At 39.2% G+C, this 72,089-nt stretch overlaps 2 long non-coding RNA genes across 2 annotated transcripts; both read right to left on the bottom strand.

Annotated features, from left to right (window-relative positions):
* Nucleotides 1-19,058: 19,058 nt before the first annotated feature.
* Nucleotides 19,059-22,932, bottom strand: LOC123383214. The gene is made up of 3 exons (XR_006592721.1): nt 22,629-22,932; nt 22,367-22,508; nt 19,059-19,613 (listed from the first exon to the last, which is right to left on the bottom strand). It is a non-coding gene; the product is annotated as an uncharacterized LOC123383214 (long non-coding RNA).
* Nucleotides 22,933-26,518: 3,586 nt separating this feature from the next.
* Nucleotides 26,519-71,729, bottom strand: LOC102900420. The gene is made up of 6 exons (XR_442384.4): nt 71,611-71,729; nt 70,439-70,507; nt 66,058-66,132; nt 63,165-63,327; nt 30,612-30,774; nt 26,519-29,068 (listed from the first exon to the last, which is right to left on the bottom strand). It is a non-coding gene; the product is annotated as an uncharacterized LOC102900420 (long non-coding RNA).
* Between the last annotated feature and the right edge of the window lie 360 nt (nt 71,730-72,089).

The raw sequence follows: 72,089 nt of genomic DNA, 5'->3' as shown, positions 1-72,089 counted from the left end.
CCCCTTCTTTGCTCTCTCTAAAAAAAAAAACAAAAAAAGAAAAACAAATGAATAAAAAAAGTAAAATACCAATGTTGTAACTAGTGGCTCTTGAATATTCAGTGTGTGAATTTGGGCTCTTCTCTTCATGTATTTATTTATGATAATCATAGGATATGTTAAATTAGATAATGAAAATGATTTCTCTTTTTTCCGGTTTTATTGAGAAATAACTGACATGTATCACCCTGTAAGTTTCAGACCTCCAGCATGGTGATTCAATTTACACATATTGTGAAATGATTACCACAATAGGTCCAGCTAACATCCATCTTCTCATATAGATGTATTATAAAGAAAAGAGAAAAGGAAAATAAATTCTCCTTGAGGTGAGAACTCTTAGGATTTATTCTCTTATCAATTTCTGTGTATATCATAAAGTGGTGTTAGCTCTAATCATCAGGTTGTACATTGTTGGAAGTTTGTATCTTTTGACCACCTTCCGCCAGTTTCTACTGCCCCCCACCCCTGCACCTTCCACCTTTGATATCTACAAGTCTGATTTCTTTTTCTATCAGTTTGATTTCATATATATATATATAAATATACATATATACATATACATATATATCTCACAACTTCTTTATTCACCTGTTGATGGAAACTTAGGTTATTTCCATGTATTAGCTATCACAAATAATGTTGCTCTGAACATGGGGTTATAGATACCTTTTTGAGTTACTGTTTTCATTTCCTTTGGATATATGCCCAGAAGTAGAATTGCTGCATCGTATGGTAGTCCTACTTTTAATTTTTTGAACATCCTCCATATCGTTTTCCATTGTGACTGTGCCGGTTTACATTCCCACCAATAGTGCACAAGGGCTCCCTTTTCTCCACATCCTCACCAGCACTTGTCCCTGCTTGTCTTTTTGGTGATGGCCTTTCTAAGAGGCACGAGGTGATATCTCATTGTGCTTTTAATTTGCATTTCCCTGATTACTAGCGATGTTGAGCATCTTTTCACGTGCCTGTTGGCCTTTTGTATATCTTCTTTGAGAAGTTCATTTAGGAGTGAGAATGATTTCTTTTTAAGCACACATTGAAATATACAAAGAATAAAAGCGCCCAATTATAGAAATGTGTTTCTTCTGCAAAAAGAAAACAATCTGAGGTCAGAGTAACTGCAGCCTCTACTGTCAGTGATCCAGATTTATTGTCATCAAAGTACAGGGACTATACGTAGGCTCATCTCCTTGTGTCTCAGGGTCTACAAAGCTGATGATGCCTTGCTGGCGTAGCTGCTGAAGATACTCGCAGGAAACATAACCACTTTCCATCCATCCGTCCGTCCGTCCATCCATCCATCTCCAGCTAGCTACCCAGCTAGCTAGCTATCATCTATGGACGAATGGATCTATCTATTGACCTATATGGATTTATCAAAATCTGTGAAGCCAATCCTCGGGCACAGGTCACTTACCAGTCAACTATTCCTGCCCAACAATTTAGCAGAAATTCACTCTAGCAGATACTGGTCAAAGCCCTTCCAGTTTGCTATGGGAAGTTAAGAAAACATACAAGAAAATGACTCAGCTCACTACATTTTGTTTAAATAAAAAAACATACCCCAGATCAAAAAAAAAAAGTAACAAAATAACATTTAAAGAATAGAAAACAAATTGTTCCTCCTTGGGTATTGTGAGGAATGAAAGGTAAAAAGGCCATGTGTATTTTCTGTTGAAGGAAGGGGGCACCTGCTAAATCATCTTAAATAATGCCATATTGGCCTTGACAGGTACATATTTCGCTAAAACAAACAAACAAAAAACACCCCCACTAAAAAGTATGAGAAAAAGATAGATCAACCTACTGAAAAAAAAAATTCGTGCAAGTGGAAAACCAGTTAAAGAGGTTGCCTGTACCACTCAATTTAGTAAAATGTGAAGAATTTCCAAGTATTCTCTCTGCTTCCATAAAGAATAGCTTCATCCTTTTTTTTAGCTCTTCGAAAGAGGGATTTGGGGATTGATGCAGACGGAGGAGAAGGAAAGAATTCATCTCTCAAGCATGGGCACAGAAAGCATGAGTCAACATCAAGGGTGAGAACCACACACAAGCCCTGGAATTGATTGAGGAAACCCGAGAGCAAGCTCCTCGTTCTAGAGATGAGAGCACTGATGTTCCAGGAGCAAAAACAATGCTTTCCAAACTTTGACCTTCATAGAAAGCATCTTGTCAAACTGATCATTCTGATCCAGAAGGTCTGGAGAGGGACCAGGATTTTTCATTGCTAACAAGCACCCAGGTACCATGCTGCCCTGTGGACCACACAGAGTAGTGAAATAGTGACTTCTTCAGTTTAGGGGATGGAATTAAGGAGGCCCGGCATTCCCCAGGTGTCCCATTTTATATTAAATAAAATTATTAATTCTCTTGTCAAATATAATTAGGTAGCAGGTTTTATTTATTATTAATCAGAGGTACCCTTCATTCTCCTAATAGAGAAATAACATACTCTATGATATACTTCTTGGTGATAAAAACTGGATTCTGTGACAGGTTTTCTGGGTTCAATTCCAATTTTCCCACTTACTACCTATGTGACCTTGAGCAAGTGTCTCAATTTCTTCAACTTTAAAATAGTGATAATAATATCATCTACCATGTAGAAGTTGGGTTTTGGGGGCGGTTGTTTGTTTGTTTGTTTGTTTGTTTTACCACAAGGGAATAAAAGAGCCTGGCATAAGCTAAGACTCAAGAAATGTTAGATATATTATCAAAGAATGGAGTCTGACTGATTTTATAGGTATGGAACCTGAGATTTAGAAGAAGCACAGAGCAGAATCAGAATTAACATGATTTATTGCTGCTTGAGACATTAGGAGAGAGAAAAGTTCAAAAGGCATTTTATCAACTTGTTCCAGAGCAGAAAGGAAAATTGCATGTGCTGAAAACTGATTTTGCCTCAGATGCCAAGTATTATCACCTTTAATTTTCTTAACAGCACTGTAGGATTGCCTTGTCACCCCCATGTTACAGGTGAAGAAACCAAGGCAAATACTTCCAGTGGCTGGTGAGTGGCCTCATGGCTTACAAACATGGCAGGTCCAAGTTTTGGCCTCAGCTTTGTTGATTCTAAAACCTGCATGAGGCCACTGAGTGCAAGCCCTCTGGTGTGGGAAAGCAGGTGTCTGGGCTGAGCTAAGGTAAGGCTACCTGCATCTTACAGGATCACCCTCCTAATTCTCCAACTGATCAGCCATTGTGGATTGGTCAGCTAACACTGTAATGTGTGGGGAAATGGGCTGGTAATTCTCTTACACACCAAAACCAAGTCATTTTCCTCTGACTTGTTGACTCTTTTTTTTTTTTCCGTTTTAGGTGTTATAGGTGAGGGGAAATGAATGGAAAGGTTTAGTATCACCCTCCTCCCCAAGGACTTCAGGGGTTCTCCTGGTCTCTCTCTCTCTCTCTCTCTCTCACCTCTCCATTTTCCATCTGCTTCTCAAGGAATATCACCATCATGTCTCCACACTCCCATGTTAACCTTCATTCTTGCCTGAGCCACTGTGATTACAGAATTTTCTCCTTCTCTGGGTCACCATAAGTAATAGAGCCTCTCAAAAGGATTAGCAGGCAATTTAGAATTTACCGATGATTTCACAGGAGGGATGGAAGAGAAGGTTTACACTGGAAACACCTCAGCAAACTACTTAAAACTATCCTTCCACAATTTTTCTTTTTTCCCATGCTGCAAACAGGGGTCCTCAATCCCCCATTTCTTCATTGTAGCACTCACTTTGCTGCCTCTCCTCTTCCCTCCAATGGCCCCCCAGCTCTCTCACTTTTCTTAAGCAAAGTCACATAGCTTTTTTCTCAAACCGACATGTTTATATCCACTCCAGAGCAAAGTATGTTTCTTTGAGTACCATGAGCTGCCTTTCTTAGAAGGTACTGAGTTCCTATAGCAGGAAGTTTGCTGGCCAGTCACAAAATGTACAAATAGCATCACTGTGTGCCAGGCAGAAGGAATGCTCAACAAGAGGCCAGGCTCTCTCACAATTACAGTTCGGTGGGAAAATCAGACATTGACTCAATGACTACAGGGCCTGCAGGAGTTATGATAGAAGACCAACCACTGTCTAAAGGAAAAGCCCTTTCAGGAACAGCTTTCAGAGGGAGGAATATATCAACCAAAACCTAAAGACAGAGCAGAAAACTCAGACGTAGAGATAGAGGAAGGAGAGTTCCTCTTCCAGGAAGGAGAGATAGAGGAAGGAGAATGGCAACAGATAGCCCAGCATGTTCTCATTCCTTGCTTCTCCATGGAGAAGACAGTCTCCCTTCTAATAACCCTTGCACATGATCTTGCAGGTGACCAGATGTCACAAATCATTTCAAAACTTATTATAAGTCTTCAAGGGATACTTGAGTGAAATATTAATAACCCATCCTAATCCAGAGAGTGGTGCCATGGTATCTCTCTAAACATTATTACATATCATCTTTAATGTATTCAAATATTCATGTGTCTACTGTATATATTTAATAGTTTATTCTTAGAGATAATAGGGAGTAAACACTATAATGCCACCTGCTGAAAAGCTATATGGATACATGTACATTTTTGGTGCTATATATATATACACACACACACACACATATACATACGATTTGCATAAATCAACAAAAAGTGTCTACTGTATATATTTAATAGTTTATTCTTAGAGATAATAGGGAGTAAACACTATAATGCCACCTGCTGAAAAGCTATATGGATACATGTACATTTTTGGTGAGATATATATATATACACACACACACATATACATATGGTTTGCATAAATCAACAAAAAGGGCATTTTGTTTTTATTTTAACAATTTCCAACAACAATACTGTACACATGATTGTAGCTCTAAGTAATCAGTGGAATGACCAAACCCATCAGAAGTTGTATTTTGGGCTCTCTTTCCATGACCCCTGTCAAAATTTACAGAAGCTTGAAAATCTGGGATTCTTCAAAATAATTTTCTAAGATCACCCTATTTTTGAGTTCCAGTCCCTATCTTTCTAGTCACTGCAGTTGCCTCTTTATCATAAAAAGACAGGAAAGACCAATGATTTCTATCTCACTCAAGGACAAAACCAAACTTCCTACGAGGAACCGTTCACTACTCGTCTCTCCACCCTGTGCCTCTTTCACATACAAGCTTCACGAGGGCACAGATTGTTGTGAGTGTTGCTCACCGTGGTATCCCTACCTCCTACAACAGTGTCAGTGGATTATAACTTGAAGAAAAGTACTTTTTAATAACTCGGAATTACAATCGCCTTGTCTTGAGTCATCAGTGAATCATGATTCATTGGCCCTTGTTTTCACCTCTTACAGTACCTTGCAATGTTATTAAATAAAAATAACCCAGGACTGTATTCATTTTCACAAGCATATACAAATATGCAAATAATCACACCTATCTTGTCTTGTAATGCACTTGTCTTCTCACCTTTTGCTGGATGGTAAACTCCTTGAGAGTAGATGACTATTTCTGATTCAATTCTGATTCCTTCTGCTAACCTAGAACAGAACCTGGAATATCACAGATGATGTTTGTTGAATATGTGCAAGCCAACAAGAGTAAGAGGTAGAGTTAACATAACAGATGAACTAGGTCCGCATTTTCTTACTAGGCAGGTAACACAATCAGCCATTCTTCCTAACCCTGTATTATTGCAGGCCGTTCTAGATGGAGCACTGCAGGGCCACTAAAGATTTTTGCTCTGATGGCTCAATAGTTGTCACTTATATTCCCAGGCGGAAGGAGGGCGAAACGGGAAAACTGCCCAAGCTTCCTCTCCATTGATTATGCTCTGCAGCAACATGACTGTTTTCCCCAGGATGGCAGGTGGCACAAACGTTTTGTTACTCAGCAGGAGGTGTTGGCTTGATGCTCCGGACCTCAGTGATGCTGGCGGGTGCGGCAGAAGGGGAGCCGACTTCCTTTACACGGGTTCAACTGATTACGCCACGAGTCCCCACAGTGCCAGTGCCAGAAGGCCCCTGGGAGTGACTGCAGCCAACCTTCTCATTTACAGAGTTCCCTTTCTGTGATGCCTGACATATTTAAGGCTGAGCTGGCAAACAATCTATGAGGATAGCCTCCAGAGACAAGCCTCATATTAAGTAACCATAATAGCTTGAGTTTATAGGGAATCTCTCTTAGCACTTAAGTTGTTTCGTTTTTATCCTCTCTGTGTTCCTTTCCTGTGAAAAGCATAGAGTGATTCCCACCCCTGTTTTCCAGCTGAAGAAACAGAAGCACGTGGAGACCAAATGCGCCTCTAAGATTAACACCTAGGTGTTCGGATTTTTAGCTGAAGAATGTTTCACTCTTAGGCTCAGAGATAAAATGAAATTTTTTGAAAGCATGATGGTAGCATTTTGGGGAAGAAGTCAAATGTAACTGAAAATGCAAGAAGCCAGGAACCATTCCCACCTTTCTCCAAATTTAAAACCTAAACTTCCTATATCTGATGTGGCTCATTCCTGAATTCTTGTTCTTGCCTATTACATTTTTGTAGAAAAAGCCATGTTAAATGCCAGGTTAGAGAAAGTTTGGGGCTGGTTCTAAAGCTATTTGTATTTCTCCCAAAGAAGGAGCTTAAGGGGCGCCTGGGTGGCTCAGTCGGTTAAGCGCCCGACTTCGGCTCAGGTCATGATCTCACAGTTCGTGAGTTCAAGCCCCGCGGCAGGCTCTGTGCTAACAGCTCGGAGCCTTGAGCCTGCTTCTGATTCTGTGTCTCCCTCTCCCTCTACCCCTCTCCTGCTCTCACTGTATCTCTCTCTCAAAACATAAATGAAAAGTAAAAAAAAATTTTTTTAAAAAAGAAGGAGCTTAACTATTGGCTTGCAGGGGATTTTTTTCCCCTTAAGACTAAGAGTCAAAGAAAAATCAGAATGACCCAAACCATTCATTTGGAGGGTTTCTTTTTAAATTTACTTACAGTATTTTTTCATTTTTAAAAAGTATTTTCATAGTACAAAGACAGGGAAAGAGAAATATTCTTAGATATAAAAGAAAATTGAACAATGTACCACATCTTAAAACAAACAAAACAGTAAACAATAGTGGTGTTTCTTTGTATTTTTGTATTTCTTTGTTTTACATAATTAAGACTTTATCATTGTTATATAAAGAAAGCACTCAAAATTATGCTCTGATTACAAATTTTCTCTCATTTTCAAGGTAGATTGAGTGGCCAATTTCCAATTTCTACTCACTGCAGAGTATAGACATAGGTACACGTCAAGACCAGATGAAATCAGAAATCCAATGCACATAAGGAATTAGATGCCCACCAAATGCATCTTCCTTTAGTATCAGCTTGGCCACCTTCCAGACCAGTCATGTCTTACAGCAGACTTTGCTCATGATGTGGATATTAAGCCTAACCATCGAATAGTCATTAGAAATTTTCAACCAAAAGAAGATCCACACTCCATATTATGGAAGCATCAATTAATCTTGTTATCCTAATTATCTGAAAAATCTTCCTTTTTGTCACTGAGAAGAAATGTCTCTTGAACACGCTGGACTTTTTACTGGTTAGAAACTTACAGGTAACCTATTGTAACCTTCCAGATAGCCAGTACTCCCTTGCCTACTGAAGGTTTCTCTCCATGGTCCTGGGAATCCAGGATAATAGTGAATATTTCCAACCCTTTCAACTGCCACTTGAACTGAGTTTTCAATTGCCATCCTCTGAATACGTGTATCACCCCAAGCAACACCAGCCAGTGCCTATGCACCAGAAGCCATTTTTGTTTATATAACTGTTTTTAAAGTAATAATTACTTTGGTTTTATTTTTTAAGTTTATTTATTTTGAGGGAGAGAGAGAGGGCAGAAGGAGAGAGGGAGATGGAGAATCCCAAGCAGGTTCTGCGCTGTCAGTGCAGAGCCTGATGCAGGGCTCGAACTTGTGAACCGTGAGATCGTGACCCGAGCCAAAATCGAGAGTGGGCCCTTAACCAACTGAGACACTCAGGCACCCCAAAGTAATATTGCTTTGAATCATCATCTGTTTTGCATATATCATAACCGCTATCCGCACTTTACTCCTAAAGAAACGAAAGCAGAAAAATATGGAGGAGACCGTGCAGTCTTATTTTGCTTCTTAGAGCAACCCGAAGTGACTAATTCAGAATTTTCCTTAGAGGCATCACCTGTCCCAACGAGTTGACTTCCCTCCTGGGCACACAGTCACGAAGGGAACTTCTTATATAAGCTTTCTTGAATCTCATAGACATGTTAAAAATAACTATGGAAAAATATTTATTTAAGAGTTTTTCATTAACTTGAGCATTTGTAAATACGTTCTGGAGAGTGAATCACAGTAATGAATGTATGCTGGGCATCACAAAAAATGTTGGCTTACACAGGACTTCTGTCAAGCATTTAGAGACAGCAATAACTGCTAGGGAGCTTTTAAAGCAGTTGTGACATCCTCCGTAGCAGTAAATTAAGCCCCACGAAAACTGTTAGTGTTATTTTTAAAATAATAATCAAAAATAACAGAAATACTTATTCCCAGTGACTCATACAAAGCAACAAGAAGAAAAGCCACAATCCCCATCGAGTCAGGCTTCCTAGGAGGCCTCAGGCAATCCTTCACAAATTTTGAAAGATCAATATTTAAGCAGCAGCAAGAAAACAAATATAGAGATTTTTCTTTTCTTCCCTATTTGTGAAACCAGTACAGGACTTCACAGAACAAGGTAGGAAATAAAATGAAAAATCATTTCCCAACATGAAGAGAAAATAAGGCGATGGGTGGGGAATGGAGGGGGGATATTTTTATAGATCAAACCAGTAAGCTTTACTGAGATCCAAGAGCCAATTACTTTCAGTGCTATTTTCTAAGGGATTTAAAAATACATCTCCTCCTAATATGTTCTAACGCTAGCTCTTGAGATGAGAGATTTGAGCTGCACACAGGTGTTGTGAGCGAGCGGCCCAAAATGAACAAAAGGAGCTCACTGGCTGTGCTGAAGAGGTGAATCTGCACAGGGAACATTCTGGATGGAACCCCACCCATCCCAGATCTTACCAAGGCAGTGTAGAATAAGAATCCATAAATTATGAGAAAGTGTTTGCTTCAGATGAAAGAACTGAGAGGGGTAGGGACTTCTTCTACCTTTTGATTTTTTTCTTCTCAGTGTCTTTTATTTATTCCCTCTGCCCACTAGGTGCTTTGCTGATCTTCCCTGCATTCAAGAGCAGGCTAGACTGCCCCATAGCATGTGTATGTGGAAAAAAAAGATCCCCAAGATGATTTTCATTACAAAAAATTTTTATAGTGTTTTTTAATGTATTGATTTTTTTAATTTACATCCAAGTTAGTTAGCATATAGTGCAACAATGATTTCAGGAGTAGATTCCTTAGTGCCCCTTACCCACTTAGCCCATCCCCCCTCCCACAAGCCCTCCAGTAGCCCTCTGTTTGTTCTCCATATTTAAGAGTCTCTTATGTTTTGTCCCCCTCCTTGTTCCTATATTGTTTTTGCTTCCCTTGTCTTATGTTCATCTGTTTCATATCTTAAAGTCCTCATACGAGTGAAGTCATATGTTTTTTGTCTTTCTCTGACTGACTAATTTCACTTAGCATAATACCCTCTAGTTCCATCCATGTAGTTGCAAATGGCAAGATTTCATTCTTTTTGATTGGCAAGTAATACTCCTTTGTGTGTGTGTGTGTGTGTGTGTGTGTGTGTGTGTGTGTGTGTGTATACCACATCATCTATATCCATTCATCCATCAATGGACATTTGGGCTCTTTCCATACCTTGACTATTGTCAATAGCACTTCTATAAACATTGGGGTGCATGTGCCCCTTCGAAACAGCATATGTGTATCCCTTGGATAAATACCTAGTAGTGCAACTGCTGGGTCATAGGGTAGTTCTGTTTTTAATTTTTTGAGGAACCTCTATACTTTTTTCCAGAGTGGCTGCACCAGTTTGTATTCCTACCAATAATGCAAAAGAGATCCTGTTTCTTCACATCCTTGCCAACATCTGTTGTTGCCTGAGTTGTTAATGTTAGCCATTCTGACAGGTGTGAGATGATAGCTCATTGTGGTTTTGATTTGTATTTCCCTGATGATGAGTGATGTTGAGCAGTTTTTCATGTGTCAGTTGGCCATCTGGATGTCTTCTTTGGAAAAGTGTCTATTTCATGTCTTTTGCCCATTTCTTCATGGGATTATATTTGGGTTTTTGGGGGTATTGAGTTTGATAAGTTCTTTTTAGATTTTGGATACTAACCCTTTATCTGATATGTGGTTTACAAATATCTTTTCCCATTCTGTTGGTTGCCTTTTAGTTTTGCTGATTGTTTCCTTTGCTTTGCAGAAACTTTTTATTTTGATGAGGTCCCAGTGGTTCATTTTTGCTTTTGTTTCCCTTGCCTCCAGAGACATGTTGAGTAAGAAGTTGTGTGGCTGAGGTCGAAAAGGTTTTTGCCTGCTTTCTCCTCGAGGATTTTGATGGCTTCCTGTCTTACATTGAGGTCTTTCATCCATTTTTATTTCATTTTTGTGTATGGTGTGAGAAAGTGGTCCAGGTTCATTTTTTTTTTCATGTCGCTGTCCAGTTTTCCCAGCACCACTTGCTGAAGAGACTGTCTTTATTCCATTGGATATTCTTTCCTGCTTTCTCAAAGATTAGTTGGCCATACGTTTGTGGGTCCATTTCTGGGTTCTCTATTCTGTTCCATTTTTCTGAGTGTCTGTTTTTGTGCCAGTACCCTACTGTCTTAATGATTACAACTTTGTAATACAGCTTGAAGTCTGGGATTGTGATGCCTCCAGATTTGGTTTTCTTTTTCAAGATTGCTTTGGCTATTCAGGGTCTTTTCTGGTTCCATACAAATTTTAGGATTATTTGTTCTAGCTCTGTGAAGAATTCTGGTGTTATTTTGATAGGGATTGCTAAAAAAATCTTTTTAAATTCATTTTTGAGAGACAGAGAGACAGAGCGTGAGTGGGAGAGAGACACAGAGAGAGAGGGAGACACAGAATCAGAAGCAGGCTCCAGGCTCTGAGCTGTCAGCACAGAGCCTGATGCAGAATTCAAACTCATGGACCATGAGATCATGATCTGAGCCAAAGCTGGCTGCTTAACCGACTGAGCCACCCAGATGCCCCAAGATGATTTTCATTCTAATTCCCTCATGCTACCCCTTTGAGGACCGTTCACTCAAATACTGCCTTAAATTCCAGTATTCCTGTTTGTTCCTAGCCCTCTTTCCTTCCAGTATTATAACCTAACTAGACAATTCCATCAATTTCTATGGCTAGACATGTTAATGATTCTCTTATGAGTGTCTCTGACTGAGATGTGAATATTTAACTTCAAATTAGACATTACCTCTTTTTTTTTAGCTTTTGTTTAAAGTTCAGTTCGTTAATAAAAAGTGTAATGTTAGTTTCAGGTGTACTGAAACTACACAGTGAATATAGTGACTCAATACTTCTATACATCACGCAGTGCTCATCACAAGTGCACTCCTTAATCCCCATCACGTAGTTCACCCATGTCCTCACCTCCTCCCCTCTGGTAATCATCAATTTATTCTCTACAGTAAAGAGTTTGTCTCTTGGTTTGCTCCCCCCCCTTTTTTTTCCTTTTGCTCATTTGTTTCTTAAATTCCACATAAGAGTGAAATCATACGTATCTCTCTTTCTCTGACTGAATAAAGAAGATGTAGTAAAAAAAATACAAACGAATATTACTCAGCCACATAAAAGAATGAAATCTTGCCATTTGCAATGACATATATGGAGCTAGAAAGTATTATGCTAAGTGAAATAAGTCAATCACAGTTAGACATTACCTCTTTGAGAGACACAGAGGTCCATCAAATTCAAACTGTGTTTAAAAGTGAAATTTAAAGGGTGCTTGAGGGGTGCCTGGGCGGCTCGGTCGGTTAAGCATCCGAGTTTGGCTCAGGTCATGATCTCATGGTCCGTGAGTTCAAGCCTCGCGTCGGGCTCTGTGCTGACAGCTCAGAGCCTGGCGCCTGTTTCAGATTCTGTGTCTCCCTCTCTGTCTGCCCCTCCCCTGTTCATGCTCTGTCTCTCTCTGTCTCAAAACTAAATAAATATTACAAAAATTAAAATTAAATTAAAAAAAAATAAAGGGTGCTTGATGGCTCAGTTGGTTAAGCATCCAGCTTTAGCTCAGGTCATGATCTTGCGGTCCGTGAGTTCGAGCCCCATGTCGGGCTCTGTGCTGACAGCTCAGAGCCTGGAGCCTGCTTCAAATTCTGTGTCTCCTTCTCTCTCTGCACCTCCCCCACTCACACTCTGTCTCTCTCTCTCTCTCAAAAGTAAATAAACATTTTTTTTAAGTGAAATTTAAGACCCTCTGCTAGGAGTCTAATCCTACCGAAATTAATTCCAGGAAGAGGGGGCTTACAACAGGATGCAACAAAAAAAAGTACATGGGCTTCCAGGGACAAATGCTGAGGTGAAGTTAGCAGGTGGGGATTGGACCAGAAGGTCAGGAATCAGGCCCATACCTTTGCATTGTTATTCCTGTCTGTCCAGTCTCATAAGCTCTTTTTCTGTTCACACTTGCCTTCTCCATGTCATGAAAGCTTCGTATTGCCCACAGTATCGGTTTTCTATATGTATTTTTAAAGATGATTTGGGCTGTAATAAAAAAAATGACGTACTCAATTTGCCTTATACTTTATGGAAAATTTTGTTATTTTCTGTTAGAGAACAGACAAAGTAGGGTTGGCTGATTCATCAGCTCAATGACCTCACTAAAGCTCAAGTTACTTATCTTTCTGGTACCTTTTCTCAACTCTGCTTCTCCATTGGGATTCTCTGTCCAGAGACCTTACCACCATTCACCCAAATGGCCAAACCATAAAACTGTTCTCTGCTGAGATTCTCAATCCTCTCTAAGGAAACATCATTCTCATTTAATTGGTAACAAACTTTTTTTAGATATACCTCTTTATCACGTCTCATAACTACCTCCTCTTTCCATCTCCAATGCTAATATTTGGGATCAGATCCTCTCTCGTAATGCTATCATATTTGTATGTCTTTTTAATCTCATAAATGGTTATTTAACACCTTACCATGTTGCTGATCTTGCCCGAAGGTTCTACAAATGTTAAATTATTTAATCCACCCAACAACCCTATGAGGTAGGCATTATTTTTACTACCAATATCCCTCTTTAAAAGTGAGAGAACTGAGGCACAGCAAGCTTGAAAAATACCACTCCACAGTGGTAGAGTGAAGGATTAAGCCCAGGCAGTTGACTTTAGGAGTAAGGGCTCAGCCCCCATGCTGCACTGCCCTAACAGATATTTCTAACAGTGATTCCATTCCTTGGTCATTTCTGGATATATGTTTATTAAATAAACATATATGGTCTCTTTTGAGATTTAAAAAAAAAAGTGGGCAGAAGTTAAAATTGTAGTCTTGGAAGAAAGTGTCCAGAGAAGGGGCAGAGTAAAATATTTTTCACTGGACCACAGAGAGATAGCTGTTATATTTACTTCTATTTTCTACAATAAGGGTGGGCAAATGATGACCCATGGGCCAAATCCAGCCTGTCACCTATTTTTGTCAATAAAGCTTTATTGGAATACAGAGATACCCGTTCATTTCTGTATTATCTATGCTGCTCTCATCTACCACTGCAGATTTGAGTCGTTGTGACAAAGACCATATGTCCAGCAAAGCTGAAAATATTTCATATCTGGTCCTTTACAGAAAAAATGTTTGCAACCCCAGCCCTACAACGTAATGCTAAGTGACTGTCTTACATAGGTTATTTGATGATGCACCATTTGTCAATCTAGACCTGCTACCACAGGGCAAGTCTAGAGATAAACATTATCACAGGAAGAGGAAGAAGGATACCAGCATTACTTGAAATCATCATTTATTTAAAAAAATATTTTTTAATGTTTATTTTTGAGAGGGAGGGGAAGGGGCAGAGAGATGGGGATGGATGATCCAAAGCAGGCTCCGTGCTGACAGCAGCAAACCCAATATGGGGCTTGAACTCACAAAGTGTGAGATCATGACCTGAGTCGAAGTTTGATGCTTAACCGACTGAGCCACCCAAGAGTCCCTCAAATTCATCATTTCTATAGCGTATGACAGAATTTTTGTCGTTCCCTCCTGGGGCCTAGGACATGGTCATGCCCCTTTGGGGGCTGGCCCAGATAAAACTAGGACACTCATGAAGAGATTGGAATACTTCCCTACATGTGCCTAAGCTGTGTTTGGAGATGGCTTATCTTAATGAGGAAAACCTTTGGTCTTATAGATGCTTCACCCCAATACTGGACCACGTAGGGCAACTTTTCTCCACCCTTTCCTTGTAGGCATATGATCTGAAATGAGCTCCCCACCCCATCCATCTGAGCTTCACTAGAGGGGAAACTGAATGGAAGTAAATGACTGAGAGCTCTCTTCAAAGGCCAAAAGAAAGAAGTGGGATAATAAAGGACACGCAGAGAGGTGGGGGAGTTTTAAGGAAGGTGGTGGTGGTACAGAAGAGAGATGGGCCCCAGGGAAGGACTCCCCTTACTCTGAAATCAATAAGGATCCATAGGTTTCCTGGGCAAAAAAGTAAATTCTTTCCCTTTGTTTTCTGGGATCTTGATGCGGGCTTGGTTATCTCGATGTGGGTTTGATGTGGGCTAATGGACTGTCCCTTCCCACCCTTCCTAACGTCAAGGGCACAGCTCGAGGGCTTAAACTACATTTTTCATCTCATAGCTCTGTCATTAAAATGGCAGTCAACTTACCCAGGGCATGGAGTCAAAAGAAGACTAGATCTTTTGTTCTGGTCCGTGCTACCATTGCTTTGCCATTTCCCCGGGCCCCGGGACAAAGTGGATAAAAAACCAGCTCTAGATTTGGCATCCCAGGAGAGTGTGTTCACTTCCAGCCCTACAGATATTTGCGTGTGCGCAACAACATCTGGCCAGATGTAGGCGATGCTAGCGGGTCTTTACAAAAGCAGATGCCGTGTGAGCCATTTTGCACTACTCACCAGTAAAAGGGGCAGGCGAGCAGAACGGTGCCGTTCTTTCCTGGCATTTGGCAAAAAAAAAGAAAACAAGTGCATTTTTGACATCTGTTCCTGCTTTTTTTGAGAGCTTAGCTCTGCCAGCCACGCAGGCCTGATCGGGCATAATTGATAAATTATTAAAGGCAACTTGACAAGGAGGGCAATGAAAACTAATCAGAAGAAAAAGGAGAAATGAGTTGACTCATGTCTGTCAGGTGCTTTGAGGGAAAAAAAAAAAACCTAAAGGGACAAGAAAGTCTCAAGAAAAATCACAATTGTTTTAGGAAGAGGCCTACAGTGCCATGGTGACTAAAACATAAATAACTTGGTGCTTTGTTTCCTCCCACGAGTTATTGGGAGCAGACTGCAAAGCTAAATTCTTCATATCACGAAATAGTGACAGCTACAACTTACAGCACGCTCTGTAAGGCACTATGTAATCTTTAAATGCACAGCAGAAATCATTCCCATTTTAGAGACTGGAAAACGGATGCCCCAAAGACTGTGTCACACAGGTGACCAAATGGCAGCGGCAGGGCATGCAGGATGCCTTCGATGCGCCCTCTCCGCTGACAACTGCTCCCACATACGCGGCTGTTTAGAGAATTATGGCCTGAGGGCAAGAGCGGGAAACTCGACATAAGAGAGTTTTGAAGCCTGCTTCTGCTGCATCGTAGCTGGTGGATTTGGTTTAGTCTTTTAACTTCAGAAATCCGTTTCCTTGGCTGGCAATGGACAAAAGCATCTACCTCACTGGGCTTTGGTGTGACGTGAGGAAATATTGATCAACTGCTTAGAAGTAGGACATACCCAGTAACAGCTTCGCATCTTCCTTTTCTCATGGAATCATACCATCTGGACCCAGCTCAAAATAGCATTCAGAGAAGACAAATAGTGGTACTTAATATATCGTGGTATACTATAAAAAATTGTCCCAAGCTGCTGCACTTGATAGAAGATGTTTCAAATAAAGAGTTTTGCTCAGGTTCCATTATCCAATCTTACCACCAGCTATATTATCAGTCGTGTTACATCCTGAAGTGATCAGAATTTTTCAAGCCATCTTTCTAACGAGCGTTGGAAGACAAGATCCAGAGTGATAGAAAGTTGGCTTCTCACTGTCCCATGAGAGACACGGCCAGCACCTGAAAGCCAATCCGTCTAGCATCTATACCTTTATTTGGTCATTGAAAAGTTCCATCGCCTGCTTTTTGCCTCTGTCTTACTTACTATCCCATAGGAGCTTTTGAGTATACTCTTACTTTTATTACAATTGCATATATCAAATGGATGTTGAATTATTAGTTGACACATAAGAAGAAAAATAAGAATTATAATAGATGATTTTTTAAGAAATAAGTTTTCGAGTGTAAAGCCTATGAGAAATCTGGCAGGGGGGTGAAGGGAGTGCAGGGAGCGTTCTTACCTTTGTATATTCTAACATGGCATTTGCCCTTCGGGCTTCCTTTAAGTCCCCTGGGAAACACTTTCGTAGCTCTCCCCATTCTCCTGTAATAATACCTATGATGATTAGAAAAAGAACAAGGCACAGGTGTAAATGTTCGGCAAGGTTACAATTTGCAAATTGTGCAGTATTAGAAGTCAAATATGAGTGGAATCAGTGTGTACACAGAGACCGCAAGTGAGATGCGAAGTAGTTCCTTTTCTATCCGTATTTCCACTGTTTCTTTCTTTTTTTTTTTTAATTTTTTTTTTCAACGTTTATTTTATTTTTGGGACAGAGAGAGACAAAGCATGAACGGGCGAGAGGCAGAGAGAGAGGGAGACACAGAATCGGAAACAGGCTCCAGGCTCTGAGCCATCAGCCCAGAGCCTGACACGGGGCTCGAACTCACGGACCGCAAGATCGTGACCTGGCTGAAGTCGGACGCTTAACCGACTGCGCCACCCAGGCGCCCCTCCACTGTTTCTTTCTAATAGCAGCAGAGTTAATTCATCAGGTGTTCAGCATTTATTTTTTTTAACTCAATGATGCCGTAAGTCAAGCAGACATCCTAAGGAATGAGAGCAAAAGAAGATCTAGTCCAGATGAACTTAGGAGCAATATGAACCTTGAAAAGAGAGACTGCTTCATCACCATGGTGGTCTGAAAAATATTTTCTTTGTTCTCAAAGCCATGGAACCATCTTAACCATGACCTTGTAACTTCCCAGCAGAGATGTAAGTGTAAAGATCTGTAGATGAACCTGAGAGACAGAAATTACTTTCAAAGGCCAACTTTCAATTCCATCAAACAGTTATTCAGGAACACTATGTATATATATCACACTATATTTTGTATACACACACACACACACACACACACACACACACACGGAAAGTGGACAAAACTTGGGATCAAGCTCTATCGTTCACAAGTTTTGTATCATTAGTCAAATTCCTTATTCACTATGAACTTCAGTGCCTCATCTGGAAAACGGAGACAATACTTGTGCCAGTTACCTATTACTGTGAAACAAATCATCCAATCATGAATTTTGTTCCAAAATCAGCAATTTAGACAGGACAACACCAACAACTTGTCTCTGTTTCATGCAGCATCGGCTGGGGTGAGTGGCTGGGGATACCTTGCCAGCTGGGGGCTAGAATCATCTGGAGGCTCACCATTCATCTCTGGTGGGGGCTTGCTGATGGCTGGAACCTTGGATGAAAATGTGGAGTATGCACATTGGGTTTTCTCCACATGGGCCACTTCATATGGCACCCGAGATGCCTCATGGCATGGAGGCTATGTTCCAAGAGTAAGCTCCTCCATAAAACTGTGCAGAAGCTGTAAGCTCTGTACTCATCTTATGAGCAGCCTTGAAGTTGAGACATCATAGCTTCTGTCACAGTCAGGAGCCTACTCAGATAGGAGGGGAGGAAAAGTAGACCCACCTCTCATTGGGGGTTACCTAGAGAGAAGAGCATGTAGCGTTGGAAATATGGTCGTGTTATTTTTGGAATATATAATTTACCACAATAATAAAACCTACCATCTCATGTACATTCCTGTTCCACTTTTTTTCTTTCAACAAACTCTGTACAAGCCTTTGCACACACTTTCACAATTTTTACAAATCTCTCAAAATAACAAAAAAAAATAAAAACACCGAACTTAATTTCTAACCTTGCGTCTTTCTTTAGATAATGGCTTCTTGAGTGAGGATACGTGGTAGCTTTAGTGACTATAAGTCAGGGAGGGGTGCCACATGTACAGCACACCCTTTGCTGTTGTCTTGAATTGTGAGAACGTGCTTTGAGTAAACTTTGCTACTGGGACAAACAGAATCGCACTTTCATCAAGACTATGTTTGCTTTATGAAAATATCCTTTATAGAGGCACCTGATGGCTCAGCCAGTTAAGCGTCCGACTTCAGCTCAGGTCATGAGCTCACGGTTTGGGAATTTGAGCCCCGCTTCGGGCTCTGTGCTGACAGCTCAGAGCCTGGAAACTGCTTCAGATTCTGTGTCTCCCTCTCTCTCTCTCTGCCCCTCTCCTGCTTGCGCTCTGTCTCTCAAAAATGAATAAATGTCAAAAAAAATTTAAAAAGAAGAAATATCCTTTATATCTAAGATCCATGTGTTAAACACCTCTTCTTCTTGTGCCCTTTTGTTTTTTGTGAAGTATGAGCATTAGGAAAGGGCTAGGATACCCGATCTCTTGCCTAGGTATTGTTGTGAGTGTTACATGCTACAATATATATGAGGGCTTCTAGGCTTCTGAACTTCTAACCACTGGGTGAATAAGCAACTCTTTCAGAACAGGTAAAAACCAAATCTCAAGCAACAATCAAAGGAACCAAGTTTACTGATGGGCAAATTAGTGATACATTATTAATTCTAAGTCCCAACATCCTCATTCTTATCAAAAGAATTACTTATAAGGCCAGTTGGGAGAAATAAAAAGCAGAATTTTCCCCAAATGTCCCCCAAATGTTTCCCAAATGTTGTAGAGAACCCACAAAGAGAGCTCCTTAAATGTTTGTCTTCCCATCAGAAAGCTGTTATAATACTCAATGCCAGATATTCAAACAAAATAAGCTCCTCCCAAATTATTCATAATTCGACATTTTCCAAATTCCCAGATATTAAACATCACAAAGATTCAATTAAAATCTGTTTACCTCCAAGTTTTCTTTTGGCATTGATTTATTAAACAAGAAACTGAGAAAGTCATTGAAAACAGTAGCAAAATGAAGTGCATTATTCAACTGTCAGCAAAACTGCCAGTTTCCTCATTTGTGGGGAAAGGGAATAAAAATAATGTAGGAGACAGAGTTTTCATTGCTTCCATTAAACTGTTGCTTTTCTTGTTGCCAAATCATACTATCTGGAGGCAGTGCGTGGAAGGCGGAGTAGACACGAAAGATCCACATCAGCAGCCAATACTCCGCCCCGGATGTTTCCACCCTCTTCTATTCATGGCTGCACGTGCAGTTGCCCTCTTCAGAGTAGTAAGATCAGTGGTGGATTTTCTGTTGCTGTCAACAGGGATAGCCCCGGAGGTTTATGTTGGACCCTGGAAATCAATGTTGGTGTTGAAAAAGATGTCTTTTAGACAATGTAGGGAGAAAAAAAAAGTCAGTTGTATCCTACGTGTGTGTTGTCCAGTTTAAATAGCAGGGCACATTTTACCAGTGTAAATGTAACCATTGGGTTTCTCTAGTGATGACAAGGTAATTACTTAATCCTTGTGAATATCTTAAATCACTAGACTGAAGATGCCATTTTAATGAAACGACCCTTTATCTGGAAAGAAAGTGACATAACATAAAGTAGCCTTAAGTGCAACATCTACACTTTTATGCAATGTCTTTGTTCTGCGACCTGATGCTTTCAAATCTGTGACTATATTCCTGCCATAAGTTAAAGATATAAGATGACTGTTGCAGTTAACTCTTGGTTATTCTTGAGAATAGGAGGGTATGGATAAATAAAACCCACAGATAACACAAAATGTCTCTCACAGTCCTCCCTCTGGGGAAGAAGCTGATGGATGGATTGTTACAAGGTCTCATTTGGAGCCTGAGCTGAGCTATGCTAATTGGTGAGCCAGGCTGCCAGGATTTGATTGACATGAGGAAGAGGGATTTGGGAAGTATTCCACTGGGAGGCATTATTTTTATCTATTGCTATGTAACAAACTATCACAAATTGAGAGGTTTAAAACAGTACACGCGCACTATCTCAGTTACCATGGGTCCGAAATTCGGACACAGCTTCTCGGGTCTTCTGCTTCAGTTTCCACAAACCTGCAATTAAAGTGTCAGCCTGGGGTGAGGTTTCATCTGAAGGCTCAACAGAGGAGAGATGTGTTTGTCGGTTCAGTGGTCGTGGGCAAGATTCAGTTCCTAAAGGGCTGATAGACTGAGGACTTTAGTTCCTCACTGGCTATTGGCCACAGGTCATCTAATTTCCTGCCATGTAGGCCTCTCCACATGGCGACTTGTTTCATCAAAGTTGCAAGCCAAGAAAACAATAAAATCTGCTAGCAAATTGGAAGTCACAACATTTTACAGCCTCAACATGGAAGTGGCATCCCATTACCTGTAAGGTGTTCTATTAGTTAGACATAGACCATTATGTCTAGCCCTCACCCAAAGGGAAGGTATGACATTTGGGCATGAATAACAGGAGGAAGGCCTTACTGGGGCCAATCTTATCTGCCTACCTCAGGATGGTTGAGGACAGAGAGATTGGGATGCGAGGGAAGTTGTGTGTCTACGCCAGATGGTGGCTTCTGGACCTGTATGTCCCCACGTTCTGAGCTGAGGCCCTCAGTAGGCTGGAATTAGAGGGACTGTTTTCACCTAGAAGGATTCAAAGAAACCTGAGAGTTGTGGCTTTTTCTGCTGTGTGACAACATGTGACACTGGATGGATATAAAGAATATGCTCTTCTTTTCTGCATGCACCACAGCATTGCTTTGTCCTTATATAGCCTGTGTTCTCTACAGCAAGAATGCAGGGGGTGGAGCTTTAGTGCCTCAAGACTCTGAATTACGAGAAGCGCTGGGAGATTGTGTCCTTGGGTTTTTATGCAGCTGTAAAAGGGAATGTTAAGCATTGCAAGAATGGATGACTCTTGTCTGAGCAGCCTTGTACATACTGGATCTGGATATGTAGGTGAACACTTAATTATTTTCAGGAATATATGTGCCCTGTTTTGTAGTTCTTCCATTTTCTTACCTTCCTTTCTTCCTTTGACTCAGTGACCACACTTTCTGGAGGTTTTAAACATCCTAATTTGCATCTAAAAATAATAAGGAATGGGGCGCCTAGGTGGCTCAGTCCGTTAAACGTCCAACTTCGCCTCAGATCATGATCTTATGGTGCGTGGGTTTGAGCCCCGCGTCAGGCTCTGTGCTGACAGCTCAGATTCTGGGACCTGCTTCAGATTCTGTGTCTCCCTCTGTCTCTTCTCCTCCCCCACTCATGCTCTGTCTCTGTCTGTCTCTCAAAAATAAACATTAAAAAAATGAAAAGAAATAATAAAAATAATAAGGAAAGCCAAATTCTTAATTCTCTAAGTTAATTCTCTAGGTTTCACAGCAGAAGGCTGAGGGAGAAGGCAGGCTGGTGATGGCTGCTACCCTGACCTCTGATCTATATCCAGAGGTATGGTTTAACTTGATATTCCTGTATTATTTTGGATAGGTAAGTGGATATGGCAGCATACTAATACTATATGTTGTGAACCATATCCTGGCCACTAAAATGTATCCATTTATCCACCCACATGCTAGATACACAAAGAGGGTATAAATGTTGATACCTGTCAAGAAATAACAGGCTAAAGCAGAAGGAGAGGAAGAGAAATGTGAAGAGGTAGGTTTTTTCCTCCGATCGTGTTTATCAGATCTCTTCTGAAAGATATACTCCAAGGGCCACCACAGAATGTTCACGCACTTTGTTTCTCTTGAACAAAGCGCCTTCAGACTCCTCCTGGAATGAAGGGAAGGACTACAGGAGGCAGAAATCTCAGATTTGTCTATGGAGATGGCTCTATAATTTATTTTGTAAATAGTTTCATAATGAGCTTATGATGGACTATGTTGTCTGAAATCCTACAGATTTCAGGATGGTGTTTCAGGACCACCTTATGTCTAATATTTATCAAAACAGGAGAGACTAAAGGATTAAAATGTCTAAACGTTATCACACATGTGTGTCTGCGGGCAAGACTATAGAACAGTTGTTCATATTGAAAATGAGATGAAAGATGTTCTAAATTTATCTTATCAGCGCTGTCTTTCAACGTAATGATACTTACTTGACACTATCTCATTGCTTTTCAGCCAGTTGCAACCAAGTCTTCAAAAGACACACATTCATTCAGAAGTCATGGCTCAGAAATAGAGAGTGATGCCAAATGAAACAGATAAGTGTTCATTCACCTGGGAACCATATTTTGACTGTGCAAGTTGAAAAAAAAAGGAAAAAGCAATGTTCACATCAATTTAAAACTCATACTTAAAAGACCTCAGATGGAAACCATATATTTTTCCAATATCCATATATAAATTAATACGTACCATCTGGGTTACATCTGGCAACATAAAAATGTTGTCTTAAGAACACTAAAGGTGTGAGAACCATCAAGCAGAACCAAGCTGATTTGGCACATTTGTTCACGAAAGGAGGCAGTTCTTTATGTGGCAAGATTTAACCTAGAATGTAAGTAGATGTTTAAGAACTCATCCCAACATACACAGTTTTATAAAGAATATAAAGAAATGAATTTCATTAATATTCATTAGATAACCAGATTGCCTTCTACATTAGAAGATTATAGATTTAATTTTTTTTATGTTTATTCATTTTTGAAAGACAGAGAGAGACAGAGCACAAGCAGGAATGGGGCAGAGAGGGAAGGGGACACAGAATCTGAAGCATGATCCAGGCTCTGAGCTGTCAGCACAGAGCCTGACACGGGGCTCGAACCCACAAACCGCGAGATCATGACCTGAGCCGAAGTCGGACGCTCAACCGACGAAGCCACCCAGGTGCCCCTACATTAGAAGATTATAAAAAAAGAAGAGTGCATTTAGGAAAATAAGTCTGCTTTGGGGTCTTTTTATCAAGGCTGGTTGGCACTCACTTTAGAAATATAATATTGTATACAGAAATTGTGTGATTCTCCTAAGAAGGAAAACCAAGATTTAGCCCTCAGTCTGTCTGCAGATTTGTGTCCTATGCTATATGAAAGGTCAAAGCTCCCCAATATATCGTATATGCTGGCCATCACACTGACAGTCTCAACTTCAACTCTACTCTAGTACGAACATTAAGAAAAGTGTTTAATATGTTGCCTATATTTTACTGTTGTTTGGAAAGGAGCATTTATGAATAGGTTAGTAAAATGAAAACAAGATTCTTTCCAAATTAACACATTACTCTCATTTGTTAGGAGATATCCAGGCTAAAAGCTAATATGCTTAACTAAGAGCCTTTATTCAATATGACTAACAAATAGATAAAATAAGGGAGAAAGAGGTCTATGATTTAATATACAAAGGATGACGCTAAAAGGTGCCTGGGTGGCTCTGTCGGTTAAGTGTCCGACTCTTGATTTCATGCTCAGGTCATGATCTCATAGTTTGTGAGTTCGAGCCCCACAGCAGGCTCTGTGCTGACAGCATGGAGTCTGCTTGGGATTCTCTCTCTCTCTCTCTCTCTCTCTCTCTCTCTCTCTCTCTCTCCTCTCTTTCTTCCTCCTCTGCTTGTGCTCTCTTTCTCTCAAAATACATAAGCATTAAAAAAAAACAAAAATTTTAAAAATTGAGTTAAAAGAAAAGAATGGTGCTAAATAATTATTCCACAGGGGCTGAAATTATGAATGGGAATCTGTTAAAGTGAAAATGGGATAATAACTGTGATATTACCTATAACTGGAAGCACTTATTCCACAGAATTGGCAAAGTTGTAAGAAAAGCAACACAATCAAGTAATAGAATATAATATACTCAGCCTTTTCAATCTGAAGGCTAGAAGGAAATCTTCCTGTTGGTCCATGCCTTTGTATCTGCCCTGCGATGTGGCCCTGGGTGACCAGCTGGACTTATACAGCTCTACAGGGTGGAGAGTGGGGCAGAGAGAGCAAGAAGCAGGGAGGCATCTGGGAAGTGCTGGGAGCATAGCTCCTGGGTTTCCCTGAGCCTGTGGATCTGGCTGTATTTCTGGGACCCTCAGCTGCGCGCTCAGGCCAGGCCAGACTATTGGGGAGGGTCACAAATCACCTGCAGGAACTTCCTTTCTTTTTGTCTCCCCAGTATTTTTATGCAGGTTAAATGTGTTCACAGTTAGAGCCAAGGGAAACAGGAAAGGAAAAAGAAGTTAAAAAAAAAAAAGATATCATAGGAGTATCAAAATGTAACAGGGGCGCCTGGGTGGCTCAGTCGGTTGAGCGTCCGACTTTGGCTCAGGTCACGATCTCACGGCTCGTGGGTTCGAGCCCCACGTCAGGCTCTGGGCTGATGGCTCAGAGCCTAGAGCCTGCTTCCGATTCTGTGTCTCCCTCTCTCTCTGCCCCTCCCCCGTTCATGCTCTGTCTCTCTCTGTCTCAAAAATAAATAAACATTAAAAAAAATTAAAAAAAAAAAAAGTAACCAATCCCCCTCATCTAGTTTGTGTTCGTTTTTTTCAAGTTTATTTATTTATAATAAAGAGCATGTGAGCGCTCCTGTAAATGGGGGAGGGGCAGAAAGGGAGGGCGAGAGAACTCTGGCTCCAGGCTCCCTGCTCTCAGCACAGAGGCCCATCGGGGGCTCAAACTCATGAACTGTGAGATCATGACCTGAGCAAACTATTCCCTGGCAACACGAAGCTTCCCAGGTGTCTCACAGGCTGGCAGCGCTGTGTAAAGGTCACCATAATCAAAAGCCTGAGCACCACAGCCGTGCAGATTCAGAAACCCAATTTTGGCTACACCTTGAGAAGAACTGTCTTCTGAGTTAACTAAATTAACTAAATTCATAAGCCTGACGAAGGCAACAGGAACGTCATTCCAGGCGTTCAAGAGCCAACAAGAGTCTTTCTGCCTGTCTGCATTCCTCCGTATTACCTTTCTGAGCGAACATCCTTCTACCCTACCCCTTGCACACTGTGCTTGGGCCACTCTGACCCCCATGATCTTCTTCAGACACACCAGACATGTTCTTTCTCCCAGGGCCCTTGTCGTTACTTGTCTTCACAACTGGATCCCTCCCCTCTTATGGCCCATTTCACAAATGCCAGGGACTCATGTCCCTGTTCAAAATTCCATGTCTCCCCCACCCCACCCCATTCTCACTGCTTTCCCTTCTCTGCTTTTTTTCCGTAGCACCATCTGATGCAATTTCATACTTTACTTATTCGTTTTGTTTGTTTTTATTTACGAGATATAAATTCTGCTTATTTACTAGAAGGTAAACATGACGGCAGGGGCCTCTGTCTCCTTTATTCATAGCTGTATCCCCAGAATCTAGAACACTGCCTGGAACATAATAGCTATTCTATTAAAAGTACATTTAATAAACCTAAAATGGGGACCCTCCCCAAACAAAACTCCCCAAAAGCAGTTCCCCTCCTCGATCTTACCGTAAGGGGGGGGGGCAGAGAGGTATTGGTAAATTTCAAAGTACTCCTGGTACTCCTATGATAGGACAGGGTTTAGAGCTTTAGTTTTAAAAACAGCTCGGCAAGTGAATATGTTTGTGTGTAAATAAAAGCAAAAAAGGAAAAAATGTATTTAATTATTTAACTAATAGAGAAATATATAACTAAAACTATGTTTATCGGGGTCCTCCAGAGAAACAGAACCAAATGGTAGATTTATGTGTGTATGTATATGCATATACGGAGAGAGACAGAGAGACAGAGAGATTTATTATAATTGGCTCATACAGTTATGGCAGCAGAGGCATCCCTTGATCTGTCATGTGCAAACTGGACAGCAAGAAAAGCTGGTGGTGTTATTGAGTCTAAGTCCAAAAGCCTGAGACTGGGGGATCGGGTAATGGTATGGGTCCAGGTCCGAGTTCGAAGCCTGAGAACCAGAAGCACTGATGTCCAAGGCAGAAGAAGACGAGTGTCCCAGCCAAAGCAGAAAGAGTGAACTTGCCCTTCCCCTACTACCTTTTTGTTCTATTCAGACCCTCAAGGATTAATTGATGCACACATCCGTGAGGGTGATCTGTCCACAGATTCAAATGTTAATCTGTTCCAGAGACATCGTCACAGACACAGCCAGAAATAACGTCTTACCAGCTAACTGTGCATCCCTTAGTTATTATCCCTTAAAATTACACTGATAATTTTATCAGTCAGGTTGACACGTAAAACTAACCATCACACTATGTAAAAATATGACAACTTATGTTACGTGATATGTGGCATGATAAATATGGTGCTTTGTTACATACAAAATATAAATAGGATACTCATATACAGTTTGACTCCCGTGTTTACTCAGTAGACAGTGGAACATGGTAAGAAAATTAAAAATTTGGAATTGTTTGGGGAGTATGCAACCAGGCTAAGACAACTGATTACACACGTAGTAGCAACTAACTCTGAAATCATAATCTTGGGTATGCTCCTCAAAATAAGTAATTTCATTTAATTGCATTTAATTTTTAGCTTGAGTCCCATTCTGTCTGGTAGCAGAATCACTTAATTTCGAACAGTTAAACATACTCGATTCAAGGTAGACTCAGTCAATCCAGAATTGTTCTTCCTCTTTTGTGGATTTCTAAGTCTTGGGAAGTTTACTTAGTGTCAGGGCACTGAGGGCAAGGGCCACCTCGTCTTGGCTCACCGTTTCCTACTTTGCTGGCATCGGCTCAGCCTGCTACATTCCCACGCCCCACCCCCACCTCCACCCCATGTAGGCCTCACGGTAGCACTCCGTGGCTTCCCTTCATCCTACTCCGGGGGCCCCTTCACATCTGCCAGCTTTCTTTCTAATACCGTCGTGCTCTTCTGGAAGAGGCTCTGCAGGTACACAAGAAAAGTTCCTGTGCTCTCCCATACCGCTCTGGAGGCACAGCAGACTTCCAAGGAGGGTGCCAATGAGGGAGTGCTGGGTAGGGGATGTCTTTGAACTTCTGTGACTACTCAAGCTACATTTCTTCTTGACTGCTCCTTCATCATTTTAGCGTGCAGAATCCCCTCAAATCTTGCCACTTTTCAGAACCACAGATGGGAAATGGGGTGCATGTTGATTTTGTCCTATAGCCCAAACCTACATGGTAATTAGTGGCGGAAATGGCCAGCTTTCCACCAAAATGGCATGCTTCTCCTTCCACAGTATGGAATAATTGCCCCGTCTAGACTGTGTAGCCAGGGGCTGTATTTCCAAGTTTTTGCATCAAGTTGCGGGTATGTAATTCAAATAGTTCTTGCCAATTGAATGAGAGTAGAGGTGACGTATGCCATTTCTATAGCAGGGTTTATAAAAAGTGGGGGTGGCTTTCTCACCTTCTCTTTTTTTCTTCTGCCTGTTGGATGCTAAGTTTCCAAGGAATTGAGGAAGTCAAAGATGGGAGGAGCTGGAGTACATGAGTCATCAGATGGACAACAGCTGCCTACCGATCAGACCAACCTGCTTGGACACTTGCATAAAAAAAATAAAAAATAAAATACTACTGCGGTAAGCCTTCAAAATTTGGTGATAGCAGCAAGTATTACCTTAACAAATAGAGAGTTCTGTGGTCCTCCAGAACTAGGTCTGGGGATAGAGGGTAGATCCTTTCATAGCACACTCAGGGGCATCTGCCCTGTTTCCTTTCACATATATGCTGATCCTGGCCCATGGGATCTTCATCTCATCTGAATTCACAGGAAGAACTGTTTCTGGGTGATATTTATTCTTCTATGAATATTATTTAGCACAGGGCCAGGCCTGTCTGATGAAACCAAAGTCTCGTCCTTGGGTTTCAAGCGTATGTCTAGCAATTTAAAGTTGAGTTTGCTTGAAGCTTAGTCTTTGCATTCTGACTGTTATAATTCTTCTGAGGCCCTGAATGCTTCCGGCTGAATGAAAGTTAGCGAGGTTAGCCTCTAGTTTGGGTAGTCTGAGTAGAGAAGGCAAACTTCAATTAAGATAATATCTTCTTATCTCCTGTATTTATACAACATGACATCAGGATGGACTTTCCATAAGATTGTATAGGAAGTACGTAAAGTCTAAGAATTGAGATTTACTTTTCTCTAGAGAGCACCTTAGATGAGCTCTGCCAACGTTTTCCTTGGTGGCCTTCCTTCGTCTACACTTACTTGGCCAATCCTCACTTCTGACCAATGCATGATTTCTTTGGACACCTCGTGCTCGCAGACTGTCTTCAGGGCTGATGGTTGGAGTCATTTGAACCTTTCAGGTGACCACATTTATCCATGTGCTTGCCAATCGTGTATTTCTTTTAGGAAGCGTATGTCGGAGAATGATCAGCTATTCCTTAATTCTAAGATTTGGGGAATGGCATCTGTCTGCCCACTCTCCACATTCTCAAACACCGGGTTTTGGGGGAGGTCTTTCTCCTCTTGCTGTTTGGCAACCAAGTTACACTCTCTGGGAGGCCAACCGAATCTGTCCCCCTAACCTGACTACCAGGCAAAATCTCTGCAGTTACAGAAGAAGGTCTTCCAAATGTGAATGGGTTGAAGAGTTGTGGATATATAGAATGCATTTTTGGAAAGAAAAGAAGTCGTGGCAGTAGATCCAGGCGGCTGAGATCCCATGCTGAGACCCTTGGCTGTTTCAAAACTACGCTTGCTATCACTCGGCACAAGGGTTCTGTTAGGACAGTGAGAGTTCGACATTCGCAGAATGAAAGATATTTGTAGTTGATTTTTGAGTGCAGATGGTGAAATTTGGGGTAATAAGGATGATCTTTATTTCCATGTTCTTCTTTATAAGGAAAAGGTTCTAGTAGATTCTCTCAGTGGGCATTCTACTGGATTCTTCTTGTTATGTCGACCAATGTCTTCCTATTCGCTGTGGAGATAAGGCAAGAAACTTACTAGCGTATTAGGAATTGTTCAAATGTCTGCATGATTAACAGGAACTTGAACATCATGGACCTTATGGAAGTGGATGTACTTTTCTGGAACTAGGAGGCATCACCTTATGCTTTCTTTGTACTTCTCAGATAATAAACTGAGATTCAGAAAGGTAACACACTTGCCTAAAGTTATCCTTCTTTGCACAGAATGAGATAGAACCGTAAAGAAATGCATGCTAGCCAGGAAAGGATAGAAAACATGGAAACACTGTCGATGACAGGGGATGTGTTTTTAACATAGCAAATAAGACACACACACACACACACACACACACACACACACACACACATATTTGCTTCATTAGGCAAGAAGCATGGAATACCAGCATATTAAAATGCAAGAAACAGCATACAAATTTTCCCTATTTTTAGAATGGTGTTATTTGTTAGGGATACATGTTCAGAGGCCTTGGCAGCTAAACCACCTTCTAAAATGAAAACAAGTAAATAAATGAGGTGCTCAAATAGGCACACCAAAGCAGTTTGAATATTCGAGGGAAAAGTTGTAGTAGAGATGAACCAGATTATAATAGCTGCTAATATGCTAAACTTGATGTTCACTGAATTATTGCAACAACCTGATGACTAGTATACGTTTTGCCATTGTAAAGATGCAGAAACTGAGAGGCTCAGTGGGATTAATGGACCTTTCTACACAACAACCAAGCAGCAGGGCAAAATTTGAACACAATTTTGTCTCGCTCCAGACTCTTTCCTCCCACTATAACTCATGCCTTCTTAGCCATCCAAAGAAAAGCAAGTTTAGCTATTTTCTAACTTGCTTTGCCCCTTTCTGTCTGAATCTAACTCTTGCTCCAATGGCAGCTTTACTGATGCACTTGTCCCAATGTTTGTTAGGACCCGTGTACACATCCAAGGACTCACTGCCCTCTAGTGCACATCAAAGGCGCTCAAATAAATAGGAAATCATTTCCTCTTGTAAATCTTGTAGAAGTTCAACACACAGACTAAGGGAATTTTCCATTGGAAAAAAAAAAAACCTTTCAAAATCCAGTGGTTCATAAAAATTAAAAAATTCTGCCTCAACCATCTCTTTACTGGTCCCCAAAGAGCCATAGAGTGAAAAGGTGTGGCCGGCAGTAAAATAGAGTAACTTGAAAATTATCTTTTGAAATACCGATCGCTGGTGATGCCCTTGCTGGTGCCGCCCCTTCTTTGGTTTCTTAGTGTGATATGCGCGGCTTTGTGAGTGGTGCTAAAACTTGAGGTCGGGCTCACAAGTGAAACTCCTGTCTGGGCAGAATGAAGGCTTCCCAATCTTGCTTCCACACGCCCCTCACCCATTTCGAAATCTTCTCAGACAACGCCCCTCGGTCTCAATCAGCATTTTGATTTCTTTCTTTTTTTTTTTTTTTTTGCTAGAAGGTAAGTGGAGGTGGAAAAAAGACCGGGACCCACACCCTTTTCGTTCAGACAGGCAGCACGTAGTCACAGAGTGCTGGCGAGGTGTCTTACCTCTTGCCCAGTCAAGGAGCACAAGGAAGGATCACGCAAGGCCGTGGACCTCAAGGAGCTTACAGTCCAGTGGTCTTTTATGCTCTTTTTTCGGACTCACATTCCAGTGGTTGAACTGGCATCTCCAAGGTGGGATCAGCATTATGGGCTCGGGTAGATAATTCTGTGAAAGAAACGGCAGCGTGGAAATTCAAAGGCAGACACAGAAGACCATGAACTCATGCAGATTAAACTTCCTAACTCCAGTGCTTTGGCATCTCAAGAATCACACACTAATAGCCAATAGCACATTTCACATTCAACTGCTTTCTAGACGCTGGTGCCTGCTGGAGGATGGAGTTCAGAGGAGAGACTTTTATCGTTATGACACATTTGTACAGAGACTCTTCCAGACGAGTAAACATTCCCAGGTTTAATTTGGTCCCTTCACTGACCATCAGCTTTAATTATGTCTCTGGACCATTTGCGTGGTGTGTTTCATGCAAATGCCCTTATTAGAAAATGAGGTATCGCTTCAAGAATCGATCCGATTTCTTTCTCTGTCTGTAGCCTGTAGCTTTTGACTTCAGCCCACAAACTCTGTTCTCCACCCACATGTCACCCCCCCCCCAATCACAGGGAAATAGAAGCTCTGAGTGCATGAATGTCAAAACAATGTGCTAATGTGGAATCCGGCCACCAAGTTTGCTCCGAGCACAGCTATTGCGAAATCCAATCTATTTTATCACTCTGTCTTCGTGCTGGATTTAGCAGCTTCATAATTCCACACCTCTGTCAACGAGACCCTCATTATGCAGGCTTCTAAACATTTTACTTGGGGAAAGAATAAACAACATATTTAGTACTAATGAGGTGAGATATTGCTTTTTTATTTGCATTACTGTTTAATGATTGTGATATCTCCAGCACTTTGAGCTCTGGAAGCTTGTTTTGATTGATGCGATTTTTCAGCGAGCATCTCTTGCAGACAACTAGTTACTTGCACAGCACAGTTTGTCACATGTTCTGGATGTGTGGCCTCAGGATTACAGCAAAATGGAGTGCCGTCTTCCACTCACTGTGGTTGCTGTACAGGTAATAATGCTACTCATTTTGTTTATGTTTCAGCATAAACATTCAAAATGGAATGTTCACCAACCAGAGAAATTTAATCATAACATTTTTTCCGGTATTTTTCTCCTTCTCCTCTCTGCTGTGCAATGGCTGTGAAATGCCAACAATTTTAAATGTTTTCTCTGATCCTAATTCATCTTGATTCTTCTTATTTTAATGTGTCTTTCAAAGATCGTTTACTACAACGAAACGTTCTTTGGTCTATCTTGTAAAATAAAGTTAAATACTCCATACCCACTCTAAACAAAGCATGGCCGATAGCAGCAACTGTTGGTGTTTAAATGGGGAGAGTTTGGGAGCAATTAGAATAATGGCAGAATTGGGGCGCCTGGGTGGCTCAGTCGGTTAAGCGTCCGACTTCAGCCAGGTCACGATCTCGCGGTCTGTGAGTTCGAGCCCCGCGTCAGGCTCTGGGCTGATGGCTCGGAGCCTGGAGCCTGTTTCTGATTCTGTGTCTCCCTCTCTCTCTGCCCCTCCCCCATTCATGTTCTGTCTCTCTCTGTCCCAAAAATAAATAAACGTTGAAAAAAAAAAAAAGAATAATGGCAGAATTAACTTCAGGACAGGCCAAATGCAAAGGCCAGAGGAAAAGAATAGAAGCTTTGTGACCAGGCAGTGCCGGGTTTGAATCCCATCTGTGCTACTTAGCAGCCTTTCCCAGTGACTTAATAGGACACTCAGGTTCTTTATCAATAATGGGGATTTTTAAAAGACCAAGGAAGAGCATCTTTTCTTTCTCTCAGTGTTTAATCCTTGAACTTTGAAAACATAGGCTACTCTCCATTTGTACCCAAACTTTAGTATGCCTAGGGGACATTCAAGAATTTCCAAACTATTCCTTTACCAGGAGGGAAAGAATCTATTCTATTATGAGAGGCAGTCCTCAAAAAAAGCAAGAGAGTCGGTGCCTTGCAACATGTTCCTAAACCCCAGTGGAAGCCACGTGAGCCTACTAGAGATCTTTGTCCAAAGGAAGAAGTAAGAAAGGCCTAGAATTAAGCTGGGAAGCTCGTAGCTGGGAATCTCTTCCTTCAACAGATACTTTTTCTGCCTCTCCACGTGGAGTCTGAAGACCTGGATCAAATTCTGATTCTATCACTCGCCAGTCTATAAAGGAAAACTCTATCCTATTGACATCAAGTAAAGTGAAGTAACGTAATGGAGACTGCTTCGCAAATTCTAAGACACTTTTTTTGTATGCTGGGTACTGTGTTCACTAGCTGAGATGGAGAAAATAAGACACTAATTAGAAATACAATTTAAAGTTATTTGTGGTTTTCCTTAATCAGTAAATATAAGGCTTGGGAGTACTAAATTTGTTTTTTTTCCTAAATGCCTGCGGTGAGATGTCAATGTTGGCATCATTAGACCAAGAGCCTGGAGAGCAGACCACACTCAAATATCTGTGGATCCCTTTAGTTACAACATTTATCCAGAACACCTCTGTGGCCCATCGGGTGTCACAATAGAGAAAAGAGGATGCTAGGAATTGAGTTAAAGGAAGGTTTCACAATGGATGAGCAGAGTTTCAGAAATGTTTTAAATCCTACGTGGATAAGACTTGGTGAGTCTGGCCTCAATGGGACATCAGAATTCTTCCTTCAGGAAAAAAAAAAATTGATGGCTTGAGTGCCTAAAGGAAATGACACACATTTTTATTTACTGCCCAGAATCATTCTATTCCTCTTTATTTCTGCCATGTAATGTCATGAGACAAAATATACTCATCGATATAGTTAGCATAGAGCTAAAACATGATCATCAATGTTTTTTACTTGCTCGACCATTCTACATCACATCTTCTCCTCAAATTTGCCTATAAACACGTGAATCACAGAAATGTCTCAAGAAGCACAGTCTAATTTCATTTTAAAGTTAGCAATAGAAACCATTATCTGGAGCACAACAAAAAGTTCTTACCAAAAAAAAAAAAAAAAAAAAACCCAAAAAAAGCTTCTTGATTTAGGCCCGGTTTTGAGAAATCCCCAAATATAATTTAGACTCTTTCTCTGATTCGAATGGTATATTTATTTATTCCCACGTGTTCAGTGAATCCCTTCTGTGTTCCAGGCATGTGCTAGGGCCTGGGGTAATGACATGATGTGAGTCAGACATGATGCCTGCTTCTGCACACAGGCTGGGCTGCTGGACCCAGGGCATGGGGAGCCTTGTCAGAATCCCCACACATGGCATGGAGGGGAAGCAGAAGCATGGAGATTTGAGAAAAGAGTGGGGAGGGCATGTATTAGGAAGACTGACTTAGAGAAGAAATGGCAGAGGTTTGAGGCCTCCCCAAACTCTCGCTGAAAAAGAATTTCAGATGTCATTGACTTTCCATAAATAACTGTTTATAGGTGAGTTTTAAGTTTTTATAGCTCCAAGGAGATGCCAAGTTTAATGTTTCATATTATAGAATACACAGTGAATTGCTGCATTAAAATAAGGATTGGCTAGAGATTCGAAGTTGTGAGGGTCCGTTTTTATGTCTTTATAATGTTTTGGTACACAGCAATCAAGCTCTGCGGTGAAAACAGGCTAAAGCACACCTTTTATAAAGGGAGAATTAAATAAAAATTTTGGTACTCAGAACTATAATTACAAAGGATTAGGTAGGTGTTTGAACTTGGACACTATGGAGAATTATTTTCACATACGCTTGGTTAAATACACGCAATGCTGCCGTAATTTATTGTGATTACAACCAACCTGGTTGGCAGTCCATAAGCTAGAAATATGGGTTGAGGCACCACTTGACTTAAATCTTTTCCAAGTCAGTGGCAATGAGTTGCCACTTCTTACTCAAAGAAAAGACAGGAATTAGTTCAAAGAGATTACTCACAATCCATCTGAATGTTATTGCGTTAAAAACACATACTGGGAATTTACTCATTTTATGGAATTCATTTCTTTCCCTATAACATTAATCAGTAACAGATAGAGAATCTGGGTTCCTTTAGTAAAATATCACGTGTGTATCTATAAAGGCACGGAGAAGGCATGGAAATCAACTTTTCTGAGAATTAATTCCTTTCAACCCCTCCAGCTTCCATGCATTGTCCTTTTATGAGCCATCTTTCTGCCCCTGCCTGAGGCAGGGTCATAGGGAGATAGTGACACTCTCATGCCGAGAATAGCTGTACTGCTGTTAGCAGAACATTTTTCATCTCACACGTGAATCTTGACAAATATAGCTACTTACTGGTCTAGCGTCTCTTGATTCTCAACCCGCTCTCCATTTCTTTTGATGTCTACATACATCGAACCTTTCTTCTTTTTACCAGCGGTGCCCACTGGGGCTCACTTAAATATGCCCACATTTGAACCCAAGCCTGAGATGCAAGTTTCCATTCAGCCCCTCTTCTCTGTGATTCTCTGGATACCTGGGCAGGAATGATTATATGTTGCCTTTTGGAGGAAATAAACTAACGGTAAAAGGCTTGTACAGAAATTACAGGCTCCCACAGAAGTTAATACAAAGCCTGTTTTCTGTAGACAAATAGAGCTGCATACTATAAGTGGTGAGGAAAGTACCAGATCTGATGAGAATCATTAGCAATCTTTTAAATACACTAAATGCACCATGAATGCATTTCACCCAAGTCAGTGTGATGTATTATAATTAAATGGGCAGAGCACTGCACACTTTGGGTTTAAAAAAAAAAAATCAATTTGCCCAGGGACGACTCATCGCATGTAAACTATGAGAGAAGAGGAAAGAGGGGAGAAATGGAGAGGAAAGCCCCTTTTTGGTCCTAACTCAGTAGAAGTAACTACTAACTATTTACAGTGGACATTCATTTCTTGCTGACTTTTGGGGTTTGGGATAGGTATCTACACAGAAAATGCTTCTAAAAGCTGAATGTGACTTTCTGTCTGGTTTTAATTTATTAATGTGCATCAGTAGACTCACCTGTAGTTTGAATGTTAAGACCGTACACTGAGCTCAGCAGGTAATAATTATCCATCATTCTCTGCTGTTTCCTTCTTTCCACTGGCCCGGTGCACCTCTCATGTGTGTATGAGGATAGGTGGGCAGGAAGGTTGCCAGCCATGGGTCTACACTCACACCTGGCTGGAAGTGGGGCTGACGTTGGAATTAGAGTATTCCTACTCCAGACAACATCACTTGCTAACAGTCAGTCACTGACAAGATCCACTGAGAATTGTCAACATCTGAATATTAACACGACAAAGTCTAAATGCTAGCAGACATGGGGATCAGAGTAAAAATCTAGTCTATTATTACTGAACCAAGAGTTCACCCTGGGTGAAGAAGGCTCACATCACAAGTAGAACATGAGTAAATACAGAAGGTTCCTAAGCAGTTGACCCTAACACATGTGACTATGAATAGTTCACCTTTAGGTTTCCAGAGGTGAGTTCTGGAGAGATAGAAAGTTAATAACACAGAGTGAATACACAGATGAAGCATATACTGATACTCCTAGAATCTCTTAACGGCTTAAACTGTAGCTGTGATTCCCCTTAAATTGTTCACATGTTTTTCATACCCATAAACAACATAGGAGTCAGAATTAGACAAGTTCTTGGGATGATCTAGTCTAGATCAGATTGGGATAAAGCCAAGCGACAAAAAAAGTTGATTAGTTTTAAGTACATATACATGAAAGTCTAATTCCCTCGCTGTCCATTAGATTCACCTGGAGAGCTTAGTTTTTGCTGTTGTTACGTTTGTTTGTTTGTTTTAGTTTAATTTGGTTTGGCTTTTAAAGTCCCTAATTCCTGGGTTCCATTCAAACCAATTTAATGGAATATCTGGAGGGTGGTCTCAGGCGTCAATATTCATTTAGAAACTCTCTAGGTGATTCAAATTCACAGGCAAAATTGAGAGCCACTAACCTAATGCTCTGCATCCTGAAAGTCAACTTCAGCCTTTTAGGGAAAATTGAGAAAAGTCATTGACTGGATATTCAAGTATAATATGAAATGAGGGAAGAATAATTACTATGTATAGTTACTATATCTATCCTTCATTATGTTAATGAACTCATCCAATAAGCATTTATTAAATGGCTACTCTGTGCCAAGCACAGGTACTAAGGGTAAGTGCAAACAGCAAAATCACAAGCAGAGACTAGTTTTCTGTCTTTTAAGGAAGCCTGAAACACATGACTCCTCTCTACCCAGGGGCCAGTAAAAGGAATCAGAGACAGTTCAAGGTCATTTCAGGAATTTCCCCGGACCTCTTTGCTTGCATCCTGGTGTTTCACAGATTTCATCTGCTTGGCTTGAGATCTTCTGCTCAGTGACTCCGATTCTGCCTGTGGAACTGTGACCCTGCTATTTACATATGATCTCTCCATTTCACTTTTAGATTCCTCTAGTACCTTTGATCTTCACATTGGTGTCTGACTCTTCCTACTCCAGGCTGCCTTAGATAGGTTTTTGCTCTTCAAAGAATAATCTTTTTTTATAGTTCTAGTTCACTAGTAAAACAGGAGAATTCTGATTTATGCATATTTACTCCTATATCCCAAGAAATAACAAGTTATGTTGAAACTATTTAAAAAAACAACAACAGCATTTTCTATGTTCCCAGTGTAAGAGACAACTCAATGTCAAGCATACCCAAATCCTAACTGATCAATTAAGTTTACATTAAGTGCCACAAAGTTTCGGTCTCTTAAGAAGCGATTCTCAAATTTGGCTCTTGGTCAGGATCAACTAGCATTGAGTGTGTGGGCGGGCGGTTGAAAACAGCATTCTTAGGTACCACTCAGAGTAACTGAATCAGAAGCTTGGGGGAAGGTTGATGGAGGATGGACCCCTTGCTTTTTAAAAGTTTGCCAGGTAACATTGAGGCATGATGAGGGTTAAGAACCACAGCTCTAAAAGAACGTATGACAATGGAAAGAAACCCATCTCCAGCAGCTTTTGTTAACTCACCAGGAACCCCAATAAAGTATATGCGTTTCTTGTCTTCAGAGCCTACAGGAAGCTAATAAAATTAATTCCACTGACCTTTCATAGAGAAGAGGAAGAAAAGGAAACTCAACGAAAGTACACTGATTTTGCCAGAGGGCCGTGGCTTAGATTACTACCTCAAAGTTTCTGTTTGGCAGGTACTTTGCCCAGGCATTTTCATCTTTTAATGACATACTCTTGGTTGAATTATTTTAAAGATACTTTATTCTCCAAGACCATAACCATAGCCCTCCCTTCAAAAACCATTATTCTCCCCAAACTTACATGGCTTTTGAAAAGAAAAAGAAAACAAGGTAATATCAAAAACAGATCAAGCAAGAGTCAATAATGGATCAGCACTTTTAGTCTGAAAAGAAAAATCAGTGTCATCCACTTCTAAAGATTAACAGGTACCCTTTAATTTATCTTGAAAACCTGGTGACTAGTTGTATAACTCCATCACATCTCCCTAAAAGTATTTGTGTTCTCTGTGGACACAGTATGGGGTTTCTCAATCTTTCCAACATCTCTCTTTAATTACACAGCAGGCCATTGTGTGCTTCACTCTCATACACAGACTCTCCAGCTAGTGGTACCATTGTGCTGAACACAGTATGGGGCCTCTCCATTTCTGCAAAATAGCTTTCTCATAGAAATTTCATCCGTAGACTAATGGTTTCACTACAGATTGTCTTTCCCCAAGTGGAAATACCACATTTTTGCTGTTAGACTTTTTCTCCTTCCCTTTACCTCAGTCACAAATCCCTTCCTCTGCGGGGAAGTTTTTGAAAGAAACAAGTGCATTAGGGAACCAATATCCTCCTTTTGTAAGAACAGACTTAAGAAATGTTAATCCATTATGTATCAGAAATTCCAAACCATTTTTCTTATCCTGACATAAAAATTTCGTATTTCATTCCTTTAAAATTCTTTTTTTTTTTAATTTAAAAACTAGGAAGTCTTCTAGGATTTTCCTAACTTGCACATGGCTTTAAATTTAGACGTATTCATGTTTGGAATCCAGTCTGAGTCAGTATTTTTATCCTGAAATTATAGAAGGGAAACACTTTTTTGAAAAAGCAATGAACAGGCTGGCTTGTCTAAAAACTCGTCTTCACATTTTTACTCAAATCACCAGTGCACATGGCCTCAATTTATTAGCAGGAAAGGTATGGTTGCATCAGAATGTATGCTAGTACCCTCGTGTTTTTCAGTCATTCTTTTCTTTGTTAATCAACTACTGTTACAAGGCATTTTGCTACAATTGCATATAGACAATACAAACATGAGTAGCACAGGACTGTCTGGGTGGCTCAGTCCATTGAGCGTCCCGATTTTGGCTCAGATCATGATCCCACAGTGGTGGGATCAAGCCTTATATCTGGCTCTGCACTGAGCGTGGAGCCTGATTGGGATTCTCTCTCTCTCCCTCTGCCCCTCTCCCCTGTTCACACACACACACACACACACACACACACACACACACCTCTCCCTCTCTCTCTCAAAAATTTATTTTAAAGGAGTAGCACATTGTTTCTGTCCTCAGAAATCTTGAAGTTTAAGTGGTGTGAAAGGGATGGAATTATTGAATCAAATAATGGTGTCAGAATCTGATAAACGTCACAAGAGACATACAAAGTGCTCCACAGGTTCTGAGAAGGGAGACTAAACACTTGATTAGGGTACAGGGAAGTCTCTGTTTTTCCACTCATTGAAGATTGTCGACTCCACCATCTTTCGTGAATATAGTGCACAGAATATCTTTAAGCTGCAGACGTATTCCTCGGGTGCAATCCATGCCTGCTTTACAAAAGTAAATGACCTTTTCCCACAAAAGAACCGGGCGCACGTACACATGGCTGGCTCTATTCTCTGCTCAGGTCCCCGAAGGTGGGGCATGGATGGCTGAGGACAGCCTGTCCTGCTGGCACAGATATGCTGCTTTTAGTTTGCACCACGACTGTCACTTCGCATCCTGCCAGCTATCTTCACAGACAGGGAGGGACAGGCCAAATTATTCTTATCCAAATTGAATCTCAGACTTATTAAAAAGTAGGCCAATTTATCTTCAGAATTTCAGACTGTGCTTTCTGGATCTTCTTCGCTCCTATTTCATACACTCATTTGCACCAACTTGCCTCGGAAATCCTGGGATACAGCCTATTAAAATATACCTGTAGGTTGCTCCAAAGCACAGGAAGACATGAACGACGGATAGTGTGCAAACAGATGCTATCAGCAATTAAAAGAAATCACCAATGACAGTAAGAATCACTCATCCCTTTCGCGCGGGGGGTTATCGTTTGCGATACCCTTTTGCCTTTCTTTTCTCATTTGCTCCTCGCAGCCGCTCCGTGAAGTAGTCATGCAGGTATTATTGTCTGTATTTTACAGGCGGAGAAAATGAAGCTAAAAGAGATTGTGTGGTTGTTCAGAGCCACGCAGTGATCCAGTGCCATTGCCCTCACTCAAACACCAGCGCTGTGAGTTTAAATCCATTGCTATACACGCAGGTAATAGAAGTTCAGGCACCCACTTTGTTCTGAGGGAAATAGAAGCTTTACCAGTTTCTGAGACAGTAGACCAGAAAGACGGCTGCTTATTCTGCCTTCGTATTTGACCGGCCCTGGCTATATTACCCGGGACAGTCAGCTCTCTGATAATTTTCATTTTTCCCATTAAGTTACATCTACTGTTTGTCATTCAGAATGCATTAAATCAGAAGAAGAAAAAAAAACCTCATAGGAAATCAACATTCCAAACATTAAAATTCAAGACTGGAGCATGATTTGGACAAACTGAGGATGCCACGTGATTTCTGCTGATACCGTAGCTGTCACTCAATCGCTTTCTCAGGATTCTCCTCCAGCAGCAAAAAACAAAGTGTCTAAGCTCAGCCAAAGGAGGACCAACGATGATATGAAATGACAGAGCTTTCACTGCACGGGAGACAGCTTAGCTAGCTCTTGCATTGGACTCCTAAAAGATGCATATGGAACGCTCAGTCTATGAATGAAGCATGTGTGATCTTCAGGGAGAGCCGGCCAAAGTGCTAAAGTGCATGGATTTTAGATAAGTCAGTGTGAACATGTGGCACGGTGTGAATAAAATGTGATTGAGCCTGTATCATATTCTTACTTGACACATTAAGCAAAGCTTTTAGTTCTGGGCGTACTGATGATGGAATTTTGTTCACAATTGTCTCATGAGAGCTTGTTCAGGGATTTTAAAACCGAAATCTCTTTATCTTCCCCTCAGGAAAGACCTCAAAGGGAGCACCATATACTTAATAGTGGACTCTGTCCCTCCAGGGTTGAGAAGTCATTTTTTTCTCATCGTCAACCTAAAGAGCTCAGCCTGTTGAATACTCTGGCCAGTGTTAGGCTTCACGTAGAGAACATTTTCTTTCCACGGCTCAATCAAAAACACGGGACCAGGAATTACATATTTCAGTGGCGACACCACATTCTTGAATTACAATTCTCTGGTCAGATGTAATAAGGGGGATAATCGTGTGCACGTGTCTATTCCTCCAATATGTTTGTTCATATCTACTGAGCTAAACAGATGGAGGGAAGTGCCTATGTTTTTGTTTATTTGTTTCTATCTTACTTTGAAATCTCTAATGTTGTTGACCGATATAATTCTTCACTGTACCATTCATGGATCATCTTAGGGTCAGGGTGTCATAGTCTGGGTTCCCCAGAAATTAGGACCTAAAACCAAGTGGGAGTGCTTTATTGGGAAATATGATCCAAGAAGAAGAAATGAGAGATGAGGGAGTGAAGAAGGGAAGAAGGGAGAACCAATTCAAAGACGCCTCCCCGAGTTGGCCATTGCTATGGTGGTTCAATCCCATACGGCCTCCTGAAGAGCTTTAGAAAGCACATTTCAGGACTCCTATTAGAGTAGGACAGCAGGAAGCTCCTATCCATGCACTCCTGTCTCCCACCAGCCAAAGCAGCTCCAGATTGCACTTGAGTGTTCCGAGGGTTTCCTTACTCCACGGCTGTACCACATGGTGGGCTTGCAGTGCTGGGAGAGTTTACCTGGACGACTAGCTCGAGCCAAAGCAGAACTGGTTGTTCCTGTGGCTGCAATAAGAGAGAATCTGTGGTGGTGCCTAAGAGGGGTCTGATACCTGAGGGCTCCATGATGGATGGAGAAACCACCTTCCCAAAGTTTATTTGTAAGTCTGCCCTGTGACTGTTTTCTTCCTCACACTGTTTAAATCTCTACACCCTTCTCTTTCTATAGACATATATAAAGACATCCTCAGGGTAATCCATAAAAGCCCGTTTAACCCATAGAGATAAACATATTCACTTTTTTCCCCCAAATGAAAAATTGTGCCGAACAATACTGCTATAACTCTACAGCACATTGTTTTAGCAAAACAATGCCCTTAGACATCTAGTAGCTCGTGGAAAATGGCTAATGGTCTCAGCCGAACCAGGCTGACTTCAGAAATTCATTCTCACTAGAGTAATAGAGAATGATACCAGATCAGTATGACTGGTGGGGAAAAAAAGAAAAAGAAAAAAAAAACCACAAGAGTGAAGTAGTGAGCTAGAAAATTGGCAAAGGTGAAATTTTCCTAAATTGCTTTGCACAGGCTGCTTCCCAACTTCTTTCCTCTCACAGCTTTGCATCACATACATTGTTTCTGTATTGCTCTTGCTCTGACCACAACTTTCCAGTCTGGGTCTGCAAGGCAATTCAAAAGAACATGCTGTAAATCAACAGTCTTTTATTTTTCATTCATTAATTGTTATGCCATTATTTGAATGGATAGAGAAGGAAAAATGGGAGAGAGTGCTGAGCCATTTTGTACTTTGATTATGTTTGTAAATCAAGCCACTAAAATTGGGGGATACATCTATTTTTATTGCGACCAAACTTTATTCCTGAATTCTGTGTCTTTCTTGTTTTTCTTTGCGGAATGGAAAAAAGTCTGAAAAGCAATCTGGTTTATTATTTTGAGGTACTTCTCAAAAATTCTTTTAAGAAGAGGTGATTTTTCTTAGGAATCTATCCACAATTATCCCAAGAGGAGAGACCATCTCTTTGACGTTTCGACTCCATGCTTAATCATTAGATTATGAACAAGCAATGAAAGCCATAAAAAAACGTATTGAAGAGTGAGTGATGTCAGTGCAAACAGTGGAGAAAGGAACTCCAAAAGTCCATCCCTCCAAAAAAGCAATGAGAGATGAGAAATCTGGCAAAAATGACCAGAATCAACTTTTTTTTTTTTTTTGGAACTCTAGAAACCAATCAAAAGCCTTTCATAACCAAGGTAAAACTGTATCAAGAAAAACAAAGTAAATCTTACTAAGAAAAGCGAGAGTTGTGACATTTAAATTTCCCATGTCCCATCTCTCACTCCCCCAGGGAAGCGGGGACCTTAGACAGAACAGCCTGCATTTCTGGTACACAGAGGGAGCAGAATGAAGTACATTTACCAAGAACTGTGGTTGTTTTGACCTGTCTTGTGACTCCATGGGAAGGCCAGCTCAAAAGTGTTTACTTTATTTCACCTAACTCAGGACTCCACAGTGCTGACGGGGCATTTGTCAAAACATTTGTAGGCAAATGTATTAGCTGTTGCTAAATATAGCAATGGATAACAGTTGGGGCAAACGATAGACTAACCAAACCTGGGGAGGGTAGTCTCAGGGATTAGGTGCTTTCAGGAAGAAGGCTCTGAAAAGCTCTGACGTATTCCTGGAAATCTAGAAGTTCCCGCACATGCCCAGGCTGCGTATATGCACAGGGGGAAAAAAAAGCAACAACAACAACAACAACAAAATACACACAAAAAAACAAGAAAGCCCTATGTTGTCACTTCCGGTTGACCTTCAAGCTTTGTGCGAGTCAGAAATGAAGTCTAAAGCAGAGTTGTAAATGGCCTATTTGTGTGTTGAAGATGTGTTGCAACACACACACAGAGCCTACCGGCCAAAACTGGAAGATATTTTTGTTTCCAGGTGTTTGAGGTAGTATCTGTCCAAACACTGGTTAACCCCAAAGCTAACAAAATAGAGACTTCAGTCACTCCCCACCACCAAGAATGTCGACTTTAAAAAACAGGTCCAGTAGACAAATCTAGAACAACCACCAAGGCAAGGTCAAAAATAAACCCTAGGGGAATAAAATAAAAAAAAAAATAAAGGAAATAAAAGTTTAAGAAAGTAAACCCTGGGTAGGAGGTAAAATCTGTTTCCCAGAGTTGGCACATTATAATATTCAAAATGTCCAGCTTTCAACAAAAATATATGAGGCATGCAAACAAATAAGAGAGCGTGACCCACGTATAAGGGGGTAAAAAGCAAGTAATAGGAGTTTTCTCTGAGGATGCCCAGACCCTGGATTTACTAGACAATGACTTTAGAGCACATATTTTAAGTATGTTCCAAGGGCTAAAGGAAACCATGACCAAAGAGCAAAAGCAAACTATGAGAACCATGTGTCATCAAATAGATAATGTTACTAAAGAGGTAGAAACTAGATTATTGCTGTCCAGAGTCTGGGAAGAGAGGGGACTGGAGAGTGATTATTAGGTCCAGGGTTTCTGTGGGTGTGATGAAATGTTCTAGGATTAGTTGGTGGTGATGCCTGTGCAAAATTGGCAATATACAAAAAAAAAAAAAAAAAATCACTGAATTGTATACTTTAAAATGATTAAAATGGTGAATGTGAATTATGTATTTTGTCTCTTTAAAAATCTAAATTTATTACAGAAAATATGTCAAATATATTTTTTGCACTCTTAATTAACAGAATTACAATGTTATATTAAGTTATAATACATCCAATAAGCATCTTTCCATGAGTAAAGTAAATAACACAGTTCTTAATTCTGCCACACCTAGGATATTTTTTCTCAGTAAATATAAAGAAATGGATGCTAGGGTTGTTTAAAAATCCCTCCTAGGCAGCTGCCTGAAGAGAAAGAAAAAGTAGGCTTTTCTGTTTAGTATGAGAACCGGGCTATTTCTTTGAATTAAACAAATGTAAACATTTTTATCTCAAATCATTGGATTCCCAGGAATAATGGACTTTAACTATAGCTTCCAGTTATATTCATTTAAATTCAAATTTGGGACTAAAATCAAAACTCTTTCAAGTAAATTAAATAGACACACAAATTTATGTCTATGTCTCTAGAACTGGAGGTAGAGCTCCTTGATGTAATTAAATCCTTCATCATTTGGAGCCATTCTAAGAGTGCACTAATTGTACGCACTGAAACTTTCAGGCAATAAATCAGAAGCGAGGGCTCTCTTCCCCCAGTATGATTACAGCAATGCTTCAGCGGGAGTGCGCTTTCTCTCAGGGCTCGCTAATGCCTTCAGTTGTATCAAATTCCTTCGGAGCCAAATGGTAGTGGAATGTATGGTGCATCCTTCAAGATGCATTTGTTTGGGGGCACCTGGGAAGCTCATTCGGTTAAGCATCAGGCTTCCGCTCAGGTCATGATCTCGGGATCCGTGGGTTCGAGACCCGTGTCGGCGTCGGGCTCTGGGCTGAGGGCTCAGGGCCTGGAACCTGCTTCAGATGCTGTGTCTCCCTCTCTGCCCCTCCCCTGCTCACACTCTGTTTCCCTCTCTCTCAAAAATAAATATTAAAACAATTTTTTTAATGCATTTGTTTCAAGGAGAGGCTGGATAAAACAATGTCGATAAAATAAACACTAAAACTGATAGTGTCTGATATTAACCATTTTTCATTACTATTTGTTCACCTGATGGGCACTTATTTAGCGGTTATTCATTCGTTAGCTAAGTGCTGCTCTTGACAAGGAATTGAAGTTTCACATTCACCGCTTTCGAGGAGGCCGCAGTATCTTGGGTGATGTAGAGACAAAACTACAAATAATGATAATTCAGTGTTGGCAGGTCCAATGACAGAAACATTCCAGAGCGAGAACCCAGAAGACCACACAGCATAACCTGGATGATGAGGGAAGGCTTCCTAGGGGAGTAAAGTCTGTTTCTCTGGGCAAGACAGATGACTGGAGAAAGAGGAAAAAGGGAAAGGAATTCTGGGCACGAGATAATAATTCATGAAGATGCACAGGAAAGAAACAATGTGGAGTGTAAGTCAAGTGCAAGAGGTTTTGCCTAGAAACGGTCAGATCAAGAAAGGCTTTGGATACCACGTGAAGGAGCTTAGATCTGACCATATTGGTAGCAAAAAGCTGCTACAGCAGCAAAGTACAAGATGATTTGTATTGCACAGTATACTTTTGAGGGAACATGCAATTTTAGGGGACATACTAGAAAATGTTAGAGTGAATCATTTGTAGGACACATACTCTATGCACCATAATAAAAATTTACAAATTCATGATATGTCTTTACTGGAGAATAAAGAGGACTTTTTGGCACATATGGATATAGGTTTAGAAACTGAGTAAGAATGACACTTGTAAATCTACGTACTATTTCCTCAAAAAAAGAATTTTTCCTGAGTCAAGAGCAGATATCAAGTTAAGGGTTAGAGTTTAAGCCTAGGATCAGGGTTTGGGTTCGACCAGTGCTATCGTGAAAGTCCCAGTCTTTTGCAAGACCTGAAAAGCAAGGAATCCTAACCCTCACATAGTACGTCCCCGATACTTGCCTTCAGTCTTATCTAGAGATTCCTCAGTTCCAAAACAATGTCCAAACCAACAAATGACATTTGACTGAACATTTTTCAGTAAACTTGAAAAGTTAAATAAAAAAGTGAAATAGAACAATCAATCAGATCACTGCAAAATCCAATCAGCACAGAACTTTTTGTTTTGGTTTGTTTCTATACAAGTTTTTAGGGACTGTCTAGATTGACCGTCAATCTGATTATTGCAAACATTGCAAAGGCCACAATGCGTGGTAAAGACCCCAGTGCACAACCGTTCGGCAAATGCCATCAATTACTCTGCAGTAAATTGTGAATATGGATATGGCCAGAGGACAAAGCAGAAAAGAGTTGAGACAAATCCCAGATAAAGCATAAAAGCTGAGACTCCTCTTTTTTTCCTCCCTCTCTCTCTGAAAACTTTCATCTCGTAAATCGAAACAGTGTCTTATTGTCCTGAACAAAATCCCTCCTTTCTCAGAGGAAAAACACCATGAAAATTAACGTCCACTAACATCAATGTTTGTTTGAAGTAAAGAGTCTATTATAACTCCATTAGAAGAGAATTGCTTGTGGCACCAAATTACTGTGGGAAACCAGTTCATGCTCCGCCTTCCCATACACACATTGCTAAGACCCCGTAGAGAATCCATTAGTGGGACCCAGAGTTACACTAGCCTATAATTTTTCTTTGCCTTAGGAAAACAGTAGCCTGTAATTTTTCTTTGCCTGAGGTTTTAAAAAGGCCGTCCCTGGCTGTCTCATGCATGCTGTCAGAGTCCCCAGTCCAACTCATATCCAAGTTACCGTCTGGACACCTTCTCAAGAAAAGAAGGCTCAATGGAAACAGCTTTTCTTGTCTTACGGTTTATCTAGTGAGCAAAGAATCCCTTTTAGCCCAGTTCTCTTTCTTGATTTTCCATTGCAAATTTGATTTTGATTTTATAAAATAAAGTTCGCAAATATTTGGTTTCAGTTTAATATTAGATCAAGTCTGTCATCAAAAGTTTGCGTTTGATTTTGTAAGCTTTATACTGATATGAAAATCTACACTGTGCTAAAACAGATTCTTGGTCGTTATGGAAGGCCATATTTTTATGAGCATAGTGTAATGCTGAAATATATTATACCAAAGTATCTCAGCCTGACGTTACTTTAACAGATGGCATTTGTCTCGTTATGGACACAAAAAGTTAAAATAATTGTGAGAGTAGGTCAAACATGGATTATGTTTACTCAAAGATACAATAATTTCTTAATTGTTCAGGTTAATGGAGAAAAAATAGACATAAAGCTTAGATAAGGACAGTCTCTATATTAAAAGGCATAATTGTAATTCAGTAATTTTATAAAAACCTCCCCCCAAATCTGAGTAGAATTACTTGCATCTTCTCTAGGTTAGTTCTTCTAAGAACTTGGACTAATGATAAAGCAGCAATGTCTTCCCCAGAGGGAAGTTTTAGATACTTTAATATTATACAATGTTGCTCTTTTCACCTATAATGATTTTTACACAGTGGGGGCGGGGATAGGAGGAAATATCACCAGACACATTGCTTTGGCTGTGGGAGTATTACCACCTATGTAAGATTGCATCTCCCGTGACCTTTGAACCTTGCATAGCTTCTCCTTTTGAGCAATATGGTCTTGTTATCCAGGATGCAGGTACTGATTTTATAGTAAATAGACTATGATTGTAAAACCAACAATGGAAAGGAAAATTCTAGAGAATTTACATATTATCATGTATTCAGCCAATGAATAGTTAGTACCAGAAGCATATGTCATAGCGCATCACTCCATTCTTCTGGAACTACATCCTTCACTTGACTCTTTAGGTTCTCTTGCTATCTGATTGCTCACTTACTCTCCTCTTTCTCCCTCGCCTCCAACTTAGCTTTCCAAACTGTGAACAATGGAACGTCTTAGGACTCAATCTTGGTATCACTTTTTAAATCTACATACCAAGAAACTCTTGGTGGCCTCGTCTTGTCCCATGGTTTTAAATACCACCTTTATGCTAAAAACCCTCAGGTTCACAAACCCACTCTGATCTCTCCTTGAAATGTATCCATTGGTTCATATCTAATTCTCTTCTGGACACAAATTCTTAAATGTATGAAAGGCATCTCAAAATCAACTCTTCTAAAACTTTCTCCCTGTAAACTTATTTTACCTTCATTTGCCCTGTATCAATAAATAGCAATCCCATTCTTGCAACTGTTCAAACCAAAAGTGTTTTTGTCCTCCTTATTCCCTCTCCTTCTTTCACAGCCCAGATCTGAGCCGTTAACAAATACAATCGGTTTTACTTCAAAATATTTCCAGAATCCAACCTTTCCTCACCAATACCATTCTTAGCCCCTCGTCCAAGCCACCATTATTTTTTTTTGCCTGGATATCACAGTCATCTGCAATTATCATTACTGCTTACTCTGCTATTGTTTATTCCTTACAAAGCAACCAGAATTGATTTCTTTACCAGCGAGCTCAGATTCTTATTCTTCAGCTCAAATTTTCCTGTGTCATTTCATCTTATTCAGAATAAATCCCCAAGTTTGATTGTCACTTACAAGTGCCTGCATGATCTGGCCCTGTTCATTTCTCTGGCCTCATTCCTACTAACGGATTGCTCTCTCTGCCCTGCTCCTTCACTGTGTTGTCTTTCTGGCTGCTCCTGGAATGTTCCAAGCCCATTCTCACCTCATGGCCTTTGCCGTGGCTATTGTTTCTGCCTGGAGAATTACCTGTATCTATGTATTCATGGATTAATAAATATCACTGCATCACTTCACACAGGTTTTTATTCAAATGTTACCTTAAAAGAGAGACCCTCCCTGACCACTCTGAGTGGAGGGGCACCCTCATCCATTCTCTGTCCATATTTGTTTAACTTGTTTATTTTACCTAACAGTACTTCAGAGCACTGACATTATATGGGTTCCTTTATTTATTGTCTACGGCCCCTTACCTGGATGTACATTTCTTGAAGGCAGAGATAGTTTTATTCTCTAAAGAATCTTCATCGACTTGGGCAGTAGGTAGTAAGTCCTTCGACAATATCTGAGAGTCAATGAATTTGTTATGCCTTCTACTAGGGAACATGTTTTCCTGACTTCATGTTAAAAGTAATTTTAAAAGTTTCCCCTGTTTTGGAGAAAGAAGTGTCAGCTTCCCAAGCTGTCTTTCAATTTCTCAAAAACCTGCTTAAAATATAAATGATTACATAAGCTTTAAAAACAAGCCTGCTACTTTGGCAAAGAAACAGCCATGGAATCTCTTGCCATTTATTTGCTAGTGCTGAATTTCTCTTCTTCAAACTATTAACTCACTTTGCTGGTAAAAATATTCTGATAGAATCCCTCTCAGTCTTCAAACATTTGTTCAGTGTTCTGGTCTGTGACTGCGGCCATGTGTACATCTTAGCATTTGCTCTTGAAAGCTATTTAAAACAAAAATTAAAAAATAGAATAAAAGAAAGCTTCTATGATTTGGGGGAAATATCTTATTTGTGTGGGCACTAAGACTGAGCAGAGACGAGTTCTCATCCAATGTATGGTCCTTGGATTAAAGGTTTCAACCCATTATGAATTTCACTTAAGGTCAATTTTATTACTTATTGCAACCAAACAAGGCAAATACATAGACATCTCCTTGTGAGATACACATTCTCCAAGAATTCGACTTGAAAGAATTTCCCAAATCCATCCAGAAGGTAAAAGGGATAAAAATATGTACAAGAGTTTTACATTATCACACACAAAAAAAAGATTCTGTAAAGCATTTGGGATTTTCTCATAAGGAAGTTGAAGGCAACGCTCCTAGAATTCTCTGTCCCTTGGATATTCTTAGTTACAGATACTCTTACTTGTTGATGACACCTCCCTGGCATTCATCACACTGTTAGAACTCTATTCTCCCCACTTTTGTTAAGTGTGGGAAAAAGCAAACTTTGACTTCCTTTCCAGGGTTCAAATATTATGTACTGTTTATCAAATATCCGGCTTCAGCACATATTTTCCCCCAGGTATGTTTCAGTCAAACCTAATATATCTGCTTAGTGTTATCCATCACAACAACAATATACTTGGGTTTTTTCCCATATATACATTTCGGAATCAAACATAATTTGGATTTGGCAGATGGTGAGTGGTATGTGGTCCAGATTTTTTAGAGTGCATTCTTCTGGTGGCGGAGGAACTAAGAAATCCTTCTTATAGAGTGTTTCCCAATAATAATACCTTTTCGGGTATGCCCATGTAGGGACATGCTTTTCTGGCATAGTTTCTTTGGCGTGCTATGAATTCATGTATAATATATGGCAACAGTACACAACAATATGTTTTTCTGCCTTCCTGATCTTTGCCCATTTTGGTCAATAATTTTACTTCTACATGTATTATGTATTCCCACTATACGTTGTTACTCTTTTTGCTTTCCTCAGTCAAATATATCGTAACGATCTTTTGAGACAAGAAGTAATCTTTTGTGTTTACCCACAATTTTACTATTCCAGGCTATTCCTTTCTTTGGGCAGATATGAGTTTCTATCTGAAATCTTTTTCCTTTAGGCTGAAGAATGTTTTTAAGTTCTTTTAATGAAGGCCTCCTTGTAACAGATTCTCTCAGACTTTGTTATTCTAAAAAGGTCCTGTTTTACTTTCATTCTTGGAGGTTATTTTTGCTGGATATAGAATTCTGGGTCAACTTTTTTAAATCTTTCAACTTATTAAAAATATCATCCCATTTTCTTTCTCGCATGCATTATGAGTAATGAGAAGTCAGTTCAATTCCTTATCTTTGCTCCCTTATATGTAATGTATCATTTTCCTCTAAAAGCTTTCTTGTCATTATTGGTTTTTAATAGTTAGATTACGATATGTCTACGCGTGGTTTTATTCATATGCATCCAGTCTTGGTTTCATTGAGCTTCTTGAATTTGTAAATTTGTTTTATATCAAATTTAGGAAATTTTCAGCCAGATTCATTCAAAATTAGTTTATGCTTCTCTATCAAAAACTTCAAATACATGTGTGCCAGAGAACTTATTAATGTAGGCCACTGAGTCTCTGTTTACTTTTTCTGTTTATTATTTTTCCTCTCTGTACTTTAGTTTTGAAAATTTCTTGTGCACTGATTCATTGTACGAAACATTTTCTTTTGTGGTATCTAACATGTAGTTACATCAGCCAATGACTTTTTTTCTCAGATCTCTATTTTTCATCCCAAGAAGTTTCATTTGCTTATTTTGCAAATAGGCTTCACTTTTTCTCCTAATTATGTTTATATTTTCTTATAAAGTTTTGAGCATATTAAACCTATTTTAATTTTGTTCTCATTCCATCACTCTATATGAAGGCTCAGATATTCTAGCCCATGGGACTGTTTTATAAAGTCCATGAGCTAAGAATAGTTTATATATTTATAAATAATTGTAAAAATGAACACATAAATACACAATACAACATAAGAAAGAAAAACATGTTACAGAAACTATATGAAGACTTCAAAGCCCAAAATATTTATTTTCTTGCCCTTTACAGGAAAACATTGTTGTCTCAACCTACATCATTTCTGAGTACATTTCTTTTTTTTTTTTTTTAATTTTTTTTTAAGGTTTAATTAGTTTTGAGAGAGAGAGACAGAGAGAAAGAGAATGAGCAGGGAAGGAGCAGAGAGAGAGAGAGAGAGAGAGAGAGAGAGAGAGAGACAGAATCTGAAGTGGGATCCAGGCTCCAAGCTGATAGCACAGAGCCCGACACAGGGCTTGGGCTCACAAACTGAGAGATCATGACCTGTGCTGAAGTCAGATGCTTAACCAATGGAGCCACCCAGGTGCCCCTGAGTACATTTCTGCTGACTGACTTATCTTCCAGCTATGGGCATCATTACTTCTTCAATGTATAGTAATCTTAGATTGCATGCTGGGTATTACATTACTTTGCTGGTTGCCTGGATTTTGAAGTCTTTAATTTAATTTAATTTAATTTAATTTAATTTAAATTTAATTTTAATGTTTATTTATTTTTGAGAGAGAGAGACAGAGACAGAGTGTGAGCAGGGGAAAGGCAGAGAGAGAAGGAGACACAGAATCCAGAAGCAGGCTCCAGGCTCTGAGCTGTCAGCACAGAGCCCAATGTGGGGCTCAAACTCATGAACTGTGAGATCCTGTCTTGAGCAGAAGTCAGACACTTAACCTACTGAGCCACCCAGGCACCCTTGAAGTCTTTTCAAAAGAATATTGAGTTTTATTCTGAAAAGTAGTATTTTTATTGGCCAACCATTTGATCATTTTGAGAATTATTTTACAGCTTGTTAGGGCAGGTTTAGAGTAACCTTTATCTTAAAAGTAGTTTAGCTCTACTCGTAAGGTATGGCTTTCTGAAGTCTCTCCTGAATACCCCAATTACTCAATAAGTTCTCTCCACTCTGGAGAGTCAAATTTTGAATGTCTTCCAACTCATTGTGATCTCCATTAAGTTTTTTTTTTAATATCTTTTTCTCTATATGGTGTTCTTTACTCAGTCTGATTAATACCAACATAAGCTTTAGTCAAAGACTTTGACTAACTTAAGCACACCAACTTAGTATTTAGCTGAAGTCAAGAGACTTTAATGATTTCTGCGGTTCTTTGTTGACATAGCTTTCTCTTAACTCAGAGTCTGCAATAAACCCATCTCATGTTAATATGAATAATGCATTTCTATGAAAATATCTGAATTGTCCAAAACAAATTTCTTAAAAAAACCTCATATTTATAACCTTAAACTACTATCTTAGATAATTCTAGAAAAACACAAGAATATGCAAACACACATTCCATTAACCATCATTACAAAGATGTAACCACATATACTATAATCTCTACATTTTTGAGAGAATGAAGGTCAAAAGTTACATAGAGTACTGGGGCACCTGGTTGGCTCAGCCAGTTAAGTGTCTGACTTTTGACTTCGACTCAGGTCATGATCTTGGAGTTCGTGGGTTCCAGCCCTGGGTTGGACTCTGCATTGACAGTGCAAAGCCTGCCTGGGATTCTGTCACCCTCTCTCTCTGCCCCTCCCCTACTCACTTTCTCTGTCTCTCAAAATAAATAAAGTTTATATTAAAAAAAAAAACTACATAGAGCACTAATTTTTTTTTTTGCATTTTACTGAGATTTAATTTACATACCATACAGTTTATTCATTTAAAGTATATAATACAGTGGCTTTTAGTACATTCACAGAGTATCTATCACACAGTATATCTATCACCACAATTAACCTTACATTATTTTCATTACTCTAAAAAGAAATGCCACACTCCTTAGCCACCACACCCCAAGCTCCAATCCCCTGCATTCCTAAGCAGCCACTAATCTACTTCCTGCCTACTAGGGGCATTTGGCTACTAGGGGCATTTTATCAAAAAGTAATCATATATATACATATATACATATATATATACACATATATATATACATATATACATATATATGATATATACACACACATACACACACACACACACACACATATATATATACACACACACAGAAAGAGAGAATCCTTTGTGACTGGCTCCTTTCACGTGATGTTTTTAACTTTTATCCATGTTGTAACACTTATAAATATTTCATTCCTTTTTATCGCCAAATACCACATTTGTATGGCTAGACCACATTTCATTTTTTTCATTAATCTGGACATTTGGGCTATTTTTACTTGTCAATTATGAATAATGTTGACATAAACACCTTTACATAAGTTTTTTGTATACATATGTTTCCATTTCTCTTGGGTATATACCTAGGAGTGGAATTGCTGGGTTATATGGTAACGTTATGTTTAACCATTTTAGGAACTACCAGACTGTTTTCATACTGGTTACACAAATCTACATTTCTATCAGCAATGGATGAGGGTTTTAATTTCTCTATATCTTTCTTTTTTATTATAGCTATGTTATTGTGTGTAAAGTGAAATCACACTGTAGTTTTGATTTGTATCTCCCTTATGGTTAATGATGTTGAACATCTTTTCTTGTGCCTACTGGTCACTTGTGTATCTTTTTTTGAATAACTATTCAGATCTCTTATTCATTTGTTAATTGGCTTGTTTGTCATTTTATTATTAAATTTTTATAGCTGTTTGTATATTCTATGTACAAATGCCTTATCACATATAAGATTTGCAAAAGTTTTGTCCCATGCTGTGAGTTGTCTTTTCACTTTCTTCATGGGGTCCTCTGAGGCACAAAAGTTTGTAATTTTGATGATGTCCAGTATATCTATTTTTCCTTTTTTTGGTGTATGTGGTTTTAGTGCCATGTTTAAGAAACCATTCATTAACTTATCACAGGTCATGAAAATTTACATCAGTATTTTTCTCTATGAGTTTTACAGTTTTAACCCTTACATTTAGGAGAATTGATTTTGTATATGGCATGAGGTAGGGGCCCCACTTCATTATTTTGCATATGGATATCCAGTTGCCTTATCACCATTTGTTGAGAAAACTATTCTTTTCTCCATTGAGTTTTCTTGGTATCCAAAAATTGTTATTTTTTATTTTGGATCCCCAACATTATCTCAATAACCTGTGACTTTCCAGAAAACACTGAGAACTGCTATAATGAATAGACACATTCATTTTTATTTGATATACAATTCTCCAAGAAGCCATTTTAAAAAGCAAGCTTTCACTGTGTCCTAAACCCTTTTCCACCTGAGGTAAAATGGTTATGTAGGGTAGCACAATTAATAACATATAATTGAACAAAATGTGCTTGCTAGCCAAATGAATGGCCATTGGTTTTTAAAAAATATTCAAACACATCTTCATCACCCATTGCCTATCTCAAGCAGGATAAGACTGAATATGGCCTTAAAGGACCCAACTATCCTTTCATACAACTTGGGTTTCACTCACCCACAAAAGATAAACTTAAAGCTTTACCGTAGTCCCCCCTGCTTATCTGTGGTTCCAGTTTCCACAGTTTTAGTTACCAACAGTCAACAATGTTTTGAAAGCAGATGATCCTCCTTCTGATGAATTGTCAGAAAGTCATTAGTAGCCTAACGCTACATCACAGTGCCTGTATCATTCACCTCACTTCATCTCATCACGTAGGCATTTTGTCATCTCATATCACGAGAAGAATAAGGGTGAATACAGTGCAATAAGACATTTGAGAGACCATGTTGACATAATTTTTGTTACAGTATATCTGAATAATTTTCTATTTCATTATTAGTGTTTTTAATGTCTTAGTGTGCCTAATATGTAAATTAAACTTTATCATAGGCATGCATGTATAGGAAAAAAACAAAGTATGTACAGGATTCAGTACTATTTACGATTTCAAGCATCCAGCGGGGGTCTGGGAATGTATCCCCTGTGGATAAGGGAGGACTACTCTAGTATAAAATCCTGAAAGTCATGAGTTGAGGTTCTCAGGATAGACAGACCTCTGCAGTTGAATTTTGTCCCACAACTTACGGTGTGCCTTCAGCTTATTTCTAAAACTCTTTAAGCTTCAATATAAATGAAGACAATAATCTATCATCTATAAAATGAAGACGATAATAAAGCTTCATTGTATTGGTGTAAGCACTTGGCACAGATTTGGACTTACAGTGAAGTCTCAATGCATGTTCGTTATGATTAACTAATAAAGAGTCACCAATTACGCAAGGCACTATTAAGCACTGGAAATAATAACTTAAGACCCAGTCCTTGGTTCCAAAGCAAGGACTGACATATGTTGTCTTTACCAGCCTCTTATATATTTGTTTCCTTCCTGGGTATGTTTTCACACTTAGAGTTATCCTCTTTGATCTTCACGTACTCAATGGTTTCCTTGTTTTAATCTGCTGCTCCAAAGTACAACCCCAGAATGAAACACAAGGTAATCAAACATCATCATCTACATTTTAGCTAAAACTCATTTACACCAAAGTGTGTATTAAGGTTCATGCAATCATTTATTTCCTCATTTATTCATCAATGAAACCATCAAAAGTTATTGAGCACTTACTAATGCTAAGCACTGAGCAAGATAATGGCAAAATAAATAAGACATGATTCCTAAACCCAAAGGAAGAACATAGGTTATGAATATGAATAAGAATATAAGAAATATAGTTACTTAATAATCATTATAATAAATGCTATAAATGTCCAAAGAAAGATACGGCAAATATGTTTGAAGGGATAATGTCAACAATCTACATGATAGTTGTCATGGTCTATGTTTCACTAAAGAGGTCATCTTACAAGATTAAAAAAAAATAGAAGAAAAATTACCACTAATTCACAATTGAGACTATATTACAAACGAACTATTTTGCTTAATGGATCGGGCTTTTTTTTTTAATTACTTTTTTAACGTTTTCATTTTATTTTTTGAGAGACAGAGACAGAGCACGAGTTGGGCAGGGGCAGGGAGAGAGGGAGACACGGAATGTGAAGCAGGCTCCAGGCTCTGAGCTGTCAGCACAGAGACTGATGTGGGGCTCAAACCCACAAACTGTGAGATCATGACCTGAGCGGAAGTCCAAAGCTTAACCGACTGAGCCACCCAGGCACCCCTGTTTTTATCTTTAATTTCTTTCAGTTGAATAGACTGCTATTCTTGTTTAACATGTCGTGTTTTGGAATCATTATAATCATTTGAAAACAATTAAAGACTCATGTCATATAGACTAACTCTGAATTAGTTTCTTTTGATTGCCAGTAGGTTAATGATCTCTCCAGCTTATTGATCAGGTTCTCACCAGATTACCTGCAATTTTATGCATTAATTTCTTATGAAAAGCACCTGTGTTTAGTGTAATATCTTCTTTAGCAATGCCGTTCTCACAGTTATTCATTCTTTGAGTATAAGTTGAGTAAGACCAAGTTGTTTCTTAAAACCAGAACTGATTCCACTTTGTCCAACAAGAATAAAAAAAAAATTTCAGAATATAAATAGTTTAAAGATACTTTTTTTCTACTGTAAATGGCACACAGATGGTGCTTAACTGTTCTCTGAATCAATTCCAAAAATGTGCAACATCCTTAATAGAACTGAAGATGGTTGAGGTTCTATGAAAATCTTTAGAACTTATAATGTTTTTCTAGATTTTAGATTGAAATTTTATTACTGGTAAAAAGTTGTTTGGAGGAAAATCCACTTTTATAGTGAATGACTTTGAATGACATTTAACAATCTCTGTCTAATAAAATATTTTAATTTTCCTTGTACACTATTGCATGGATAGTTAAGACTCTAAAAACCCAAATACTTCCGTCTTCACCCCCACCCCCTGGCTAGCTTGTGTGCTCACAGATGGAGCTTTTAACAATTTTATTTGGATTTCACTCTTCCTTGAAAGATGTATCATTCTGTTTCCAGAACTCTATCTCTACATGTTTTATTTTCTTGCATTTAATTATTCTTTCTTCTCTTTTATATTCCTCTATTTCATGCCTTTTCTTTCTTCTCATCCTTATAACAGGAAATGATAAAAGCAAGGTAAATGAGGGAAAAAAGAGTAAAAGGAGGAAGGACAGGATCTGTAAATCACAGGATTCCTACAGAAAGCCTGACATATCCCCAGGGGCTCTCTTACGCAAGCGCATATCCACATCTATAAAATAACCTATATGATATGTCATCTTCCCGTTATGGAGTCAATGAGGACTTGAAAAGAGTCCTGGAAAGTCTTGGGCTCAAGGAAACACAGAAACACATATCATTCAAATAGAATAGTGCATCGTTAGAGAGTGTCACCATTTCGCAAATGAACGTGGAAAGCCTGAGTGCCCACAATCAAATAACCGACTCCCGCTTGGAACATTAAGAACATTCACAGACCAGCAGAGCTGAAGGTGGTGCTTCTACTTGAATCACCTCTCTAAGGTCCCTGAAAGAATGTTTATCCACTGAGGATGTTTCTGTTCAATACTACTGTGTGCCAGTCACTTGACTTGGTCCTACCTTGCGGAGACAAATGACAAATGGTCCCTGATTACAAAAACATATAGCATGGAGGCAATTGCATAGACAGTAACAAAGAATCTATAGGGTCCAATAAACAAAGAGTTATTTATTCTGCCTGTGGGCTGAGATGGAAGTGGGCAAGAGCAGCTTGAGAGACTCAGAATATCTGAAAAGGGCGTAAAGATTGAAGAATGCCCCACTACTAACAATTACTATGGATAATAATCACAGTGAATTGGTTTGACTTGGGGATGATTGCTTACATACAGTAAGGACCAACCCAAGCCTGAGTATTAACTTTTTCTTCTGGCAAGACAGAAATGTACAACCTTAAGCTATGCCTGAAGATGCTCTGATGGAATCTTTCAAAGAAAAAGAAAATATAATTAACAAGCTAGATGTTTTACTCCATAATTTTACTTGTGGCAGGGTTGGCACATTCAAATTCCCATAAGGGCCAAACAGAAAGTGTAAATGAGTGAGTGGAACAGGGTAGAGATTAAACACATATGAATAGAGTTCATTTCCATAAAGAAAAACACAAAGCCATTGCAGCCTTTCATTTTTTTTTTCAACTTTTGATAAATACACAGGTTCAGAGAAATAATTCTCTGACATTTGCTCTCAATTTGGGAGAACACTAGGAATCATTGGGAAGTGGGGCAAACTGGAGAGCCCTTGAACTGCCCCATGAGGGTAGTTGCTACTTAACTTCAGCCAATTTTTGCCATTCCAGAATGTGGAACAAATATCAACAGATATTTGAGTTATTAAGAACTGGAAATATTAATTGTGTGTGAATTATCCTAATTTTTATAAAGCATAATTTGCTTAAAATGGAAGTCACTCTTGTGCAAGTCAGGGAGCATTGGCTACTTTATGTGGACATGTTCCCAATACCATGGTCAAGATACAGAGCATTTCAGAACATTCAGAGAATGTTCTCTGATGCAGCTTTTCCATCTACCCTCTCCCACCATACCTGGCCCTTGACATTTATCCACATGTATTCTATCCTTATAGCTTTTCCTTTAAAAATTTTTCATAGAAAAGGAATCCGTATGAAGTCTTGCGCGACTTGCTTCTTTCACTTAAAATGATGATTGCTATTATTTCACCCATGATGATTCATGTTTAAGTACGTACATTTATTTTTATTTCCTAGTGGTATTCCATTGTAAGGTTATACCATAACTTGCTTACCATTCACCAGTTGCTGGCTATCTGAGTCGTTTTCAACATTTGGCTATTATGAATAAAGCTGTTAAGAACATTTTTCTACAGGTCTTTGTGTGCGTTCATTTACATTTATATTTCAAAGTGGAACTGCTGGATTTTATGTGTGTGTTTAATAGGAAACTGTTTTCTAAAGGGGCTGTGACATTTTTCATTCTCACCAGAAATATTTAGGAGTTCCAGCTGCTCTAGAACCTTTCCAACCCTTGATATATTTATTCTTTTTTTTTGTTTTAAATTTTAATTATTCTCATGTATTTGTGTTGGTGTATGATTATGATTTTATTTTTTACATTTTTAAATGTTTATTTATTTATTTTGAGAGAGAGAGAGCAAGGAAGGGACAGGGAGAGAGAGAGGGAGAGAAAGAGAATCCCAAGCAGGCTCTGTACTGTTAGCACAGAGCCAGATGAGGGGCTCAAACCCACAAACCCTGAGATTATGACCTGAGATGAAATCAAGAGTCAGACCCTTAATGGACTGAGCCACCCAGGCACCCCAGTCTGCATTTAATAACATGCATCTTTAACTTATCATAGTTCTCCTTCAAATAATAGTGTACCGCTTTTTGCACACTGGAAGAACCTCATAATAGTATGCTTCTTTTTCCTCCCTCCCACCATTCGTACTATTCTTGTCATATATTTTACTTTTACATGTGATATAAAAACCATAATATTTTTGCTATTCCTTTTCTTATAGAATGTCAATGACATGTGAAAAAGATAAAAAATAAGTGAAAAAAGGCTTCTCTGTTTATTCACATTTTTATCATTTCTGGGGATAATTCATTCTTTTGTGTAGAAACAGACTTCCCACTGGCTCATATTCGTTATGCCTATAAAACTTATTTTAACATGTCTTTAGTACAGGTGTGGGGATAAATGTTTTCAGTTTTGGTTTTTAATCTGGAAAATTATTTCGCCTTTATTTTTTAAAGGGATTTCTGTTAGGTACAACATTCTCAGTTGACAAGTTTTTTTTCTTTACCAGTCCAGATGTCACATTCATGACTTTTGGCTTATTTACTTTCTAATAAGCAGCCTACTGTCATTATTAGCTTTGTTCTCTATATGTTTCTTTCTTCTTTTTTTTTCTGACTGCTTCATTTTTTTTCTTTCCTTTTGTTTTTCAGCGGTTTGACTATGATGTGCCTAGGTGTATTTAGTGTACTTAGTGTTCTTTGAGATTTTTTGAAATATTGATTAATTGGCGAAGGGTAGCATAATATATATAGCACTCTAAAATATACCACTGGATATATTATTTTACGCTGTAAACACTTGAAAACCAGCAAATTCAAGGAGAGGCTTTCTCTCAGATCCCCCAAAAGGAACTCAGTTGTCATAGATCCCTTCCCTGAAAGTTTCATCAACCAAGGAGGACCGACTCACCACAGGAGAGGAGATTAGAAGTCCACACCACACCCAGACAAACTTCATCACAAACTATCATACCTACTATCTATTCTTCTAGGAGCCATTCATGTTTCCCCAAAATCATTTAGTCTCCCCTAAGAGCCCTACATTCCCTTCCCTATTAAGATGTCATTTCATCTTAATTCTAAAGCCACCTCTTGACTTACTCATTTTTTCTGGGTATTTCCCACATATATATGAATTATACATGTTAATAAACTTCTGCATGTTTTTCTCTTGTCTTTTATTACAGGAGTCTCAGCTACAAAGTCAGAAGGGTAGAGGAAAAATTATTTTTCCTCCCCTACATCGGCTTCAGTCAATTTTGGAGAATTCTTGGCCCGGATCTCTACCTATATTGTCGTAGTCCACTCATCCCTCTTCATTCTGGAATACCATCCAGGTATTTAAAGAGTTTGATAATGTCCTACATATGCACGAATGCCCTGATAGACATTTTATAGAAATAAAATAGATTTCTTTAGTGAAAATATGCTCTATGTCCAAAAATTACTCTGCTAAATATTTTAATTTATTAAGTTTACCAGTGTGCACTTCCATGGTAAAACGATAATTCAGCTATTATTAAATTTAAGTCTAGGGGGAAAAACAGAATTTCACATTTGTTTTATTCAGGGGGCTGAAATAATTACCTTTTGTATTTTCTGTGAGGGAGAATATGATCGTTTGAGATTTGCACAAATTTCCTGATTACAGACAGTGGCACGAGGAATAATCCAGACTGGACTTCAGCCAAATACATGGAAATCTAAGGCAGGGTTTTCTGACCCAAATGACTCTAATTTGCTTTTAGACATTTGGTGTTTTAATAAACAAAACATCCATTAATTTAGGCCATCTGGGAAGTACTTCTGTGCTTGGGCCATGAAGTCAGGGATCTTCTGCCCTGCTCTCTTTAACCAGATTATTTGTGGCAGTGAGGGTCAGACACTCAGCATTAGGCAAGATAGTCCCATTTTTGACACCAATCTTTTTGATAGCGGATATTCCAAATGATCTTTTAGATACATGCTAGTTTACATTAAATCTCATTCTCTCCTTCCTTCTTTGCTTCCTCTTCATTTTTCCATTTGTTGTCCACTATAAATTCTTGCCAAACAAGTATTCTTACATCCCTACACAGGAGAGTGCTGTTTTTAAACTTCAGTAAGTTTAAATTTAAATAATTTTTTTACTTAGACTTATCTTGTGCAATTATAGTCATCAAATCAGTAGTTCTCACACATCAGTACACCCAGGAATCACCTGAAGAGCTTGCTTGTTGAACCAGATTGCTGGGCCTCGCTCTGAGGTCTCTGATTCAGTAGGTCTAGGGGTGGGGCTTGATAATTTGCATTTCTTGCAAGTTCCCAGGTGATGCTGATGCTGTTTGGGAATCCCATATCAAATTGTGGTTTTGCTGGGCTAATTATGTGTAAACATGAACCCATATGTTTTCTAATATAATAATGGATGTTCAGTATGTAACTATGAAAACCAATGTTTGCTTTGTGAACCACCAAGAAATTTTCTCACCTATCCCACCTTTTCTGGAAGAATTTTCTAGCAGATCTCACTGGATTCCCCTGATGAATTACCCTCTGTTTGGTTATTCTTACTTCTCAATTTTTTTTCACTTGTACTGTAAGTTCAGAATGCCTATACTGTTAGCCGACGACATATAAAATATCACTTGGCATACCCTATACTTCCAGCATAAATATAAAGGGGTTATCAGGTACCCATTAGTTTTGGCAGGGAGGAAGGTTTGTCTCAAGGAACCAAGGGAAAAGTGCCCACACAACATTCATTAGCACAGAAAGCCTGGTATTCACGGTATAACTTCCGACAGCTCCCGACCCTCCCTTTTCCTGATCTTTGCCCCTAAATCTGGCTGAATGACGTCATTTTTCTGAATCCCAGAAAGCCATGTTCTCTTCATCATATTACTTGTAAACCAGTATTTAGTAAGTAATGGGTTTGGAGAACCGCATTTAAGGATGGATGTTTATTGATATACATTGACACCGATGAATATAAGTGCAGATTCGATAAATAATATGACAAGGAGATTACTGAGATATCATCATTATTTTTTCTGTTATTGTCTAATGATCATGACTGTCACTAATGCTCTTAACAAGTCAACAATGACAAGGTCAGCAAAATCAGAAAGGAGATGAAAATTCAAGACATTTTCTAAAACCGCCTCTCAGCTCTTTAGGTTAAGACGCTCGTACTATATTTTCACAAACAAAATGAAAATGCACACCTTGCTTCCTTTCACCCTTAGGAATTCCCTTACAATGCCGTTCTCATCTGGAATGTCTTCCTTTCTCACCTCTATCAATTCAAACTTGACCTTTGCTTTAAGGCGCAGCTGGAACACCACCCCTCTAACAGAGCCTTCATCAATCTTTCATTCCTGGGAACACCTAAAGCAATTATGGAATGTACAGTTTAGCACTTATATTCTGTCATGTATTTTTCAACATTGTTTAATAAAATTTTCTCCTCCACTGAAAAGAGTGTCCCTTCCAGCCCCAATAACTGTACTATTTTCTCATTGGTTCATCTTTGATTGTATTTATATGTTCTAATAACTCCTAAAGAAACATCTAATTATATTGCTTTTCTTGTTACTTAAATCCATTTCTTATCTTACTCATAGCTGAAAATCGTCGGAGTCAAAATTTTGCTATTAATTCATTGTGCAATCGTAAATTTTATATATGTGTGTATCTTACCTCTTGCCTTCTTCATAATTTTCGTTTAATTTACTATGGCCAATACAATGTAATTTTACAGAGAATTGGTCATTTTAACTCAAAGATTCGAACATGGAGTCCTAGTTTTAGATTAGTTGCCTAAACAAATAAATAGGCTCTTAATAATCCTGACTTCAAAAGTCAAGAAAAAAGCACCCCTAATTTTATATCCATAAGAAAGAAATTATAAAGCATGATATAATTTTCCTGCTTCGGGGAAAAAAAATACATAATAGCTAGCATCAGGAAAGTTAAAGTTGTGGCTACAAAACATCATGTAACTAGTTTATTTGCATTTTTCTTTTGTCAACAGCCATTTGGCATCTTGTAGACAATGCTAATGTCTATACGATGCCAAAATATTTACCGTAACAGTCAACTGACATGTGAGGGGAAATCAACATGATTTCTTTCATACCCTTGGTGCTAAATCACTGGCTCAACTTATTTTTTTTAATGGAAACAGCCATATTAACTGGAAGTTTATATCCTAGTCTCTCCAATTTAGGCTAAGAGTGAGGAAAACATGGATATTTCTTTTGTCTCTGCCAGGAGGCCTTTTGCCGCTCTGTAAAACCTACAGAGGAGTCCTGGCTAAGGGAGACAGGTCGGGTCTAGGGGCAGCCTGCTGAGGAGGAAGGGGAAATGCATTATCGATCACAAACAGAGATTGTCTCAAGAAGCTTCTACCCGCACAAATAAAACTCAGCTGAAAACTGTGGTGATACTGAAAGCATGGTAAATTGATGGAGGAGGGGACAAACCACTTTTTGATCAGAAAAGGCCACCATTCAGCATTTTCCCTTTCCTTAAAGGTACAGAAAATAGTATTAAACTAAGCAGTAATAAGTTATGTCCTGCCATATTCTAATTACACCATAGTTGTTTTTTCCCCCCTTGCATTTGACGATAATTCCGATTCGGACAGTTTCCACTGAGGTGTAAGAACATTCCATTGTAACCTGTAAAACTTATTTTCCAAAAAAGTTCTGAGGTAAAACCAGTACCTGATACAAAAGGGAAATAAACCTTGGAGCCAGAAGCCTTGGATCCAAGCCTGCTTCCTTATTCACCGGTTCTGTTTTACCATTACCTAGTTATGTCAGCTTGGCCCGGCTGCTTTCATTGCCTGAACTTAATTCTCTCATCTGTAAGATATAATTACTAATAACCATTTTACCACTCTGTGGTGAGAGTAAATGAAATAACACATAGACATATTCTTTGTCAACTAGAAAAAGCCAGAAAAATAAAATAAAATAAAGTAAAATAAAATAAAATAAAATATAAAACAAAATATAAAATAAAATATAAAATAAAATAAATATAAAATAAAATAAAATATAAAATAAAATAAAATAAAAAATAAAATAAAATAAAATAAAATAAAATAAAATATAAAATAAAATAGCAGCAGCCCAGATCACTGACTTCTTTGTTGTTATTCATACCATCAAAGAAGAAAGGGCTATAGAGCTGTCACACCTTGTCATGTACTTTTCATAGCTGCACCAAGCTTTATCAGTGTCCCTAAAAATATGGGTGCTTCAAGTTCCCACCCTCTTATGAATATTTAGTGGCAACTAGAATAAAGCAGCTGCATGATTAATTTAATTTTTCTTTTCTTTTGAAAGTTAGTGATGTGTGGGCAGAATGCATTTGGCCAGTGACAAGTTTTTTAAAAAGTGCACAAGACGTAGAGTGCCAAACAAAGATGGCCACCACATAAAAAACTAAACCAACTGACTCCAGTGTAATTCAACCTGCAGTGGTGGACGACATTGTCAGATCCATAGACTCTGGAAAGCTGCAAGAAAGAAATCGAGTTCTCCTCCTCTTCCCTCATGAGATAATCCCCTCTACAGTTTCATGACCAGCTACATGCTTTTCATTACATCCTAGTCAGGAATTTTCTTCTCCCCTCTATAGCTAATGTGTCAGCTGATCTCACTGTCATCCCTTAAATGCACGACAATTTTTCTAGATTCCTTCTGAATTTTTTTTCTAGGTATCACAAATTATGATATCCACCCCTGGCATGAGATATCAGAGAATCTTCTAGGGAGAAGGAGCAAGGGGCATGACTTTCAAAGCACTAAATATTTTCAAAAGTTCGTTCAGCCAAATGGAGATTTACACAATCCTAAATACATATCATTTGTTTATGAATGTTTCCAGGTCTCCATACAATTTTTTTTTTACCAAATGGTAATTTTGTTAGCAGATATTCTGCTACTCTCACCATACTAGTAAATTTTAAACTGTGTCTTTTTATTAAGGTTGTGATATTGTAAACACAGCTTGGCTTATTTTACACATAAAATTAATGCATATGTAACCTATTAGATTCAGAAATTAATTTATAAAAATAATGTATTTTCAATGTTAAGTTCTTACCATTCTTTAAGTGCTCTAACATCACTGCTCTTCTTGTTCTATAGCCTTTTTGTCAAATGTAATCAAGGACTTTACCTGAAATATAAAGCCATAAGTTTTCCCACCCACAGGTGGAAAATTGAAGACATTTGTTTTATCAGGAGCTGGATAAAGAACAAGGAAAATTGAAAAGAGAAAAAGGAAAATTGAAAATGTTTTAACTCATATTCTCCAGGCTGCAGAAGACTGTGACTTCAAAATAAAGTACTTCCTTTTTTTACTGATTTATTTTGGTACAGGCACTCATCCTGTTTGACTCAGGAATGCTAGGCTTTTATTAGATTTCCCACTCCCAGGTACCTCTGGGAATGCTGACAGCCGTTGTTATATGTTCTCAAAATCTTTCCTGGTACTCAGCAGTCACTTGGAAAAACCAACATCTTAACTCTGGACCCTGTTCCCTGGCTCTGAGTTGAGTTTCAATTCGTGTGTGTTTCAGGGTGAGGGTATTTCTCCCTCTTCTTTAGCTTCACCCCAAGTACAGTGACAACCTCAACCTTCAAGTCCCTAAAGAACAACAGGACTATATGATGCTTAAGAAGACTATTCCTAGAAGCAACCAGAGAAAGGAATTATAATACAGAAGACTTAGCATCGGTTGTAGTCATTTTCAGAATCTATAGTCAAGGGTCTCTTGGCACCATTTTTCCCCCTTAGATCTTACCCCACCTCACTGCAGTAAAAGCTCAACATCCCTGTCATACTTTTCCTCTTCTACTTCATAGAGTCCTGCTTAAGTCTTGGTGGATAGGCAAGGTGAACTTTCTAAACACACCTCTTCTCCTGTAGTCTATATGCCAACTCAATGAGGCCAGAGAGAAAAGATATGACTTTTCCATCCCTCTGACTCCCCCAGGAATCCTCAATTTCAGCCCTGACTGACCTCTCCTTACTTAGCCTGATCCATGGGGAACATGCATTCTCTTTGGGAAGAACGCTATCCCCCACCCACAGGTGTTGGTGTTCTAGGCTTCCCTCAAGAGAATTCCACAATTCAAAGAATTCTCTGTGTATTTTCAAAAGTGTGAAATGCTAAGAATTGAAAAATGTCAATGGAGTCAAGGAAGTTGAGATTAAGCCATAAAGCTCTAGTTTCTGTTTCTAGCATTTTGTGAGTAAATGCTTGCACAGGAAAACTCACAAACACATACATCCCCTAAGAACAAATGAAGAAAAAATAATAGCCAATCTAAGTCAGAATCGTATTATCAAAGAGAACATTTGCTATCCCAGTCTTAAGTATCATCATATGGATTTTTCTGATTTCAGGATTTTCTCAAAAAGAAAATATAGGTAACTTTCTGTCTGAATAACTTTAAAAATCCCACAAACCTGCTCAGAGTAGACAAAAGGATCATAACAAGAGGATAAGGAAAAACAAACAAACAAACAAACAAACAACAACAACAAGTCTACCTAGAAGGCAGAAATTAAGTTCTAGTAACTTGTTTAAGACAATTTTTTTAGAGCAATTTTAGATTCATGGCAAAATTGAGAGGAAGGCACAGACATTTTTCCTACACCTACTGCCTCCACACATGCATAATCTCCCCCTTTATCAAATCCCCCAGCAGAGTGGTACATTTGTTATAACTGATGACTCTCCCCTGACACAATATAATCACCCCAAATCCACGATTTACATCAGGGTTTACACTTGCTGTTGTCTATTCTATGGGTTTGGACAAATGTATAATGACATATATCCATCATAATAGTATCGTACCGTTTTCCCACTGCCCTAAAAATCCTCTACCTAGTCATCTCTCTCCTCCTCACAGTCCTTGGCAACCACTGATCTGTTTACTCTCTCCATAGTTTTACCTTTTCCAGAATGTCGTATAGTTAGAATCAAGTATGTAGCCTTTTCACATTGGCTTCTTTCACTTAGTAATATGCATTTAATGTTCTTCCATGGATTGTTAATTATAACTTAGTGAACATTCTATCTTATAATTTTCCTAAAGTGTGTGAACAAGTTTCTATATGGATATGCGTATATGTTGTGTTATACTTACTCCAGATCCATAAAAATGTCGGGCAGTTTAATATTTATTTTGCCACTTGCTTAAAGTTTACTAATTTCTTTATAGCACTTCCTAAATCTAAACCTTTAAAATCACTGAAAATATGTTATACTAAACTTCCAAGCAGTCACCAGCTCCATTTTCGAATAATGTCATGTACCAGGCTTTTAAAGTGTAAACATATTTTCAATAGCTTTGGCCCTTTGTGGTAGATAGAATTCTATGATAACATCAAATGAGTAACACTCTAGTACAGCAAGTGTGGGCAGGACCTAGAACTGGCTTCTGACCAAAGGGATATGGAAAATGCAATGGGATAGTCATGGCCCTGGTCAGGTTACATTTTATAGCAAGCGTGGATGGACATTTCAGATGTAATTAGGGCCTACAATGAGTTGGCTGTAAATTAATACAGAGAAAGATTTTATTGGGCGGGCCTGACCTAATCCATTGATGATTTTGAAAGAGGGTTTAGAAGTCAAAAACTCTCTTTCCTACTAACCTCGAACAAGCAAACTACTGTGAGTTTTACTGTTGCAAGAAAATGAATTGTGGCTAGGGCCACATAAGTTTGTGAAGAGGACACCGGGCCTCAGATGAAACTCCAGCCAAGGGAAGCCCCTCACTTAAGGCCCTGTGAGATCGTGAGCAGATAGTCTAGCTATAGTGGCCATTCCCAGATTTCTGACTCATGGAAACTGTGAGCTCCTAAGTGTGTGTTGCTTAAGCTACCAAGTTTGTACTAATTTGTTACGCAACGATAGAAAACCAATACTTCTTTCATCAGAAAACATTTATTAAGCACTTACTGTGTGCCAGGAACTACTCTAGCATTGGGGGTACAACCCTCAAAAAGACAGGAAAAGTCCTTGCCCTCAAGAAAATTCTATTATGCGCTGAAGGAGTGGGTCCCTGCCGTACTCCATTTAATACAACCAGCCTTTTCTCTTTTTATCTGAGTCATGTCAGTTAGTTGGATGTTTTCTGTTTCATTCGGATAACACTAGCTGCTACAACAAAGAAATCTCCATATGTCAGTGTTTTAATATAATACAAGTGTATATATATATATATATATATTTTTTCTTGCACAACAATTCTGTGAGAATGTTTGGCATATAGCATTCCACATGATTCAGGACAAAGAATCTTTCCATACTCTGACACCACCATCCCCTCCAGGTCTCATGGTATTTTGCTTACAGATTAAGCAAACACACTTCTCTTTCCCATGGAGAAAAGAAAAGTGAAAGTAGAGAAGGCACATTTGTTTCTTTATCAGTTTGGCTTGAAGTGGTATACCTTCACTCGTATTCCATTTAGAAGAGTTCATCTCATGTAGTCAGCTGCACAACGGCTTCTTAGCAAATAATCTCCATTATGCAAGGGGAACATGGCTATTTGCTAGACAGCTGGATGTGCCTGCCAGAAATCTTAATAGCTTGATATTTGGCCTCAGGTAGACCAAACTATATTATGGTCATTGAATGGATGAATGAATGTGCTTAGGTACACATTTGGGAATGATGTAGTATGCGAATTGAGCCCATAGGGTATCATGAACATCTTGTTTTGGTTTGTGCAATATTCCTTCTCACTTCTGGTAACACATTCTTTGTGCTTTGTCTAGAGCCATAAAACCCACTGCCAACCACTGACAGGGGAACACACTGGCCAGGCCTTGTCATTCCAAGTGGACTGAACCGATCTGGGCCAGTCAGGGTTCTCCATGGGGTTTAACAGTTGGAAGGATGCAGATATAGGAGTACCAGCACTTGTCATGCCCTTCATAAGAAGAACGTTCATAAGAAAGAAAACCTGACAGACCAGTAGTGAAGCCCCAGCCCAATGTTATTTTATTTTCTCATTTTCATTTATCATACATCATTCTTACTTATATTTTACCTGATCTGGTTCCTAAAGAATGAGCAGCAGGGAGAGACAGGAATTAATTAACAATGAAGACAAGTGTGTGAATAATGCAAGGGAACATGTATAGAAGATGGTGGCCTGACTGGATGACAGGGAGGACAGAGGCTTAAAGGAAGGTGCAGTTGCTCAGTAAGATGGGGCCATCCCAGAAAACATCTTTAAAGCTGGAAAATTAGTGTGAGGTTTCTTCTGTGGGTGGTAGATAGACATTAAAAATTTTGAAAAAAAAAAAAAAAACCAGTTATATTGGATCATAAAACTAAATTAAGAATCCATAAAACTTCAGAGTTGGAAAGACGTAGAGATCATTGTATCAAACACTTCTATTCTCTCTATAATTAAGTTCAAGGTCAAAGTTGAAAGTTGGATGATTGGAAATTTACCTTGTGGGAAAATGAAAAGTGGAATAGTGCAGGGTGATGTCACAGTAGGCTTGAGTTAGGAAGGTGGTCCTGAAAAAGCAAGGATGATTATTAAAAGCATTCCATAGACAGAAACAAAGTAAGGAAAAGTTACACGCATGGAGACTTTAATTGAGGAAATGGAGAAAGATGCTACCGCTGACCAAAACGAGGAAGTTGAGTGAGAATGCCAGTTCAAGGGAAATACCACCAATTCTCTTTTAGATGCACACGTTTGGAGTATGTTGAGTTTCTGAATATAGCATATCACTCGGGAAAACTTTCCAGTAGAACTAGTTACAGAGCACATATTACGGGCTAAGTACTGTGATAAATGATTTATAGATATTATCAAATTCGATCCTCACCACACTTCTTGGGGGTGTTTAACAAGATGGTTTAGCAGCTTTCCCTAAAGTCCCCCAACTACTAAGGGTCAGGGCTGGGAGTTTCACCAAGACTCAGCTGTTTTCCAGGCTCATATTCTTGATAGTGATGTCTCCCATTATTCTGCCTTCCTGAAGTCAACCAGCATGACTCCGTGACTACCTACATACAGGATCTGAAGAAGGTGAAAGGGATAGATACTCCCAAAGCATAGGTGTATATATTGATGCTTAAATTATTCATATATAGACGTAACGTGGTGGCTTTGAAAAAGACATGAGTCACTTCTCAAGTTGTGATAATAAAATGAGAAAAGCGTACAGGATCAAGGCACAGTCTTAAACACCCACATCCACAAGAAAGTCCTCACCAGCAAAAAAGAGCTAATAACAGGGCAGAAAAAGCAATCTCAGAAAACAGAAGATTTAGAAATGGCAGGTTTTAAAGTCTGTAATACCTTAGAAACTAAGGAAGAGGTTAAAGAAGATGGATTTGATTACTTTGGTCAAAAGCAATAAAAAAAAAATCAAGCTAAAATTGTGAAAAATAGATTTGGCTATTACCGTACGTAGTGATCTTAGAGGGTATAGTCCCCTATTAATGCAGAACTAGTTTGGGGTGGTTAAATAGAGAATTTGAGGTACAGAAGTAAGAACACTAGGTCTAATCCTGTTTCCACGTGGATTTTTGTCTTCATCTGTCTCTACTTCATATAATCCTAACCGCATATAATCTATATTTCTACATTCGATACTGTATCAGCATACCTATTTCATTCGGACTTTGATCCTTTGCTATTTGGTCCCCTCAACGATTCTCAGACCAGCCATTACTTCACAGGCATCTACATGTTCTAAAAGAACAGATATTGCTGTCTGTGTTCTAAATCACAGTGACTTAGAACAGGCAGAAATCCATTACAGGGGAAACCAGTGGGAAAGAGCTGTGTCGTGATAAAGGAAAGCGGACAGCCTTGATAAAGCTTTTTAAAGGAATTCCTTCCTTTCCCCACTGTTACCTGTCTGGCTGCAAATCACTCACAGCCAGACGGAGCGAGGCTTGCAAGAGCTGACTTACTGGCAGAGACCAAACTGTGTCACTTCTCAAAGCGGGAGTAGCCAGACCTGCTGCAGAAGCAGTCTTCCTTCTAGATTTCAACATGGAATTTTTATGTGGTTGTGCCTGCTCCTCTTCGGTGTTATAAAACAGTCAAGCAAGATGAATATGGCTGGTAATTTATACTGGA

The sequence above is a fragment of the Felis catus genome, chromosome F2 (genome assembly GCF_018350175.1).
Source record: "Felis catus isolate Fca126 chromosome F2, F.catus_Fca126_mat1.0, whole genome shotgun sequence".
NCBI classification, from domain to species: Eukaryota; Metazoa; Chordata; class Mammalia; order Carnivora; family Felidae; genus Felis; species Felis catus.
Note: the sequence above shows the minus strand (reverse complement) of the source record. Positions and strands in the feature narration are given on the sequence as shown.